At 44.1% G+C, this 72089-nt stretch overlaps 1 protein-coding gene across 3 annotated transcripts; it reads right to left on the bottom strand.

The window, feature by feature from the left end:
- Positions 1-40720: 40720 nt before the first annotated feature.
- On the bottom strand, positions 40721-51890 carry LOC123044685 (serine/arginine repetitive matrix protein 2). 3 transcript variants are annotated; one of them, XR_006420245.1, is made up of 5 exons: positions 51655-51890; positions 42916-44717; positions 42493-42708; positions 41157-41453; positions 40721-41082 (listed from the first exon to the last, which is right to left on the bottom strand). XR_006420245.1 is itself a non-coding variant. In XM_044467510.1 (5 exons), the coding sequence occupies exons 2-5, from the start codon at positions 44715-44717 to the stop codon at positions 41315-41317; spliced, it is 2070 nt and encodes a 689-aa protein (XP_044323445.1). In that variant the 5' UTR covers positions 51655-51890; the 3' UTR covers positions 40721-41314. The 3 variants fall into 3 exon arrangements, 2 of the variants coding, with proteins under 2 accessions (XP_044323445.1, XP_044323444.1); XM_044467510.1 differs by having other exon boundaries at positions 40721-41453; positions 42916-44524; positions 44612-44717; XM_044467509.1 differs by having other exon boundaries at positions 40721-41453.
- Positions 51891-72089: the final 20199 nt, after the last annotated feature.

Below are 72089 nucleotides of genomic sequence, written 5' to 3'. Positions count from 1 at the left end.
ATACGCTTCGATAAGTTGATCAAAGCATATAGTATTATACAGACTTGCGGTGAAGCCTGTATTTACAAGAAAGTGAGTGGGAGATCTGTAGCATTTCTGATACTATATGTAGATGACATATTATTGATCGGAAATGATATAGAATTTCTGGATAGCATAAAGGGATACTTGAATAAAAGTTTTTCAATGAAAGACCTCGGTGAAGCTGCTTACACATTGAGCGTCAAGATCTATATAGATAGATCAAGACGCTTGATAAGATTTTTTCAATGAGTACATACCTTGATAAAATTTTGAAATAGTTCAAAATAGAACAGTCAAAGAAGGAGTTCTTGCCTGTGATGCAAAGGTGTGAGGTTGAGTAAGACTCAAGACCCGACCATGGCAGAAAATAGAAAGAGAATGAAAAGTCATTCCCTGTGCCTCAGTCATAGGTTCTATAAAGTATGCTATGCTATGTACCAGACCTATGGTATACCTTGCTCTTTATTTGGCATGGGAGTACAATAGCGATCTAGGAGTAGATCACTGGACATTGGTCAAGAATATCCTAGGTGAGGACTAAGGAAATATTTCTCGATTATGGAGGTGATAAAAGAGCCCGTCGTAAAGAGTTACATCGGTGCAAGCTTTCACACCGATCCAGATGACTCTAAGTCTCAATCTGGATACATATTGAAAGTGGGAGCATTTAGCTAGAGTAGCTCCATGCAGAGCATTGTAGACATAGAATATTTGCAAAATACATGCGGCTCTGAATGTGACAGAACCGTTGACTAAGCTTCTCTCACGAGTAAAACATGATCATACCTTTGTACTCTTTGGGTGTTAATCACATAGCAATGTGAACTAGATTATTGACTCTAGTAAACCCTTTGGGTGTTGGTCACATGAAGATGTGAACCATGGGTGTTAGAATCATTACTATGTAATCTAGATTATTGACTCTAGTGCAAGTGGGAGACTGAAGGAAATATGCCCTATAGGCAATATTAAAGTTATTATTTATTTCCTCATATCATGATAAATGTTTATTATTCATGCTAGAATTGTATTAACCGGAAACATGATACATGTGTGAATACATAGACAAACATATCGTCACTAGTATGCCTCTACTTGACTAGCTCATTAATCAAAGATGATTATGTTTCCTAACCATAGACATGTGTTGTCATTTGATTAACGGGATCACATCATTAGGAGAATGATGTGATTGACATGACCCATTCCATTAGCCTAGCACTTGATCATTTAGTATATTGCTATTGCTTTCTTCATGACTTATACATGTTCCTGTAACTATGAGATTATGCAACTCCCGTTTACCGGAGGAACACTTTGGGTACTACCAAACGTCACAATGTAACTGGGTGATTATAAAGGAGTACTACAGGTGTCTCTGAAGGTACATTTTGAGTTGGCGTATTTCGAGATTAGGTTTTGTCACTCCGATTGTCGGAGAGGTATCTCTGGACCCTCTCGGTAATGCACATCACTATAAGCCTTGCAAGCAATGTGACCAATGAGTTGGTTACGGGATGATGCATTACGTAACGAGTAAAGAGACTTGCCGATAACGAGATTGAACTAGGTATTGGATACCGACGATCAAATCTCGGGCAAGTAACATACCGATGACAAAGGGAACAACGTATGTTGTTATGCGGTTTGACCGATAAAGATCTTCGTAGAATATGTAGGAACCAATATGGGCATCCAGGTTCCACTATTGGTTATTGACCGAGAATAGTTCTAGGTCATGTCTACATAGTTCTCAAACCCGTAGGGTCCGCACGCTTAACGTTACGATGACAGTTTTATTATGAGTTTATAAGTTTTGATGTACCGAAGTTTGTTCGGAGTCCCAGATGTGATCACGGACATGACGAGGAGTCTCGAAATGGTCGAGACATAAAGATTGATATATTGGACGACTATATTCGGACACCGGAAGTGTTCCGGGCGTTTTCGAAGAAAACCGGAGTGCCGGAGGGTTACCGGAACACCCCCGGGAGAGATAATGGGCCACATGGGCCTTGGTGGAAAGAGAGAGGGGCAGCCAGGGTGGGCCGCGTGCCCCCTCTCCCTCTGGTCCGAATTGGACTAGAAGGGGGCGCGGCGCCCCCCCTCTTTCCTTCCCCCTCTCCCCCTTCCTTCCCCCTCCTAGTAGGAGTAGGAAAGGGGGAGTCCTACTCCTACTAGGAGGAGGACTCCACCTCCTTGGTGCGCCCACAAGGACCGGCCGGCCTCCCCCCTTGCTCCTTTATATACAGGGGCAGGGGGGCACCCTAGAACACACAAGTTGATCTACGGATCGTTCCTTAGCCGTGTGCGGTGCCCCCTCCACCATATTCCACCTCGGTCATATCGTCGCGGAGTTTAGGAGAAGCCCTACGCCAGTAGAGCATCATCATCGTCACCATGCCATCGTGCTAACGTAACTCATCCCCGACACTTTGCTGGATCGGAGTCCGGGGATCGTCATCGAGTTGAACGTGTGCTGAACTCGGAGGTGTCGTACGTTCGGTACTTGGATCGGTCAGATCGTGAAGACGTACGACTACATCAACCGCGTTGTCATAACACTTCCGCTTACGGTCTACGAGGGTACGTGGACAACACTCTCCCCTCGTTGCTATGCCATCACCATGATCTTGCATGTACGTAGGAAATTTTTTTAAATTACTATGTTCCCCAACAAAATATTGCTATGAGAATTATGAATATAATTTCGATATTAATGAGTTTATTGAGAAAGTCGCCGATGTACAAGAAGAGACTAATATTTTGCAGGAAACTATGGAAGAAGAAATTGGTGACACTATGATCTCACTAGATGAAAAGGATGACGAGGAGAGCAAAGAACAAAAAGAGGAAGAGTGGATTAGCTACCCGTGTCCAACTTCTAATGAGAGTAACTCTTCAACTCATACATTGTTTAATTTCCCTTCGTGTTGATCGAAGGATGAATGCTATGATGATTGCTATGATCCCTTGGATTCGTTTGAAATATCCCTTTTTGATGAACTTGATGCTTGCTATGCTTGTGGCCATGATGCCAATATGAATTATGCTTATGGAGATGAACTTGCTATAGTTCCTTATGTTAATAATGAAATTGTTGCTATTGCACCCATGCATGATAGTCCTATTATCTTTTGGAATTCTCGCAACTACACTATATCGGAGAAGTTTGCGCTTATTAAGAATTATATTGATGGGTTGTGTTTTACTACTACACATGATGATTTTGATGAATATAATATGCATGTGCTTGCTACTCCTTGCTACGTCTTGAGCTTCCGTTGGTTTTCCTTGAAGAGGAAAGGGTGATGCAACAATAGTAGCGTAAGTATTTCCCTCAGTTTTTCAGAACCAAGGTATCAATCCAGTAGGAGGCTCCTCAGAAGTCCCACGCACCTACACAAACAAACAAGAACTCGCAACCAACGCAATAAAGGGGTTGTCAATCCCTTCAACGCCACTTGCAAAAGTGAGATCTGATAGAGATAATATGATAAGATAAATATATTTTTGGTATTTTATGATATAGATTGGAAAAGTAAAGATGCAAATAAAAGTAGATTGAAAGCTTATATGATAAAAGATAGACCCGGGGGCCATAGGTTTCACTAGTGGCTTCTCTCAAGATAGCATAAGTATTATGGTGGGTGAACAAATTACTGTCGAGCAATTGATAGAAAAGTGAATAATTATGAGATTATCTAGGCATGATCATGTATATAGGCATCACGTCCGTGACAAGTAGACCGACTCCTGCCTGCATCTACTACTATTACTCCACACATCGACCTCTATCCAGCATGCATCTAGAGTATTAAGTTCATAAAGAACAGAGTAACGCATTAAGAAAGATGACATGATGTAGAGGGATAAACTCATGCAATATGATATAAACCCCATCTTTTTATCCTCAATGGCAACAATACAATACATGCCTTGCTGCCCCTGCTGTCACTGTGAAAGGATACCGCAAGATTGAACCCAAAGCTAAACACTTCTCCCATTGCAAGAAAGATCAATCTAGTAGGCCAAACCAAACTGATATTTCGAAGAGACTTGCAAAGATAAGTTAATCACACATAAAAGAATTCAGAGGAGATTCAAATATTTCTCATAGATAAACTTGATCATAAACCCACAATTCATCAGATCTCGACAAACACACCGCAAAAAGAGTTACATCGAATAGATCTCCAAGAAGATCGAGGAGAACTTTGTATTGAGATTCAAAGAGAGAGAACGAGCCATCTAGCTAATAACTATGGACCCGAAGGTCTATGGTAAACTACTCACAACTCATCGAAAGGGCCTTGGAGATGATGTAGAGGCCCTCCGTGGTAGATTACCCCTCCGGTGGAGCGCCGACGAAGGCTCTAAGATGGGATCTCGCAGATACAGAAGGTTACGGCGGTGGAAATAGTTTTTCGTGGTCGCTTCTGATGTTTTCAGGGTAGATGGGTATATATAGGAGGAAGAAGTAGGTCGGTGGACGCTCGAGGGGCCCACGAGGGTGGGGGCACGCCCACTTGTAGGGGGCGCGTCGGGCACTCTCGTGATCGACTCGCTTGTTTCTTGACTTCCACTCCAAGTCCTTTGGATCACGTTTGTTCCAAAAAGATCGCTCCCGAAGGTTTCATTCCGTTTGGAATCCGTTTGATATTCCTTTTCTTCGAAACACTAAAATAGGCAAAAAAAAACAGCAATTCAGGCTGGGACTCCGGTTAGTAGGTTAGTCCCAAAAATGATATAAAAGTGCAAAGTAAAGCCCATAAACATCCTAAACGGGTAATATAATACCATGGAACAATCAAAAATTATAGATACGTTGGAGACATATCACTACTACTTGCACTTATTATGAGAGAGTAACTACATCTCCGCCTCTCTATGTTTCCAATACGATAAAATTGCAAGAAACTGCTTATGCTATGTATTGGCCTTTACTTGATGTGCATGAATTGTTCTTTTATGACATGTCGATGCATAGGAAGAGAGTTAGGCTTCGTCATTGCATGATATATATTACTTTTTGCTCACTACTAAATCACAAATCGTTGTCAATTAAAATTGGCTTTGATATACCTTGGGATCCGGGTGGATCAATTAGCACTATATGCCTAGCTTAATGGCTTTAAAGAAACAGCTGCCAGGGAGACAACCCGGAAGTCTTAGAGAGTCATTTTATTATGTTGTGTGATTTTAAAAAAAGTTTAAAAACAAAAAAAAATAGGGGAACCTAAAACTTTTCAATAAGAAAAGTGAAAGTAAGAAAGACGAGCACCATTGAAGTGGGGGAGCTCCTTGAACTTTGTTCATGCCCATGGAAACTTTGCAAATCTTGGATTACAGAAACTTTTCAACAAAAATAATTATCCCCTTGTACAAATCCATTGTATTATAAAAATAACGTGCCAAGATTTGCCTTTAGGATGATTAGATTGCTTGTTTAGTTTATGCAGTGCAAAAACAGAAAACTTTGGCTGTAGTTCGAAATTTTTACACGGTGCTTCTATGATTTATTTTATTTTTTCCTAATTTTCCAGAATTTTTGGAGTTATAGAAGTATGGTCAATATTCTGATTGCTACAGTTTATTCTGTTTTTGATAGATTCTATTTTTGATGCATTATTTTGCGTGTTTTGATGAATCTATGGATTGTATCAGTGATATAAGCTGTGGTGAAGTTAGAGTACAGTAGTTATAATGCAAAAGTAAAACATTAGTGGGTTTGCAACACTACTGAAAGTAGTGGTTTGCTTTATTATACTAACGGATCTCATGAGGCTTTTGTTAAGTTTTGTGTGGTTGAAGTTTTCAAGTTTTGGGTGAGATCACGATGGATGAAGGAATAAGGAGTGGCAAGAGCCAAAGCTTGGGGATGCCTGAGGCACCCCAAGGTAATATTCAAGGACTCCCAAGCAACTAAGCTTGGGGATGCCCCGGAAGGCATCCCCTCTTTCTTCTAGTTACCATTGGTAATTTTACTTGGAGCTATAATTTTATTTGTCACATGATATGTGTAAATTCTTGGAGCTTCATGTGCTTTTTATTTTTCTTTTAACAATGCACCATGCTTGTATGAGATAGGCCTTGGTTGATTTATCGAATGATTTATGCACTTCACTTATATCTTTTGAGTATGGCTTTATAGAATGCTTCATGTGCTTCACTTATATCTTTTGAAGTTTGGATTGCCTGTTTCTCTACACATAGAAAACCGCCATTTGTAGAATGCTCTTTTGCTTCACTTATATATTTTTAGAGCATTGGCATATCTTTTATAGAAATAATTAAACTCTCTTGCTTCACTTATATCTATTTAGAGAGTCAACAGGAATTGGTCATTCCACTACAAAAAAAATACACTTCCGTGATGATGTGTGTTTGTCATAGTAGGTCGCGTTTTTTGTCATGCGTGTACATCCATGACGATTTTATGACAGAATCAGGATACTCATACTTGTGCTATCGTAGAAGTGTTCCATGACATTACCAAAATTATCATCACGAAAGTGTCCACTTCCATGACGATAAATCATGCGTCACAGAAGTGCTTTCGTCAAGGGTGACCGACACGTGCATCCACCGTAACGGAACGCCATTAGGCTATCGGGTCCGGTTTTGGATCCGATAACCCGTTAACAGCCCCGACCAGTGGAGATTTTCCACGTGTAAAATCATCATTGGCTCGAGGAAACACGTGTCGGCTCACCGTTGGGACAGATGTCATACACTCATTGGACCCAAGGCGTCTATGATACGTCGACACGTGGCACGGCCCAACAGAGACCCATTCCTGTGAAAAGGCCGGCCTGTTTGACTTGGTCAAAAGGTGGTGGGCCGGCCCACAGAAAGCATGTTAACGGCATGTTTGCATATAGCCCATTTACAGCCTGCTAACCAAGGGCCCGTTTCGACCTCTCCGAATTAGGCCCAATAGCTTCATCTGGGCCATCCAATATGATTCCAGCCCGTTTTAACTTCTGTCCCATGTATGGCCCATGACGTCTTTCGGCCCATATGAGGCCCTTTGTAACTCTTTGCCCACGGCCCGTGGTGAAACTGGCCCGTAATGAACAGTGTATCACTTTATACCCATTAACGGCCCATTATTCCATTGGGCCGTTTCCAGCCCAAGTTATCTTTCAGCCTTCTCAGGGCCCATTTATTCTTGGGCTCATTTCCAGCATTCGGTTACTTATGGCCCATTACTGTTATTTTCTGCTTGTGGGCTAAATTCAGCCCGTCGTTACAGTCGGCCCGTTTGTGGCCCGTTAATATGTTGGGCCGTTTTCATGTCCAAAAAACCGTTGGGCTGTTTTCATAGAGTTATCAAATACGACCTATTAACGGCCCGCTATGGTCCACGAATAGTACGACCCATGATTGGCGAAATGATGATACACCATGTAGAAGGCCCATGGATCCTACGGCCCGTAGAAGGCCCATGGATCATACGGCCGGTAGAAGGCCCATGGATCGTACGGCCGGTAGGAGGCCCATGGAACCTACAGCCCGTATAAAAGGCCAATGGATCCTACGGCTCGTAGAAGACCCATGGATCATACGACCCGCGGGAGGCCCATGGTTACAACAGCCCGTTTGTTGCCATGATTATTTTGGCCTAGTTACCAAAAATAGGCTATTGTGGCCACTTGAAAAACACAGAAAAAGAAATGCAGTGACTACAAGCAAACAACTAAACAAGACAATAAGGAAATAAATAAGCAAGCAATTAACGCTAGCCTATTACCGCTATTACACATATTACATCCACTAGGCATCAAAGTTCGCCACCAGTGCAAATATAGGGAACAAAGCAGCATATTACATACACTGGCCGTCAAAATTGGCCACCAGTGCAAATAAACGCGGCAGCAAAACAAGAGCATAACTAAAACAACTTCAGAAGAGCTCAAGAAACGTTATCCTGGGTATCCACCATGCTGGCAATAAGCTCAGCAAGCTTATTAGCTTTGTCCTGTTTGGCGCTAAAATCCTCCAATGCTTGCTGTTGCACCAGAAAGTATGCATCTGAATGCTCCAGGAACTTCCACAGTCCTTCCGCTTCTTGTCGCAGCACAGCTGATCGATGTCTTTCAACTTGTAGTTGAGACTCAAGAAACCGAACTGATTCAGACAGTGAGTTTGAATAGCTTGTGCAAGCGGTAGTGGCCAATAACTCGAACACTAAACCAAGATAGGACTTTGGGGTTGTCTCACTGTCTTCAAGATAGTCTTCCTTAGCTGTTTTATCAGCTTTGCTGGAGACCAACAAGGATGTGTCACTATCATGAACCTTATCTGCATTACTTCCTTTACCATTTCTTAATAAGGCACTCTTCCCCAATATTCTGACAGCATTCTAAAAGAAGAAACAAGCATACACATGACAGGTTTAGCATGTACTAGTATATGAAACTCATTTCGGTGAACCAGTTCATTAGTAAGGTGGACAGGATTAAACTACCAAGTATTCTATTGCCAAGTACTAGTACATAATAAAAGCATCAAAAAAACATATATGTATGTCCTATGGTCACTGCATTGTCTTGCCAAATCAAAATAGAGACACGGTTCAAATCATATCAGTTCAAGACAAAGCAGCAGTGAAAGAATACAAAGCGTGGGAAACTACACGGCACAACAAGATTTCAGATGGGTACCACGGGTCTACATGTACAAAAACACTATTGGCTCTGTTGTGATGCTAGTAATGTGTATGATATGAGAAGTCAACTGTATACACAATTGAAATTGAAATCAACAGAGCTATTGATAAGAGCAAACATGTTAAAGAAACATGTGTGAACATACCTGCTGTGCCATTGGAGTTTTGATTGAATCTTTCAATTTAAAAATAAGTTTGTATGAGTAAATACAGTGATACAAGAGCAAAGTAATCATAGTTAAAAAAGGCGCACCTAAGCGAGTGCTTAAGCGCGCCTAGGCTCTAGGCGTTGGCACAACGCATTGCGCATAACTGCGCTTAATCTGTGCATAACTGCGCATAAGCATGCGCTTTGGTCAGTAAAGCGCAAGGCGGTGACAAAACGCACTATTAACGCCTAGCGCCTTTTTGAACTATGATAGCAATGGAATCTTAAATTAGAACAGTTGTTCTTCAGGTTTAGGCACTTATTATACATGAATAGAGTACAGTAAGATGCAAGAATATAGTACTTAAAAATAGAAAATGAGCTCATAGACCTTACCACATTCTTGGTTCGAGACCAGTACAGAACAAGGCGTTCCTAGTCATCGTCCAGTAAATGTGTCTCATGAGAACGTAAGGGAATTTGATGAGTTTCTTTGCTGGTGAAGTACGTTTTCTTCAGGTAATTCTGATACTGCCACCAAGCATTCTTGAAGATAGCAGCGGTATTAGCACAGGTTACCTCATCCTGAGTTTCCAAATCGGTCCTTCTCTATAGAGAAAAATGGGAAAATTTGTTGTATTATAACCATCATGGAGGTAGGATGTATGGGACAAAGCAAAGTATTTGCCATGAATAACATTACTTACACATAACTCCTAGACAAACACCTGCAACTGGCATTTTCCTTCATCTTCAGTATAATATTTCCAAGATGGGAAGATACGCACATACGATTTAACAACATCAAATGCGATAGGTGCTAAACTACGACTAGCTGGTTGTGCTTCCTCCACAGGAATAGGTGTACTAACTGGTGGAGTTGGCGTTCGACGTGGTAGTACTGGCCCTTTGGGCACTGGAGCTGCCTTACTAACTGCTCTTGTTTGGGAGCTTTGTGGTGGAGATGGTGTTGTGTCAACAGGAACTGGGTTACTATCTGCTAGGGTTGGGATTAGATTGGGTGAAGCTGGTTCTCTGTCCATCGCAATAGGGGTACAATCTGCGAGAGTTTGGGTTATGTGTGGTAGGGCTGGTTCTCGTGCATGTACAACCGGGGTGCTATCTCCACCAAGAGGTAGCACTGTTTCATTTGAAGACTGTGTTTTTAGTCTGCTAGATACTGACATCACCCGCTCCAATTCAAATGGCTGATAAACAGGAAACATAGTTGAATGTACAGACATTGTATGAGAGACAGATGCAATAGATAGTGTGGAAAAAAGAGGGCATGAAATAGTTGACATGTATATTGTTTAACTAAAACGGATAGCATGACATAATTTCACACATATGATGTCTATCTAAACTGGATAGCATAACATAACATAATTCAAAGATATGATGAATAACTAAACATGATCGCATGACATAATTCACCTACATGTTATCTAAGTAATCAGGATCGCATCATTTAATTCACTTATGTGATTTATATGCTAAACAGAGGGCATTCGATATGATGTCTGAACTAAAAACATGGTGTTGAATATTGTGTATATGATGTCTAAACTATGCAATGCAAGACACCATATGCATGATATGAGCAGTATAACCATGCCAAGTTAAACAGGATGGCATTGCACATTTCACATATATTATGGCTGGCTAAAAGATGGCATCCAAATATATGATGCCTGGTTAAACATGATGGCATTGCACATTTCACATATATTATGGCTGGCTAAAAGACATGAGACATCGTAATTCCCATATATGATATAGAAACTAAACAGGTGGCATTACAGAACATGTCTAAACTAAGCAGATGACATATATGATGTCAAAAGTAGGCACTGCAAGGCAACATATGCATGATATGACTAACATCAGCATGGCAAGGTAGAGCAAACACCTTGGGGGTAAATAGGAGTGGTCAGCGGCGTCTGAATCCGCCTCAGAACAGATATCTTCCTCTGGATTACAATTTGGAGAGGGGTGGGAAGGGTTTGCCATTGAACCCGCCATGGAGCGATGTCTGCATGACATTGTATTGCCGCGCAAAACTCTTCTCTTTTTCTATGCATGTTCAGCATGACTGTGTACAATATCTGACATGCATACAAAAAAAATATGGTGAGATTATGTAAGGGGAGCATGCAGAAACTTAGAGTGATGGTAACAACCAGGGGATGGATCCAAAAAAAATGATAGCAGGCTGATGATTGCTTTAATTTAATAAAAAGACAATGATGATTGCTTTACTATTTGTTTCCCACCCAAGATGAACAACATGGGCATACCCTAGGTGAACCAGATATTAGACAGAGATACTATTCATTGCTTCCTCGATATGTGCCCCACAACTAATTTAGAACTCAAGTTTGAACATTAATTTGGACCTGACTTGGAGTCGAATAGATGATGTAAAATAGATGTAAAATTTACATCACCAAAAACCACCTGACTACAACAGATGAGGTAAAAACTGTTGACTCTGAACATAACTGTCGAAACTAAAATTTACTGTGGAATCTGAATGTTACTATCGAAACTGAACGCAATGGTAGCAGAGAGGCACTTGACATGTAGTTTAGGGAGGGCCTACAATTCATCTTCAACATGCACCCCCCTGAGCCGCCAGCCACCACCGGCCGAACCGCCGGCCCCAGCGCCGCCTCGCCGCCTCGAAAAAACTCCCCGCCGCTGTCCCGCCGCCGCCCCACCGCCCCGGCCAGCCCTCTAGGCCCCCACCCCCCACCCTGAACCCTAAGATAGATAGTGGGGTACCTCTCTGGCGAGCCCCCGTTCCCGCTGCGGGTGGTTCTTCCTTAACTCCGGTGAGCCCCCCCCTGAAAATCGACTGACCCAAAAGTCGATTCAGTCGATTGAAGTGTAGCTAAATCAGAGTAGAGCAGCTGCACGAGCGAGGGGGAGAGCAGCAGCAGCGCGGGCGAGCGAGCGAGAGCTGGAGCAGTAGCAGTTGGGCGAGCGAGCAATCGAGCGAGAGCCGGAGCAGCAGCAGCAGATCCGGCTGGTATGGACGCCGCCGCCGATGGGGCCTTGCATTGGGGGAGAGCCGCCGTAGAGATGTCACCCGCGGCGCTGGCTTCAAGGTAGCCACTCCATGGGGGTGCGGGATGGAGCACCGTCGGCGCCGGGAGGTCGAGTTAAGGAGAAGGTGCAATGCGATGAGTGTACAACCTCTTTGGTGGCGCCGAGTAGGCCTCGGCTTCGTCAGAGGAGTCGGTGAGGATGATGCGGTTCCGATGGAGCAGGTTAAGGCGGTGCTGTGGGGATGGAGCAGCCGTGACAGATGAGACGATCCTCGGAGTAGCTCCTTAGAGGTGGAGGACGGGCCGGCTTAACCGGCGGGACGACGAGATGGACGACGGATCCTCATCCTGGGAGGTGGATGAGGGACGTCGAGCTGTTGCTCTGGACGACATCGTCGGGGAAGAAGCTCCGGCTGGGCAGTGGTGATGTGGCGGACGGATGAGGGTGGGGTTTCGCGGCTGGAGCGGAGAGGTTATGGTGGCCTGGGATTTCGAATGGCAAAAAGGGGGCGATGGGAGGGGGTGAACCATGACTTAGGGACGCGCTTGTCCAAAATGTAGGGTGTGTTACAAAAGTACCCCCCCACCGATTTGAACTAGTTCGCGTGATGGGATTTGGCAGCTGGAGGGAGTTTTCGCGCGCGTTGTAATTTCAGGATAGCAAGGCACGGGTTGTGAAGGCACCAGTTTTGGGAGCACGATATCTGAATTTTTGGGATATACAAGGCGCGGGTTGAATTTTAGGGACAAGCCTAACATGTAGTAATATTGTACTTGTACGTACCAAATCAATTCGCACTTCCCTCAACCAAAAAAATGAAAAAAAATAAAACTATTCACACCACACAAAGAGAGAGTCTTGCCCCGTTTTACTATACAAATGCTATTCAAAGCTACTCCCTCCTTCCATCTATATAGGGCCTAATGCGTTTTTCGATGCTAACTCTGACCAAATATTATAGCAATAATATATGACATGCAACTTACACAAAGCACACCGTTAAATTCGTCTGTGAAAGGTTCTTTCAATGATATAATTTTCACATTGTGCATGTCATGTACTATTAATCTTGTCAATAGTCAAAGGCGGTCTTAAAAAACTCATTACGCCCTATATAGATTGAAGGAGGGAGTATGAATCCATGTTATGTCCAATTAAATTTTTTCGCTTGCTATATAATGCATGTAACCTACTCATACCAACATTTTAGTGCATTCCAAATGTCTATACTACCGCTGCAATTCGAACTAAATTTGAATTTGTTTCTCTATTTCAATAAGAAACTACAATCATGATTGTTGCGAACTTCAACCATCATTCGTGTATTACCTTAATAACACACCACATGATTATTATAGAGATGGATATGAACTATGTGTACTACATGAACTCGAATTCTATTTTTTGAATCAACATCAAGTATATTATATGTAGTATAACATGTTCATAACCACACCATGTGTATCACCTTTATATATATTCACACATGCGTCGGTTTAAAACACTATGATAAATTCTGCAAATATCCGAATTCGCTTTTTATAGTGAAGTATGATCTTTATTCATCTTTTACACCCACACAATCCTCCTATCTTTGTAGCTAGCACTAACTTTCTCTCGTGCATGCACACGCCCGCATCCCTCTCACCCTCACTCAGCATTCTCTAGCTCCATCGCGCAAATTCGTCTTTTCACTTTAGGTCGTTCACCCACGGTGTGTGTAGGCCCCCCAGCTGTTGGGGAACGTAGTAATTTCAAAAAAATTCCTACGCACACGAAAGATCATAGTGATGCATAGCAACGAGAGGGGAGAGTGTGTCCACGTACCCTCGTAGACCGAAAGCAGAAGCGTTAGAACAACGCGGTTGATGTAGTCGTACGTCTTCACGGCCCGACCGATCAAGCACCGAAACTACGGTACCTCCGAGTTCTAGCACACGTTCAGTTCGATGATGTCCCTCAAACTCCGATCCAGCCGAGTGTCGAGGGAGAGTTCCGTCAGCACGACGGCATGGTGACGATCTTGATACTCTACCATACAGGGCTTCGCCTAAGCACCGCTACAATATTATCGAGGAGGACTATGGTGGAGGGGGGCACCGCACACGTCTAAGAGATCAATTGTTGTGTCTATGGGGTGCCCCCTGCTCCCATATATAAAGGGGTGGAGGAGGGGGAGAGGGTCGGCCCCTATGGCGCGCCCTGGAGGAGTCCTACTCCCACCGGGAGTAGGATTCCTCCCCTTCCATGTAGTAGGAGTAGGAGACAAGGAAGGGGGAGAGGGAAGAGAAGGAAGGAGGGGGCGCCGCCCCTCCCCCTAGTCCAATTTGGACTAGTCATTGGGGGGGCGCGCGGCCTGCCTCTCTCTCTCCCCTAAAGCCCAATAAGGCCCATATACTTCTTCCTCCGTATTCCCGTAACTCCCCGGTACTCCGAAAAATACCCGAACCACTCGGAACCTTTCCGATGTCCGAATAAAGTCGTCCAATATATCGATCTTTACGTCTCGACCATTTCGAGACTGTTCGTCATGTCCCCGATCTCATTTGGCACTCTGAACTCCTTCGGTACATCAAAACTCATAAACTCATAATAAAACTGTCATCGAAACCTTAAGTGTGCGGACCCTACAGGTTCGAGAACTATATAGACATGACCGAAACACGTTTCCGGTCAATAACCAATAGCGGAACCTGGATGCTCATATTGGCTCCTACATATTCTACGAAGATCTTTATCGGTCAAACCGCATACCAACATACGTTGTTCCCTTTGTCATCGGTATGTTACTTGCCCGAGATTCGATCGTCGGTATCTCAATACCTAGTTCAATCTCGTTACCGGCAAGTCTTTTTACTCGTTATGTAATGCATCATCCCGCAATTAACTCATTAGTCACATTGCTTGCAAGGCTTATAGTGATGTGCATTACCGAGAGGGCCCAGAGATACCTCTCCGACAATCAGAGTGACAAAACTTAATCTCGAAATACGCCAACTCAACATGTACCTTTGGAGACACCTGTAGAGCTCCTTTATAATCACCCAGTTACGTTGTGACGTTTGGTAGCACACAAAGTGTTCCTCCGGTAAATGGGAGTTGCATAATCTCATAGTTGTAGGAACATGTATAAGTCATGAAGAAAGCAATAGCAACATACTAAACGATCAAGTGCTAAGCTAACGGAATGGGTCAAGTCAATCACATCATTCTCCTAATGGTGTGATCCCGTTAATCAAATGACAACTCGTGTCTATGGTTAGGAAACTTAACCATCTTTGATTCACGAGCTAGTCAAGTAGAGGCATACTAGTGACACTCTGTTTGTCTATGTATTCACACATGTATTATGTTTCCGATTAATACAATTCTAGCATGAATAATAAATATTTATCATGATATAAGGAAATAAATAATAACTTTATTATTGCCTCTAGGGCATATTTCCTTCACCGGCTCCTTCTTTATGGCACACATCGATCGATATGCCTCTCTAGCCAGGTGTGCCTAGCACAAACACAAGCTTCCCCTCTTCTCTTATCACCGTTCATGCCTCACTCCCACCACTCTTTTCATCGATCTCGTACTCGCACACTCCTTCCCCCTTGATATAGTATGCCTCTCGTACCACCTCCTAGATGCATCCATCTCTCTCTATCCTTCTCCCCGTGCCTCATTTGCTTCTAACACACACATGCATGTATACCGATCGATCTCCCAACATATACCTAGATCGACTTTAACTATCCCCCCCATCGATCGACGTACCTCACAAGTTATGTCTCTCCTTTCTCTAACAAAGGGTGATTGATCTTCCTATGTAGTTACGTCTGCTTACCATAGCCATATCGTCCTTCCTCATCATTCGTGCATGCCTCCTGACCCGTCTCTCACACTCACGTGCACAGACAAGCAGCCATCTCCTCTCTTATTGATATTGCGGGCGTTCCCTCTGTTTGTCTAGCAAGCCTATCTCACCATTTGTTAGAAGCAACTCCACTACCACCCCCTCCAACACTCTAGCTCTGTCTCTCTCCCAACCTTATTCCTCTCCTACACATATGCATGGATGCCGATCGATCTCCCTTAATACATGAGGTAGATCGATCTCCTTAATACATGAGGTAGGCCTCTCTCCTCCTCCACACATATACCAGCCATTGTACCTCTATAGTTAATTAGGCCTCCCTCTCCCCCCACCACACACCGATAGTCGAGCGTTGTAGGTAGGTATCCATGCCACAGAGACAAACTGCACATGTCCCCTCTCACGTTCCAGTAGGCCAGCCACTCTATATCTTTGACGTGGGCACACACAAATTCGATGGCACTCTTTATCGATCACGCGCGCATACACACACACATCATCCCTCTCTTTGATTCTATGGACACCTCAAGCCGATGATACCTCCACTCTCTTCTCGTGGATCGCCCCCTCTTTATATACTCCCTCCATTTTTGCATACAAGGCCACAAACCCATATTACAGGTACCAAGGCAAAAGTTAATGTCTTCTAAGTCAATGTTACAAGCCAGCTTGTCTCCTTGTTTGTCGTGTAAATTAATGTGTATTCTTCTCTTTCATGCACATCAAGCCAATCCTCCCACTCCCGCATGCATGCAAGGGATAGTTAATGTCATCATTTGCTAGTACTACGAGGCAAACATCATTAATATTGCATCGATTAGTGTTAGTGGCTTTGTATATCTGAAAATTGTTATTTTGATAGTGGCCTTGTATATAAAAATGGAGGGAGTATGATATATCCAGGACTCTAATTCACACACATTGCAGATGTTACATTTTTTGATTGCCCCCCCCCCAAAAAAAACTCTCACGAACCCACACACTATATCTCTCTAGGTTTGTATCTCTCTCACACAACCCCACGTACGTGGTGTACGTATACAAGAAGAGAATAGGTGCACCGTGCACGTACTCACGATTCGTGCCCAGCCACACCCGCGCGGGTACACGGTGGAGCTCATTTCTTTACGAAATGGCAGCCCACGTGCTAATTTGAACGTGTGTAGCAGTTGTTTACCTAGGGAGGTCGTGGTACCACGCGTGCACGAAACAAAGTTTGACTTGACGTGTTGACGCGTTATTTTTAAATAAAGTTATAGCGCTCAATGGCACGTACACAGAATATAAAATGATTTTTATGGAGAAAACGGTAGTCCGATCCACTATATACAATGGAGCCTGCCTGCCTGGTCTATCTCTCTCTCTCTCTCTCACTGTTGGTCACTGATCCGGCCGCATCCCGACCTCCGGGGGAAAGGGAGGAAGTGCATCGTTTCTCCGTTCAACGGCGCCGAGGTAGCACGTCCCGATCTGCGGTACACGACGTTCTCTCTGACCAAGCTCCGGTGCGGTAGGGCCTACACCACCTGCTCTCTGCCGCAGTATGGGCAGATTCCGCCCGCTGCCGCTTACCTAGTTACATCCCAACGACCTCCAGGTATCCCCTCCGGCCTTGCTCCACTGCCCGTCTTCCCACGTCGCTGCATGTGGATCTTCCATAGTTCTTTACCCAAAATGTAGCTCGTCTGGCATACTTTCCATATTGCAATCTCGTCCTCACACCGTTTTAGACAAACACAACCGTGTTGTTATCTTCCCTTAGGACAAGGAATATGCTTCTTTTTTGTCGCCGCATGTGTCATCAACTGTTATTGGCCAGTAATTGTATCCTTTTTACCTATTTTTTTGCAACCAGGGCTATCCATTTCACCTCGTTGGTATTGCGACCTTTTGGTGAACTGCACAAAACACTTTTTTCTTAAGAGTGTTTTGTGCAGTTGTACTAAAATGCCACACGGGCAACGTCTCTACATTTCAGTGCGACTGCACAAAGGGAGATTGGTTTTGCTCTATCCTCCTCATCCAAATCCGAGCCTAATCTTCTCCAACTAGTTAGTCTTAAGAGAGACTGCAAAGGTGACCAGCTTCTATTTGTGTGTTTATTGTTTCATCAGCAGTCCTCTATTATTGTAATCACACTTAATATCTTTGGAACAGGGACGCTCAACTCTATTTTAGTGGAACTGCACAAAATGATCGGAATGTTGCATGCTCCAGACAGCTACTTTTTTCCCAACATGCCTTGTTGATTTAGATAGAGCTGGGTGGACTTTGCTGCCAATGAAAGCATGGGTCAATTTTAATTTAACACCTTCTCACAACTTTGTCTTCAGTTGTGATGTAAATATTAGCTCTGGTCTACTAATAATTGAGATGCATTAGCAAGGACGTTAGTTTTTTATTGTTTCCGAAAGAGCATCGATGGCAAGACACACGAAACAAAAGCTGAAAGCTCACACCATTGTACAATTTCATGTTGCTGGAAAATTATTTGTATAGTCAATTATGTAAACAAATGCTGGAAGCTTGATAGCATTGCCAGAAGCCTCTTCAGCATCCGGGTCCATGTGCCATGCACAAAATTATACTCCTTCGTTCCTAAATATTTGTCTTTTTACAAATTTCAAATGGGCATATTTTAGGGTGTAGATTCATTCATTTTGCTTCGTATGTGTACTCCCTCCATTCCTAAATACTCTATTTGTCTTTCTAGAGATTTCAACAAGTGACTACATATGGAGCAAAATGAGTGAATCTACACTCTAAAATATGTCTATATACATCTGTATGTAGTAGTCCATTTGAATCTGAAAAAAAACAAATATTTGAGTAGTCACTCGTTGAAATATCTAGAGGGACAAATACTCCAGAGTGTATTTAAGAACCGAGGGGGTAGTGCACAACCGCATGGGAGACTCAGCCCGGTCATTGCGCCGCATTAATAGTGAGTAATGAGCAGTCAAATCATAAGCCCCACCTTTCCCACTGTAAGTTGCTCGGAAGAAGCAACCATCAATATGTACTTCTTTGAATCCGCTCATACTACTCCATCCGTCACTGTTTATAGAGCGCGCTTCAGAAAAAAGAAAAAAATCTGTGGGACCAAGGCGACTAGCGATCGGCCTGAAAAATAGCATTGGCAGTTATAGCACGGCGTCTATTATTAGAGGAAATAATGCGTACACACATGCATGCAGTGCTTCCACCCCGGGTACACACATGCATGCACTTACTCCACTCCGTAGTAGTACATCGAGAGAAAATTGTGGACTTGATTTAATTGAGCATTAAACCAAACGCGTCTAAAGTCTCTCTGGTGGTGGAAATGAATTGAGATAAATGCATCATAATGAAGCGCACCCTGTAAACTGTGACGGAGGGAGGAGTAGTATATGAAGGTGCAAAACCAAGTACGTGTATGGCCAGTCGGTCAACACACCTCGCCTTGGGATATCACTGACATGTGGGACAGGAGTTTGAGCAAACCGATCTCAATTGACGGCAAAATGGCCAACCCGCCGTTCCTTGAGAGAGATGAGGAGCGAGAACACACAGACGGGCTCGCACGGAGGCAAAGATATATTCGAGCATGGTTGGTTGATCGATATCCTCATTACATGTTGGGCTTCCGTTTTCCGCCCTTCTCCGGAATAAACGTGTATTTTATCAGAGATTAAAAAAATAAGAGTACAGACGCTCCACCATGCGGTTCTAGTAGTAGTACTACTCGTACTACTAAACTTTGCGCTTGGCTTTTCGCCTCTTCGTGAAGTCGAACAATGATGGTACTCCGCATGTTGGGTACTACAGTGTATGCCTCTGACAATCTGACACCAAATGGACTAATGCATGTCCACCGAGGGTAGGTTGCATTAGTCAAAAGGCGTAAGCGAGCTTCACCTTGTCTTGCAAGCTTCTCCTCGTTCTGCGAGTTGACGGGACACACCAAAAAGTAGTGCTAGTCCATACTCCCTCCTTTCCGGTTAATATGGCTTAATCTTTTTTGCAGGTAAATGAGAGAGCTTTATTTATATATAAGCATTCTTAGGACGAGCAGCCAAGACACTGGTCACTAGGAAGCGAGGTACCCCGCAAAAAAAGAAGTAGGAAACGAGGTGTTTCATCAAGCCAGCTCTCGGCCACATTCAAAGTGCAGCAAGCACGGTTCGCACAAAGATGCGCCGCAAGGTTTGCTGACCTGTTTACATGCTGAATAACAAAAAAAGCAAATATTACCGAGCGCTCCTATTTGTAACAGGATATGAGCCAGAATTAAGCGAAAATTCTGGCGAGTGTTCCATGCAATCAACTTCCATTATCAAATGCGAGAACCCTCGAAGAGAACCAAATGTGTTGAAGATTGCTTTATCACATTTTAAATTATAATAAGAGTGCAGACGCTCCTCCATCCGGTTCCTAGTACTAGTATAGTACATACCTCTATAGACTATAGTAGTAGTACTAGTACTACTAGTAAACTTTGCGCTTGGCTGTTCGCCTATTCGGGAAGTCAAACAATAATAGTACTAGTATAGTGTATGCTTCTGGCAATCTGACACCAAATTAACAGTTGCACGTCCACCGCCTGAGCGAGGGAGAGATTGCATTAGTCAAAAGTTTCTCCTTGTCCTGTGAGCCACCGCGCGCAAGCTTCTCCCGTCCTGCAACCTTCTCCTTGTTCGGCAAGTTGACGGGACACAGCAAAGTAATGCTAGTCCATACTGGCTCCTCTCCGGTTAATATGGCTTAACTTCAAATGAGATAAATACACTGTCTGTCACTGTATATTTGTAAAAATACGGCCAGTGGACTTCATAATATGCTCATTGCGCTCAATATATATATTTTCCGATGTTTATACGGTCACTAGCTCACCCTGACTGAGTATGTGTATGCATGCACGTGTTGGCTGAGCACTTGAGCGTGACCGTGTGTGTTCCATCGTGTGCTTGGACATGTATGCATTAGGGCGTCACGCGCGTTTTTGCATCCATGTGTATGTGTGACTGTTGCATACACGTAGGGGGAGTATGTGTAGGGGCCACTAAGGAGCAGTCAAATCACACAGTAAGTTAGTCAGAAGAAGCAACCATCATTTCACTCTTGAATGACACATACGCAATATAAAATGGTTGATATGGAGAGAAAAAGAAAACCACTATATATACACTAGCAGGAGCCTAAGCTACAAGCCTGCTTGCTTAGGTTGCTCTCTTCACAAGCATAGAACAACGGTGGCCACACCGCTGGTCACATATCCGGCCTGATCCCGCGGCTGGGGGAAGGGAACAATGTTCTGCGTAGACACGGTCGACGTCGGCGAGGGAGAAAACCCACAGTCGGTGCATCCCAATCGGGGGTCACCGCGGTATGGGCCGATGCCGCGTCCCAACCGCCCTTCTAGCTACAGCCTGACGTCCCAGGTAGTCCATCTTCCTTTTGGAGCCGGCTTGCTCCACTGCCATAGATCCATCTCCATGTAGATCTTTCTCTACTTCTACCGGCTTCTACTTGTGATGAGTTTATGTCTCATGAACTAGTGCCAGTATTATTATTCTAATCACACTTCTTCAATATCTTTGCCATCAGGGATGCTCAGGTCGATTTTAGTGGAACTGCACAAAAGCATCGTATGATCCGAGGGTGCCAGCCATCTTTCCTTCGACAGGTTCTACCTAACCAGGAAATTAAATCATGTTTATGGTTTAGGGTTTAAGTCGTAGTGACCTCATCAGTAGTTTTTCTTTCATACACACTCTCACAAATTTTGTCTTTAGTTGTGAAGTAAATATTGGCTATGATCTGTGAATCATTGAGATGCATCAACATGCGTGTTAGTTTTCCTTTGTATTTGATGGAATGTTATAACGGGGCAGCCTTGGAATAGGAATGAAAATGGAGTGGAAAGTTTCTGTTTTTTCGGAGAAAAAATGGAAATGGAGAGAAACCAACACTTAGTTTCGTTAGATCGCGCCATCGAGCAAAACCAATGTTTAAATCACGGCTGTCGTGTTCGTGTCTCACCCTCCTCCATGGCTCAACCCCACACGGTCGCTCGGCATGCCACTCACCGCAAACCGAGTATACGATAACTTTCCCGCCTGCTTGTCGATGGATCGCGCCATGGAGTACTAGCACTACTGGAAGAGGTTGACGAGTTGGGGGAGGACAACTAGCTATAGCACGGACTCCCAAGAACTTTTTACATGCATGTTGTGGCCGGCTATTGTGACCTTTGAATGCGGAGCAGTCGCGTGCACCAAGAAGCGGCACGGGTGACGCTCTCTCGGCCGGCACACCACTTCAATGCCACGCCAGTGAGAGGTCGCGTCTGCTCTGACCGGACATGAATGCGGCACTGATCGTTTTGGGCGGGAAGCACGCGTGGGTGATGAAGGGGGTTCGGGTTGGTCAGGACCGGCCGTGGCAGCGGTCTGGACGCCCGCAAACAAGAGATGTTGTACGTTAATATTGTTGCGTATATAATTAACAACATAAATAATGTGCCAGTTGGACAAATATGATTGGAGATGGAGATGGAAATGGAATTTTACATAAACACGGATATGCATGTCTATGTCTATGTGTGTATGCGCGACTACTCTCGCGACCTGGAAGCGGGGGCGTGTTTTTGATCGAGTTTTCTTTCTTGGTACGTTAAAAAATTGTCCGCCAGTTTTTGTTTCTTTTTTCCGGGAACGCGATATTCTATTTAAAACCACTGCTATGGAGAGAGTTTTTTTACTCCATTATAGCCTCTTGTTTGATAGAGTTTCTCGTGTCTCGCTCTCACCCTCTCCATATCAAAACAAGATGATAGTGTCCACTCTATCTCTCTGCTCACCGGTGGTCACAGATCTGGCCGAATCTCGTTCGCTGCGGGAGGTGAGGAGGTGCAGCATTGACGTTGTCGCCGTCGACGATGGAGGAAGCCGATGTGCACTGTCCTCTCGGAGCCGGCAATGGCGCGGACGAAGGTCCTCCGCGCCCTTGTTCGCTGCCGTCGTGTGGGCAGATCCCGCCCGCCCGCCTAAATGACATCTCGCCCACCTGAGGTATACTACCTCCGTCCGGGTTTATTGGTCCCATTGTATTTCGTGCCAAATTTTGACCATAGATTAAACTAACAAAATGTTCACGCATGTCACCAAACATTATATTTTCGAAAACTATGTTCCAATACGAATTCAATGAGATAATTTTTTTGACATGCATTAACATTTTGTTAGTTAAATCTTTAGTCAAAATTTGACACAAACTACAAAGGGGACCTATAAACCAGGACGGAGGTAGTAACTTCTTGTACTGGTCCAGCTTCCCAGGTCGTTGCGTGCGGGTTTTCTTCTATGCGACTACTCCCCAGCTCCCCATGTATAGTAGCTAGGGTTCGTTGGCTGGTCCAACATCACCTACTATTATAGAGGAAATGCCACTTGAAAAGTTATCCTGATTTATGCCTCGGTGGAGGTATACATGTTGTTTCGACAAAAAGTACATGGTGGTTGTGCGGTCATTGTCCATATGCTCCTATTGTTGCTGCTAATCTAATATTATCATTGGTTAAATGAAGAAATGCTTTTTTTCTCGGGTATCCTGGTTTAGTTCCCATCAAGATAATCATGATGCTTCTATTTGTTGGTGTACTTTTTATTAATTCTTATTGACAATGGAGATGTCATTGCTAATCTTGTAAAACAAAGTAACAACACTATATCCCTTTTTTATATTTTTGGAAACAGCGATGTGTATCTCCATACCTGGGCATGTCTTCCTCAACTTTAGTGGAACTGCACAAAATTGAATGGCCATTGTTGTTCTGCCTCACTGTCCTCTACCACGTGGTTCTTCCTTCCTCGAGCTTGATTACTGAGAATAAACAGACCACAATGAGGATTTGTCGAACTTCATAGGTGCCTCACCCAAACTTGATGCCAAATGGATGATGCATCACCATGATGACCTATCAATGCTCATGGTCGCGCCTCATGGTTGCGTCGGCTGGTGAAGCTGATCGATTTTCAATGAAAAACAAGTTGTCTTCCATCAGTGCTCTTTGCTTGTTACGCACAAAGATGATATCCTTCGTCAGTTCACCTTGGTTGCATTGGAGACGCAGTCGTCTTTCACGTTGGCGCAATTTTATCACACAATTGGCTATGAACCAAATGTTTCCTTGAAGAAGGATCGATGTTGGTACTAAGAGCATAAGTTTTGTATTGATTTCTAAGCCTTCTCACAACTTTGTCTCCAGCTCCCCTATAATTTTATTTGTCCAGCTATTAACTTTGATTTAAAAAATGGTGTGGACTAAAAACCCGGATGGACGTAGTAGCCCTCCATTTTTATTTACTCCGCATATTAGATTTGACTGAAGTCAAACTTTGTAATACTCTCAAACCTTTCTGATAATTGAAATTAAAATTCTTTATTTGTACACACTCTCACACGTTTACAATAATTTGGCGCATGTGTGGTTGTTCACTTAAGGGAGGGTACTGTACCGCACGTGAAGGACAGGAAGTGCGACCAAGACGCGTGGATCGTTAGTTCATCAGAAGTAGTAGTAGTTTTCTTCACTGTATGTTAAATAAAGAGTTTCCTTTCGTACTTACACAATTTAAAACGTTTGTTATGGAGAGAATAAGAAAACCGTTCCACTATATATTAGTCATATACACGAGTACTATATGGACGCAGCTTCATTGACTTAGTGCACCTGCCTTTGGGTTTATGACAGGTGGGCCCAAAATGTGGCTGGCTCACCTGTCATACAGCCAAAAGCAGGTGTAGTTAAGGCACCGGAGCTCACTCCGTACTACAGTAGTATATATATAAGCTAGAGCCTTAGTGCCTGTTCACTAGGGTTTGCACTCTCCACACTCTCGCCGCACTACATATATATATACACGCTGGAGGCTCAGCGTTCATTTGCTAGGGTTTGCTATATTTGCAGTCTCTCACCCTCTCTTCACCAGATCTAAACAAGACTGCGTTGGCCTCTTGTCTCTCTCTCCCCCACACAGCTGGTGAAGGAGGCGTCCGAATCCCGTCGCACCGGGAAGGGGAGGAGGTGCAGCATTCACTCTATCGCCTTCGGCGAGGGAGGCAATCCACTGTCGGCTGCGCTGTTCCTTTCACCCAGCGCCTGTGCGGGAGGGCCACCGACCCCTTCTTCCTTGCTGTCGTACGTAGTGTGGGCAGATCCGGCCTCCCTCCGCATGCCTTGCCACATCCTGACGACCCTAAGGTATAAGTTTCTTTGAAACTGTCATTGCTCTAGCTGCATGTGGATCTTTTTCGATCTCTAGTCGAATCTAGGTCTTGGTTCAAAGAGGAAAGAAGGGTGCGGTGGGCTGGAGCATGAATCTAGGACGTGGTTAAATGAGGAGAGGAGGGAGGGAAAGTAGGATAGACTGGCTATCCAGCCGCTTTGTTGGTCGAAAAGGGAAAAAGGGGGTAACCCGAAACTAGGGGGTCGGGTAGTTTGTGCAGGACTAGATTTGCTGCCCTCACATAGGAAAAGGGTTGAAGAGAACAAATATGGGACCAATGCAGATCTGCTGCTTGTCTACATACTCTGCATCACCCATTTATACGTGTGGACGCACATGGTGCTGGCATGTCCCATGTCCCATGTCCCATACAACTATTTTGCTATTGTTAAACTAAGAATGCCGCCGGAAAATTGAAGCAATGCCATTGTTAAAAGTAAATTACATTTTTTTAACGAATGTTGTTCTAAGAGAATGTCGCTGTTAATATGAATCAATGCAACCATTTTAAAAATGCTACTATCCTACTTTGTTTTCCATCAAGATAAGTTAGATGCTTCTTTTGTTGCCGTTTGTTTCATCCTCCTTTATCGGCAAGTAATTGTTTCCTTTTTTGCCTCTGTTAAAACAGGGGTATCTATTCAACTTGTTGCTATTGTGACATTTTACTTTGCTATGCGAAACACTTATGTTTTATGAGTGTTTTGTGCAGTTCAACTTGAATGTCACACCGGTGACTTTGCTTAATTTTGGTGGAACTGCACAAAAGGAGATCAAGATTTATTTCCAGTCTTCCTGGCGAGTTGTTTCAAATCTTGGCCTCATCCACATGATGTGTAGTGTGCTTTGAGATGTTGTGCTACTTTTTTTGGTACTGTTTTAAATAAATGTTGAATTGAAGCCATTGTATTGCTATCTTTTCCCATTAAGTAGTGAACAAAAATGGGACCAACCCAGACATGATGCTTGTTGCTTTGTTACAACAAATTCAGCATCACCCCCTTTATAAGCAGATGGAAGCAGATATTGTTGTTGCGCCCACTCTCCCCTGGAAATTTTTATGCTTTTTGTTAATCTAATGCCACTAGTAAAATTAAGCAATGCCACTCTCAGAATTAACTACTGAATCTTATTTCAAAACTGCAACACTTGTTAGGGATTGGCGGGATTACCATTTTTGTGGCCGCATGTTTCATCCTCCTTTATTAGCCAGTAATTGATTCCTTTTTTGCCTCTGTTTAAACAGGGATATCTATTCAACTTGTTGCTATTGCGACATTTTGCTTCGCTACGCGAAACACTTATGTTTTAAGAGTGTTTTGTGCAGTTCAACTTGAATGTCACACCGGCGACTTTGCTTAATTTTGGTGGAACTGCACAAGAGGAGATTCAGATTTCATATATGTGTTGGGATATGTGTCCAGTCTTCCTCTCGAGCTGTTTCAAATCTTGGTCAAGAAAGGTCGGTACCAACTTTCATCCACATGATGCTGCAGTGTGCTTTGGGATACTTGTATTGGTACTGTTTTGGATAAATGTTGAATTGAAGCTATTGAACTATTGTCTTTTACCATTAAGTGAGCAAAAATTGTTCCAACCCAGACATGATGCTTGTTTCTTTGTTACAACAAAACTCTGCATCACCCCCTTTATAAGTAGATGTGTAGGACCTTGAAGTATGTCTAGAGGGGGTGATTAGACTACTTGACCAATTAAAAACTTAACCTTTTCCCAATTTTAGAGTTTGGCAGATTTTAGCTATCTTAGGACAAGTCAAGCAATCATCACACAATTCAAGCAAGCATGCAAAGAGTATATAGGCAGCGGAAATTAAAGCATGCAACTTGCAAGAAAGTAAAGGGAAGGGTTTGGAGGATTCAAACGCAATTGGAGACACGGATGTTTTTGGCGTGGTTCCGATAGGTGGTGCTATCGTACATCCACGTTGATGGAGACTTCAACCCACGAAGGGTAACGGCTGCGCGAGTCCACAGAGGGCTCCACCCACGAAGGGTCCACGAAGAAGCAACCTTGTCTATCCCACCATGGTCGTCGCCCACGAAGGACTTGCCTCGCTAGCGGTAGATCTTCACGAAGTAGGCGATCTCCTTGCCCTTACAAACTCCTTGGTTCAACTCCACAATCTTGTCGGAGGCTCCCAAGTGACACCTAGCCAATCTAGGAGACACCACTCTGCAAGAAGTAACAAATGACGCGTTGATAATGAACTCCTTGCTCTTGTGCTTCAAATGATAGTCTCCCCAACACTCAACTCTCTCTCATAGGATTTGGATTTGGTGGAAAGAAGATTTGAGTGGAAAGCAACTTGGGGAAGGCTAGAGATCAAGATTCATATGGTAGGAATGGAATATCTTGGTCTCAACACATGAGTAGGTGGTTCTCTCTCAGAAATGGTAAGTTGGAAGTGTAGGTTTGTTCTGATGGCTCTCTCCATGAATGAAGAGGAGGTGGAGGGGTATATATAGCCTCCACACAAAAACTAACCGTTACACACAATTTACCAAACTCGGTGGGACCGATTCAACAGACTTGGTCGGACCGATTTAGTAAACCTAGTGACCGTTAGGATTTTCGGTGGGACTGACATGCAACTCGGTAGGACCGATTCGGTTAGGGTTAGGGCATAATGTAATCTCGGTAAGACCGATTACACAAACTCGGTGAGACCGATTTTGGTAATAAGCTTTCCAGAGAGTTGGTCAGGTAAACTCGGTGGGACCGAATTGCTCTTTTCGGTGAGATCGAAATGTTACAAAAGGGAAACAGAGAATTTACATTGCAATCTTGGTGGGACCGATCGCTCACTTTGGTTAGACCGAAACGTTACGAAGGGAAACAGAGAGATTACAATCCCATCTCGGTGAGACCGAGATCCCTATCGGTAAGACCGATTTGCCCAGGGTTTGTGGCAGTGGCTATGACATTTGAACTCGGTGGCGCCGGATAGAAAGAATCGGTGTGACCGATTTTGGCTTTAGGTTTAGGTCATTTGTGGATGTGAGAAAGTAGCTGAGGGTTTTGGAGCATATCACTAACACATGAAGCAAGAGGCTCATTAAGCAACACCTCGTCCCTCCTTGATAGTATTGGCTTTTCCTATAGACTCAATGTAATCTTGGATCACTAAAATGTAAAATGAAGAGTCTTGAGCTTTTGAGCTTGAGCCAATCCTTTGTCATTAGTATTTTGAGGGATCCACTTTCATCATCCATGCCATGCCATTCATTGAGCTTTCCTGAAATAATAGTCTTGGAATAGCATTAGCTCAATGAGCTATATGTTGTTATGAATTACCAAAACCACCTAGGGATAGTTGCACTTTCAATCTCCCCCTTTTTGGTAATTGATGACAACATATAGATCAAAGCTTCGACAAATGATAATAAGATTAAAAACATCGTCGCTTTGAGAAGTATGTGATAAGCAAGAGCTCCCCCTAAATTTGTGCATAGTTTAAGATTTGCTTTGGACTACAAATGCACAAGGAATTAGGCTCATGGGTTACTCTTCCATGTCACATACATCTTGGTGGAGCGCTCAAAATGATAAAGATTGAATACATGCACTCATCACCAAGCAAAGTGAATGATCACATATGGATAAGATAAGATAATGTCATCAAACATGCATAAGTGTAGCTTATGATCAAACACATGATCATCAATGTCTCAAAAAACAGCATAGTATCTCAAGCAATCAAAAGCAAACAAGTTTAACCACCAAAGCAAGAGAGAACAAAAGCAACACTCTCTCTCTCTCTCTCTCGAAGCCTATGATCTATACATTTTTCTCCCCCTTTGGCAACAAGTTACCAAAAAGTTCATAGAAAATGCATAGTGCTAGTTCGACTCTCAGGCTTGATCTTCTTCTTCTTATCCTGAGCAGCTTCATCTTCTGATTCAATGGTAAACTTCATAGTTTCTCCAGTGGGAACTTTCTTGGATTTGGAAGTTGTGACTTTCTTTGCATGTGCTTCTTTGGGTTCAGATTTTTCTGGCACTTGAGTAGATCCTCTGACCTTCAGCATAGGTGTCCTCTTGGCAGGAACCTTCCTATTGAGTCCAGGTTTGGTGTTATGTGCTGAGGCATACTCCTTTTTGAGCACCACCTTCTTGGAGGTAGCCTCATCCTCTTCTGCTCTATAATCCTCATCCTCAGAATCTGAGGTTCTCTTCTTCCTTTGCCTGGTGGCAGCTTTAGGCAGATTACTTGGGGTGCTCCTGCTGCCTTCATCTGAAGTGCTAGAGGGACTAGTGCCCTCACTCATGTGATTGTGCTCTTCTGACCTGTTCTGGCTGTCACTTTGGTCTGACATGCTGCAAACACTGACTGCTGACCTTGTGAAGAGTTATAGATGAGATAGAGTGGATGAGCATCACAAAATGCAGACATTTTTGCAAAAGAATGATTCAAAAATTCAGTTTTAGTCCATAGAAAGCATTTCGGATCAATCGATTTTCAAACTCGGTGATACCGAAGCAGTTTTGGAACCTAAACTGATGAACTCGGTTGGACCGAGTCACAGTTTGGTGGCACCGAGACTGCTAGGGTTTCACAAAGTCTTAAAATCGATCTCATCGATTACCAATTCTCGGTCAGACCGAGAGTTACTAGTGCAATGGTGTTAGCCAAATCGGTGGGACCGAGTTTTTCAACTCGGTGGGTCCGAGATGGTTTCGGCGGAAACATAACCCTAAAATTTTGAATCTCATCTAATCTACGGATTGCATTGACTGGATAGGAGTGTTTCAATTGTGGCAAGAATCATTAAGAACACAATGTGCTAGGAATCGGACGAGGATAGCACAGTGATCGAGTCCATACCCTAACTTGGTGATGAACTTGCTACGGCAGCAACGGCGGGGGTGAAATCCGTTGACGGCGGCGGAGACCAGCGACAGGAGGCGGTTGGTGACGATGACATGATTCGGAGACCCTGATGGCAGAGCGAGCTATTGCGCGGGCGAAGGGGTTCGGAGAAATTTCCAAAAAAATTCTCGTGACTATATATAGCCCGACCCTGTCGGTGTGACCGAGTGGAACAACTCGGTGGCACCGAGATGCATAACTGTGTACAGTTACAGCAACTCGGTGTGACCGAAAAGTTCAGATCGGTTGCACCGAGATTGAAAACCTAGATTGACTTAGTGATCTCGGTAGGACCGAAATAGAGGAATCGGTCAGACCAAGAATCACAAAGAAGTTTTGGAAGTTTAAGTCTATGACGAATCGGGGACTCCAAGTGCTCCTCACACAGAGTGGTTCGAATCTGACTTGATCAAATTTTGTGATGTAGCATGAATAGAGTTTGAGACGAGAAAAGCATAGATATCTAGAGAAGGTTCTTAGGCATTCTTGTCCATCCACTTGGCAAAAAGAAAAGGAAGCCAATCAATCAAAACAACAAGTGGATGTCCTTGAATGAGTAAAATATGCACCAACATGCTCACACAATAAGATGGCAAATGAAATATGTGGCAAAACATGCACAACCAATTCTAGCATCTATCAAACAATTGGCGATGACTAGGTCATCTATATATGAGTATATTGACTTAGGAGTCAAATGAAAACATTTGATCATAGGTCATACTCATCGTTTAAGCTCAAGCGGGGTTACCACTTTTACATAATGCATTGATGTGTTCACACCATTAGAGTTGCTTTGACTCAATTCTTAGAGTTAAGCTCCCCCTAGATGTGAGATCCCCTTTTAGAGGGATGAACTAACCTTGGGTTTTGTCGATGATGACTTCATGTAGGTGTTGAAGATGTGGATGCTCAATGTTTGTGTAGATCATTTGGAGCAATCCTTTGGAGTGAGTTGCACTTTCAACTTACCTACATGGGTTAGTCCCACAAGGAACAAACAAGAATACCCATAGACATAGAGTGAAGCATACACAAGATGATGTCCATGAAATCATTAGGTTACCTTGTCCCTTGCCTTACCAACATGAGGGTTTGTGACTCCTTGAACTAGTGCAAGATGTGGAAGTTGATTGCACTTGTTCTTGCCATAATGATATGAGTGAAGAATGTTGGCGGAGTCACCCTCAAGAACTCTCTAGTTCTTCTTCTTCGGGATCCACATCATCTTGATGGGAATCCTTGGAGTTGTAGTTGTACTTGATGAAGTAGAACTTGACGTAGTCTTGGGAACCCACTTGAACAAGGCCTTAGGTGCTTCTTCAAATGCATCAATCTCTTCTTGAAGCTTGTCCTTGCCCTTGTTCTTGTGGTCTTGTGGTGGAAGATCATCTTGTGCTTGTGTTCCTTTGAAGGAAGTAGGATCATACTTCTCTTGTTGAGGAACAAACTTTTTCTTGGGGTATTGATCTTCTTCCCACTCAACTCCATTGGCATTGAACTTTCGTTCAAAACCAACACCTTGATTCTTCCAGTGCCTTCCTTGCTTGCGTACAATTTCCTCGAATTGCTTACTCCTGGCAAGGCTCTTGTAAACACCTTTCTCTATAATTCCCTTCAATAAGCTATTTTCTTCTCAAGTGTAACTTGGCTAAGAGAATCATTAGTGGAATCAAGAGAACTACTAGAAGCAACAATATTGGATTTGACATTGTTATTGTTACTACTAGAGGAAGGATCTTTCTTGTACTTGTTACTAGACTTGACTTGAGGCATGTAAGTAGATAAGGGTAAATGCTTGGCAATGTAAGAAGAACTTTTCTTATGGAGATCATCATTGATTGCTTTTCAGAACTCATGCTCTCGCTCAAGATTGAGCTTTTCAAAGCGTAACTTCTCATGAGCCCTTAAAAGTTCTCGATGATCTTCGAAGATAGTTTCATGAGCCAACTTAAGAGTGTTTAGTTCTTTAGTTAGAAGCTCAATCTTCTCCTTATCATTGTCATTCGTTTTATCTTGATTAGCATGATTAATTGACTTTTCATCATAGTATTCATCACTAGAGTTGTCAACAAGTAAATCATCATCCACAAGCAAGTCATCTTCATCACTATCGAAATCAACATACACAGGATGTGTTACCTTTGGACCTTTGGCCATGAAGCATCTTCCAATTCCTTCATTTGGTGAATCAAATATGTCGTAGGAGTTGGTTGACACAAGTGCTAGACCGGCAACACCTTCATCTTGAGTATATTCGGAGTCGGAGTGATAGCTTCTCTCGGAGTGATTGTCGGAGTCGGAGCCGGATACCCATTCACCAACATGAGCTTGATGTCTTCGTTTTGTGTAGCTCCTTGATGACTTGTCCTTCCTTTCCGAATCCTTGCTTCTCCGTGAGGGTCTTTGTTCATAACGATCATATCTACTCCTCCTCTCTCTCGGTGGTGATTCTTCTCTTTTGCTTCTTCTTTTTGGAGAATCTTGTCTTCTTTTGTAGGGTGTCGTACACTCATAAAAATAGTGTCCGAGTCTCCCACAATTGTAGCAATTTTGCTCTCGGCTAGAAGATCTTTTGTCATTGTAAGACCTTGACTTGGAGCTTCTTTCTTTGCTTCTACTCTTGTAGAATTTGTTTAAGTTCTTCACCATTAAGCTCAATTCTTCATTGAAGGTTCATTTCTCACTTGATGATGTGGGGGCTTCACTTGAGGCTTTGTAAGCACCACTTGACTTGTTGTGAAGTTCCTCCTTATCCTTGAGTGACATCTCATGAGCAACAATTCTTCCAATGACTTCCATTGGCTTGAGATCTTTGTAGTTTGGCATCATTTGGATCGATGTGCACACGGTATCATACTTTCCATCCAATGCTCTTAGGATCTTCTTGATGATGAATTTGTCGGTCATCTCTTCACTCCCTAAGCCGGCAATCTCATTTGTGATAAGAGCAAGCCTAGAGTACATTTCAGCGACACCTTCACCATCCTTCGTTTTGAACTTGTCAAGCTGACTTTGGGGCACATACAACTTGGATTCCTTGACGGAGTCGGTACCTTCATGCATATCAATCAAAGTATCCCAAATTTCCTTTGCATTCTCGAGACGGCTGATTTTGTTGAATTCTTCAGGGCACAATCCGTTGAAGATGATACCACAAGCTTGAGCGTTGTATTGCAGCATCTTCAATTCTTCCGCATTAGCTTCACGGTTCGGTTCTCTCCCATCAAAGAATTCACCTTGCAAGCCAATACAAAAAATTGCCCAAATGGCGGGGTTATGTCCGAGAATATGCATTTTCATCTTATGCTTCCAACTAGCAAAATTAGTACCATCAAAGTAAGGACCTCTACGGTGATAATTTCCCTCGCTAGACACCATACTCTCCTAGATTGTGAAACCAAGGCTATGAACACCAAAAGCTATGGAAATCAAAGCAAATGGAGACCAAAGCTCTGATACCACTTGTAGGACCTTGAAGTATGTCTAGAGGGGGGGGTGATTAGACTACTTGACCAACTAAAAACTTAACATTTTCCCAATTTTAGAGTTTGGCAGATTTTAGCTATCTTAGGACAAGTCAAGCAATCATCACACAATTCAAGCAAGCATGCAAAGAGTATATAGGCAGCGGAAATTAAAGCATGCGACTTGCAAGAAAGTAAAGGGAAGGGTTTGGAGGATTCAAACGCAATTGGAGACACGGATGTTTTTGGCGTGGTTCCGATAGGTGGTGCTATCGTACATCCATGTTGATGGAGACTTCAACCCACGAAGGGTAACGGCTGCGTGAGTCCACGGAGGGCTCCACCCACGAAGGGTCCACGAAGAAGCAACCTTGTCTATCCCACCATGGTCGTCGCCCACGAAGGACTTGCCTCACTAGCGGTAGATCTTCACGAAGTAGGCGATCTCCTTGCCCTTACAAACTCCTTGGTTCAACTCCACAATCTTGTCGGAGGCTCCCAAGTGACACCTAGCCAATCTAGGAGACACCACTCTCCAAGAAGTAACAAATGATGCGTTGATAATGAACTCCTTGCTCTTGTGCTTCAAATGATAGTCTCCCCAACACTCAACTCTCTCTCATAGGATTTGGATCTGGTGGAAAGAAGATTTGAGTGGAAAGCAACTTGGGGAAGGCTAGAGATCAAGATTCATATGGTAGGAATGGAATATCTTGGTCTCAACACATGAGTAGGTGGTTCTCTCTCAGAAATGGTAAGTTGGAAGTGTAGGTTTGTTCTGATGGCTCTCTCCATGAATGAAGAGGAGGTGGAGGGGTATATATAGCCTCCACACAAAAACTAACCGTTACACACGATTTACCAAACTCGGTGGGACCGATTCAACAGACTCGGTCGGACCGATTTAGTAAACCTAGTGACCGTTAGGAATTTCCGGTGGGACTGACATGCAACTCGGTAGGACCGATTCGGTTAGGGTTAGGGCATAACGTAATCTCAGTAAGACCGATTACACAAACTCGGTGAGACCGATTTTGGTAATAAGCTTTCCAGAGAGTTGGTCAGGTAAACTCGGTGGGACCGATTTGCTCTTTTCGGTGAGACCGAAATGTTACAAAAGGGAAACAGAGAATTTACATTGCAATCTTGGTGGGACCGATCGCTCACTTCGGTTAGACCGAAACGTTACGAAGGGAAACAGAGAGATTACAATCCCATCTCGGTGAGACCGAGATCCCTATCGGTAAGACCGATTTGCCTAGGGTTTGTGGCAGTGGCTATGACATTTGAACTCGGTGGCGTCGGATAGAAAGAATCGGTGTGACCGATTTTGGCTTTAGGTTTAGGTCATTTGTGGATGTGAGAAAGTAGCTAAGGGTTTTGGAGCATATCACTAAGCACATGAAGCAAGAGGCTCATTAAGCAACACCTCATCCCTCCTTGATAGTATTGGCTTTTCCTATAGACTCGATGTGATCTTGGATCACTAAAATGTAAAATGAAGAGTCTTGAGCTTTTGAGCTTGAGCCAATCCTTTGTCATTAGTATTTTGAGGGATCCACTTTCATCATCCATGCCATGCCATTCATTGAGCTTTCCTGAAATAATAGTCTTGGAATAGCATTAGCTCAATGAGCTATATGTTGTTATGAATTACCAAAACCACCTAGGGATAGTTGCACTTTCAAGATGGAAGCACATGCTGTTGTTGCACCCACTCTCCCCTAGAACTGTTTATGCTTTTTGTTAATCTAATGCCGCTGGTAAAATTAAGCAATGCCACTCTCAGAATTAATTAACTATTGAATCTTAGTTCAAAACTGCAACACTTGTTAGGGATTGGCGGGATTACCATTTTTGTGGCCGCATGTTTCATCCTCCTTTATTGGCCAGTAATTGATTCCTTTTTTGCCTCTGTTAAAACGAATCAGTCGCATTGTTTTAGGAATGGTACTATCCTGCTTTGTAGTTCTTTCTACATGTTTAACCAAGGTATTGTTAAGATAATGTCTCTGTTAAAATAAATCAGTCGCATTATTTTAGGAATGATACTTTTCTGCTTTGTCGTTCTTTATACATGTTGAAACAAGGCAAGATAATGTCTCAGTCAATATGAATGAATTACACTGATGGAGAATTGCTACTCTCCTGCTTTGTTTCCCATTAAGATAAGGTAGATCAGTAGATGCTTTTCTTCTGTGAGTACAAGTCATCAACCGTTATTTCTCAGTAATTGTTTCCCTTATACCTATTGTTGCTTACAGGGATATCAAAATTAAATCTTGGTTTTATTCCGACTTTGATTTTAGTTGAACTGCACAAAAGGAGCCAATGTGTCCAAGGCAAACTGCTGTATTACTGGGTCCAGTTGGTCATTCCATTTTGCAGAAAGAAGCAGTCACTGTTTGCACTACATTACAGAAGGAATGACCGTGAAGCTTTACAGAGTATTAGTAGACGTTGGTGACATGACTAGTCTGCATAGAGCATCGGCAATTCTATAACACGTGGAGTGCACTGGGCAAAAAGTGCCCAAACAAGTACAAGGAGCCACGACAGGACTCCACGATCATAGGCATTACATATTTTGAATGGGAAAAGCTTGTCAAAGTTTAATCATTGATGTTAGCAAGAAGACGTTAGTTTAATATATTGGAATTGGAAAACCTTGTCAAATTTTTCTCATTGATGTTAGCCAGAAGACATGCATTTGATATTTTTGAGTGGGACGCCCTTTGCTGTGAGCAGCGTCGATCATTTTTCCTATTCATGTGTTTAGTTTAAACATAGTGGTATGGCGATTGAAACGAGCTCGTGGCTTGAGGCGCCTCAGCGGGTGTGGACGCTGGTGACTCGCCGACAGCGACCGAGGAGGTCGATGAAGCCGGCATCAATAAATGTAGAGGAAACAGTGGCCCGGGGCGGCCGATTTGGAGCAGAAAGTGAGGCGTCGGTGATTTGAAGCCGCGCGTGGAGCTAAACCGTTTGGGCGAGCCAGCGGAGGTGGAGGCGGATCAGCCCGGTGGTCGGAGGTCGACGAAGCGGCCGGCGGTTTGAGCAGGGAAGGCACTGCAGCAGTTTGGAGGAGGCGGCCACTCAGCCGAGGTAGAGCAAGGCCGCGGCGGCGGTTCATCGCGGCAAATCTGGGTTGTGGATGCAGACCAAGCGCAGCAGTGACTCAGACGGAAGGCGGAGTCTAGTCCAGCCACGGGTCGTGGCCATCTTTTCCGGGTCACGGACACGGAAACCGTTAGGGCGGCCCAAAAACAGAGGCACACGGTGGGTCAACCCAACCAGTTTTGACTCCTCGTCCGGGTCGTAGTTGGTTTCGACGAGACACAGTAGCGGACGTACAATTCTGACGTAGCTTGTCCTTGCCTTGATTGAAACGTGAAAAAAAAGTGTAACGCCTGATGAAACGCTTCAGAGCACAATCCATTGCGAGCAATAGTCATCTGATGTTTAGCTGCAACCAAAACGGTTGATCACGGTGGCTTGTGATAGCGCCGTAATGCACGGGCGAAATCCTAAAATAGTCTTAATCTCCTGCTCACCGCTGCAGAACCCTTCGTCAATCTTGACTGATAAATTCATAGCTGATGTGAATATTCCACGCCGGTTTGAATCAGAAAAATTGCGAACTTCTCGAACCCTAGAAAAAATCCTTCCAAGAACTCAATAGCACTGTGCGCGAGCCCCACGGTGGGCGCCAACTGTCGTGGAATTAACACGTCAGATGTCCTTAGTGTGAGGACTTAGTCGTGAGGCCAATGCATCTATGTGGTAGCTTGAGAGGGGTTGAGCGAAATCGAAAAACGCAACACACAAGACAAAGATTTAGACAGCTTCGGGCCCCGGGAAACATCATCCGGTAATAACCCTACATGCTGTTTGTGGCTAGGTCTCATTATGATCATGAGGGAGTCGCCGTAAACCGGCTCTCCCAGTTATGTCTAGCCCTAAGATTGTTTCTTCTTGCTTCTCCCTCTTTGGGGAGCCCTGCCCCTCCTTATATATGTTGAAGGGGCAGGTTACATGTGGAGTCCAACTCGGACTTTAACTATTCTGACTTCTCTTTATGGGCTTCACAACGTCTCGGGCTTCATAACCCTTAGCAACCCAGTTATCAATGTTTGCCGGTTTAAGATGGTCTGCCGGTTTAAGATGGTCTGTCGGTTTAAGATGGTCTGCCGATTTAAGATGGTCTGCCGGTTTAAGATGGTCTGTCGGTTTATGAACTGACTTAACACCTGTCGGGTTATCATCTGACTTGACTCCTGCCGGTTTACCACCAGCAGGTTTACCGTTTGTCTTAGCCATCTGTCTTGACTGTCTGTCTTAATTGTCCGCCGGTTTACCAAGTCCCAGCCAGGTTATGACTCCGGCCGGGTCATACCGCGGGGTATATCCCCGACACATTACGATTTTCCTTATCATAAAACTATCTGTTACCGATAATTTCAGTGCTTGCAGAGAATACCTTGTTGAAAACCACTTGTCATTTTCTTCTGCTCCTCGTTGGGTTCGACACTCTTACTTATCGAAAGGACTACGATAAATCCTCTATACTTGTGGGTCATCTCCCACACACCCTATAACACACAGATTGCACCACGTCACCGCATGCACGCATGTAGGAATCTTTTTGGATTTCCAGTTTTTAAAATATTTTATCTCTTAAATTAAAATTCAAATTGAATATCCGTTTTCACCGTTAAATCCATCGCGACGAGATCTTTGAAACTAGACCTCATATCAATATGTTTTGATGACTTTTTTGGATTAAAAGTTGCCATGTCTATTACACATGAATTGCTACGGTGTTTACGCTGAAGTTGCCATGATATGTTTCAGCTATTTTTCTTCTACATTTAAAAGTAAATTTTGACATATTATAAAATGGGGAATTAAGAAAGTAAACTTGCCTTGAACCATAAACTAAAATTGCCAAGATACATGCACTTAAAATTGTCATGGTTCATACAAAAAATATTCATGGTCAAAGTACTGGAATTGCCATGGTCAAAATACTAATATTGTCATGATCTATAAACTTAAATTGCCACATGGCAACTTTAGTGTAAACACTATGAAAAGTAGAGTGTAAACATCATGGTAACTTTGGCAAAAAAATCGTCGAAACATATCAAAACGGGATCTAGTTTTGAAGATCTCGTCGAGATGAATTTAATGGTGAAACGGATTTTTAATTGAATTTTAATTAGGAGATAAAACATTTTTAAGCCGAAACCAAAAAGATTTCTGTTGATGTCATTTGTTTTGACGTGGCAAAATGAATGGTAATGGAGGCTTTTGGGTCATGTTGCTCGTGCCACACGTGTGGGCGTTATCATTTGGGTTTTTCTTTTGGGAAACATGCATAAGTCTTCCTTGGTGACGACCACCGGTAAACGGATCATGCAGTGACGCTTCCACCTCCTTTTTTTACGAGAAAGCCCTCATTGCCGACTTTATTGATCATCAAATAATGTGTACTACATCCGTCTTGGTTTAATTGTCCCCTTCGTATTTTATGTTAAATTTTGACCTTAGATATAACTAACAAAATATTAATCTATGTAACCAAAAATAATATCACTGAAAACTGTTCAAATAAAAATCCAACGATACAATATTTGGTGACATGCATTATTATTATTTTAGTTAAATCGATGGTCAAAGTTTGGCACAAAATACTGTGGGGACTAATAAACCAGGACAGATGTAGTACATCATCTGTTAGTGATTTAGCAATAAAATCTGAGGGTGCATCCATCCACAAAAAAGGATTGTTTGCACGCCCTCGCTCAACTAGCTCATAAGCAACTACATTAGACTCTCTATTGCAATGCTCGGTAGTAACCTTTCCGAAATCTCCTTTTGGAAATCTCTCAACATCGCGCTTCGACCTTCATTTTAATTTTCTGCTAGAAGTAAAATAACTAACAATGAATGAAAACATCAAAATTGTTGCACCAATAGTAAATTGTTTTTCTTGATAAACACATCAACTATCAACATCAAAAAAACCACTTTCAAAAGAAAAGGAAATCCAAAGGAAATCAACAGACCCAACAACACATACTCATAGTACCTTCGTTGATGCCAAATCGAACGACATTGAGGTAGAAAGAGGCTGAAAAGACCTCATTCCGGCACGACATCATCAACACCTCCTCGACAATGCTGCCAGGAAACTAAAAACCAAAAGAAAAAATGACTTGCTAAAAAATAACGAAAGAGGCAGTCCTTCCCCCCCCCCCCAAACCCGGCAAGGTCACCGAATAAAAGAGAGGAGGTGGACCGAGATGGTAGTGCGGAAAAAACCGAAATCATTAATTAAGAAGTACTCCTTTCAAAGATCACTCACACCTCCTCAGATTGCGACAACTGGCGCACTGCATGCTCGCCACTTGTCGCAACTGGAAAGTTTTCCCATTTTCGCACATCCGTCTATTCAAAACGTTTTATCTCTTAAATCGTGTGTCCAAATTTTGAACCGTTTCCATCATTGGATTCCTCACATCGAGATCTTCAAAACTAGATCTCCTGTTGATAGGTTTTAACAAACTTTTTTTTCACTGAAAAACCGGACAAAAAAACCCGACAGAAAAACCAAACCGGAAGCACGTTTTTTCCCTTTTCCAAAGAGGCATGGCCGTGGCTCTCGCGAAAACACAACCGTGGCTCTGACGGAAGGAAAAAAGAACAGAAAACCGTGCCTCTCGGGGAAGCAAGATCGTGCCTCTCACGTAAGGAAATAAAACACACAAAAATACGTTTTCTTTTCCGTTTCTGAGAGGCACGGCCATGCCTCTCGCGAAAGCAAAACCGCGTCTTTCGCGGAAGAAAAAAAACGCGTATTTTTTTCGTTTCCAAGAGGTACGGCTGTGGGGAAGCAAAACCGTGCCTCTCGAGGAAGGGGGAAAAATAGAGAACATATTTTTTTTCTGGTTCAAAGAGATATGGCCGTGCCAAGCAAAATCATGCCTCTCATGGAAGGAAAAAAATGTTTTTTACAAAGCTGAGTCATCTATTTTGAAACGGAGGGAGTATAGTCGTTGATCAAGAAAGTGTCGATGACGATAGAAAAGGAGAAATGGTTAGTCTCCAAGAATGGAACCGTCATGTCAAATCAACGCTACCCAATCTCCATCAACCAGCTAAAGTGGGTTTGTGCACGTATCATCAGGGTGCTGGTGTTGGCGGTGGTGAGTGGTGACCAAACTTAAATACCAGACCAGAATCACTACTAGTCGGCATGACAACCTGGCGTCCACCTACCATAAATAGGCGTTGGCAACAGACAAACGGGCCAGAGCATGAAGGATCAGAATGTCATTCTTTTTTGCATAAAATATTTCTGATTCATGAGTAGAGGAAGAAAGAAAAGACAGCAGAAAAGTTATGGGGCCATATCCAACATATAGTAGTATCCACGACCTAAAACACAGAACACATACAATCGTATAAAATTATTGTTCTAACTTAAAAATGACCAACACAGCCTCGCGAGTCTGAATTTCGCCCATGCATCACCATGAACTGAACTGCCAGCCAAACACTCGATCACCATGCAGAGGAAGAAGAGGATGATGAATGTCATGAATGTGTAGTAGAGGTTGCAGATATTACAATGTGTACCGCTAACTCCCTCTTTATCAGCAGCAGGGCCCTGAAACAAGCTAAGGTTTGGCATATAATCTTATTCTTCAATAATTGTCAGCAAGGCAGCCATAGCAAGTGCATTATTACTTACTCCTAGTACAGCATAGAGAGCTGGTTCAAGTAAACTTTGCCACATGTAATGATAATTAATAGTTTATGTTATACTGTTGGTACGATAAAAGCTGTGCAAACTGGTCGGTCCCTCCCACCCAGAGCATTGTTTGCTTGCAGAGCTCTAGGGTGTAAGATTCACCATGCAGGTGCCTTGGACTTCTCCACAAGAATGATCCTACCATTCCACTCAGTCTCGTCGCAAGCTCGGATTGCTGCATCAGCGTCCTCATCCTTCTCCAGGGATAAAAACCCAAAGCCTCGAGAATCTCCAGTTCTAAGAAAATTTGCAAATTAGGTTAACATCTAGCAAACCTACTTAAGTCTACATCTAGCAAACCTACTTAACAGAGTACAAATGTAGAATGATATTGCCTGGTTTTTTCAGTATACCAGAGTTATTTCATATATAAAATGTCCAAAAAAAAGCTCTTATCATATAGTAGTACAAAGTACGTTCTCTGCCAGCCTCATCATCAATTCAATTTCAACTATTATTAAAAGAGAAACCATCTAATATCCAACTATTATTTGACCATTTTAGTTCAATCGCAACGTAGTACAAACTACAGTCACAGTCAGTCCCATCAATCTAGCTTTCTCGTGGTTAATTAATTAGTGAAGGGGCAAACCAGCTAAAATCCAACCACCATCGATTGCTTATAGTTCATTCATAGCAGACTTCGCAGAACAAAATTTACCAATTATGCTCTTGCAAGCTGAAATATAAGTGTATGTATAGCATGCCTCAAATATAGTAGAAAAATAATTAGGGGTACTTTTTCTTAGATGTTTCCTTGATCCACATGCAGACAAAATACAACCTATATTTTCAAACGACAGTAGATGGAATCCTAAGTACTCTCCCTATATTTAAACACAATCCATCAAGTGTTAAAAATATGAGAGGGCCTTACAATCATGCAGCCCGTTTATGAGTTGTGTATCAGTCTGACAAGGTGTGCCTTGTCCATGGTTTCAAAAGGAGAAAAAATGCAAACTTGAGCCGCAATGGAGGAAGTGATGACAAACACTGTATTATAAACTAAAAGAGCCTGCTTGGTAAGCTACAATGAATTGGCTTGCCTATGTTTGGGGTAAGGCCAGTTGAGAGCAAACCAACAAACTGTGAGAGAAACCACATTGGAAATGTTGGAGCCAAACCAAATTCCATTGGTAGCACCCATTGGCATGGCAAAACTTGGCAAGGCTAACATTTCTAGTAAACCAAGCAGACTTGAAGAGTATCGCAGTGTCTCTCCATTCACAAACAAAGAAACAAGTAGGTACAAATAACTGCATGTGAAAGCGATTACCGTTTATCTCGGACAACCCGCACCCTTGTTACACGTCCAAACTTTGCAAATTTCTTCTCCAACTCTCGCTCTGTGGTGGCATAGCTAAAACCTGCAACAAACAGATTCCGCCCAGGCTTACCCAATCCAGTCTTCCTGTTGGCAGGTGGTGACCAACATCTTTTAGGAGAATGATGCCTTGCTGGAGGTGATCTGTGCCTTGGTGAATGCCTTCTTCTACAATGTAAAAATATATATATAATTAGTACCAACAACATTATAAAACAATAAAAGAAGTAAAACAAAGAAGTAACAAAACATAGATCTTCTACTTAAAGTTGCAGAGTCAGAAAACATGTGGTACTGTTGGTTTAAAACATGTTCATCCAAATTCAGATAACAAAAAGGTTGGAGGTTTACTCAGTGGTACACCAAAAAAATCACCTTGGAGATCTTCTATGGTGATTCCTAGAGTGTGGAGACCTTGATCGAGATCTACCATGCTCCCTTTTATGTCTAGAGGAATCAGTTTTCCTTGATGGTGACCTTGATTTTGATCTATCTCTCTTCCTTGTTGGGGAGTCCCTCTTTCTTGTTGGGGATTCCCTCCTCCTTGGAGAGGAATCTCTCTTTCTTGGCGAGTCTCTCCTTCTTGGAGAGGAATCCCTCCTTGTTGGGGAATCCCTCCTCCTTGGTGAGGAATCTCTCTTTCTTGGTGAGTCTCTCCTTCTTGGAGAGGAATCCCTCCTTGTTGGGGAATCCCTCCTCCTTGGTGAACCCCTCCTCTTGGGCGAGGCTCTTCTTTTAGGAGATGGAGATCTTCGCCGCGGTGACCCATGCCTCCTTTTAGGGGATGGAGATCTTCGCCGTGGTGACCCATGCCTCCTTTTAGGGGATGGAGATCTTTGTCGTGGTGACCCGTGTCTTCTTTTGGGGGATGGAGATCTTCTGCGAGGTGACCCATCTCTTCTTTTAGGGGATGCAGATCTTCGGCGTGGTGAACCATGTCTTCTTCTAGGGGAAGCTGATCTTCGTCGCGGTGACCCATCTCTTCTTTTAGGGGAAGCTGATCTTCGCTGCGGTGACCCATCTCTTCTTCCAGGGGATGTAGATCTTCGGCGCGGTGACCCATCTCCACGCCGAGATTGTGCTTTTCTTTCTGGAGAGTTATCCCGTGCATGTGGAGACAACTCATGTGAGGGAGCTCTTCTACGGTTGGTGTCATGGTTTTCAGGAGATCCAGGAGATCGGGACCGATGTCTTGCTGGTGGGCTTCGAGAGTCAGCCAAATTATCACCCTCTTTTGCATGATGTGGTGAGTCCAGTTTCTCAGATGAATGAGCATGAGGTGACCTTTCTACTGAAAGTGAGACCCTCCTGGCTGGTGATGGTGTGCCCTTCTCTAGTCCTGCAGACCTTTCAGGTGGAGAATCCCACTGATTGCCAGGCGTAGAAATGCCATTCTCGGTACCAGGATCTTCCTGCTCCATCCCATCCAAATAGGAAGGTGCAATTGCAGAGTTGAAGTTCTCATTGTCATGTTCATCATGAGGATTAGAATTCCCACCATTCATTTGATCATCCTCTGTCCCATTCACTTCATTGTGAAAAGTCTCATGTAACTTTCTGTTGTCCTTATTTCCCATCTGAGGCGCAGAAGAGTTTGGAATTTCATCATCATCATCATCACCGCTATTGCTAAATTGATAATCCCTACTGCTATTATCAGCTAACATAGAGTCACCAAGATAGGCATCAGAATGTGTAGTTTCTTGTTGAAAGTTTGATATATCATTACCACTGCTTTCATGAAGCTCTGGAGGAAGCACACCTTCAACCACTTCTGTATTCTGATGCACATCATAACCCGAAGAAGTGGTACGTACTTCACAGTCATCATTATGGTGAACTTTCCGTTCAGCTGCATCGTTTTGCATATCAGATTCTATATGCACATGATGTTCCTCGTCTTGCTTCAGGGGAGATGCTGGACTAGTTGAAGCGGATTTCATTGTATTGCACATGATCTGATCATTCATATAGGGTACAGAATCTGCAGACAAATATGAAATTTGATCGGCTGCGTCAACTAAAAGTCCATCATTCAGTGGTGGGGATTCAGGTTGTGTAATTCCTTCACCATGATAGTCCATGTGCTCCAACAAGCAACCATCTTGATCTCCAAATAAAGGACCAGGGTCTCCACAAGTCCCATCCAGACTTCTCTCAGGGGATATGTAATCCATCTGAATGTTGAATAAACAGCAAAAATGGAATAGTAAGAGTACATTACAAGAGAGAATTTTATAACAGAGAACTGAATAGATGATAAGGCATACCATGCCCAGTTTATACAGTTGAGATACTGATAAAACCCTAAATTACCATGACAGGATAACATTTAAGTTCACACATAAAAGGTAGCAAACAGCAGAAGATAAATCAAAGCAGCAAAGTCGCCGATTTCCCACCTGATCTCTGTAGAGGATAGCCTCAGATTCATATCCACTAACATAAACAAAATGCGGACTTATTTGTGATGTGCCATTTACAATTAAAGAACTGAAACAATCACAGCATTACGTGTAACAAAAAAGAAAGTTGTCCTTAAGGAAAAACGATAGTGCAATCCGTTTGTGCAGACGTCCAGCATTTGCAAGTTGCAGGAGCAGGAAATGCAATAGAATGGAAGGACGGTGTGCTCGCAAGGGTGCATCATGAAGCATAAAAGACAACACTGCAACAGCGAAGTAAAACATCCAGTAAAAGACTGCCAGTGCTCCAAACACAATCCAGCGAGGCAACTGTATTTCGAGCAATTTTGCTAATTCAGCTGATGTGGCAACAATAGCAACAACCATGACCCATTCTTAGTACAGTTGTCAGACCTGCACCCACTAGTGCCACAGTGGACCTGATCAGCCAATAGGAGGAGGAGGAACAAGTCATCGGGCCAAGTCAGCATCGGGACAGAGTGGCGAGAGGCTACTTTACCTGCCCCTGCGTGGGCGCGTGAGTCATGTGTGTGTATTGAGTTCTCTCTGTCGTCTACCTGTATCTGAACCTTCCTCTCATCCCAGTAAAGCTACTTTCCCCCTTCTCTGAATCTCTCCCCCATTCCCCTCGTGCGATCTGTTCGTGTGGATCGTCACAACTGGTAATCAGAGCCTCCTGCGATCCCGGCCAGAAATTTTCTTCCTCCCACTCCGCCGCGAGATCGATCTGTAACATCCACTGCTCTGGGTGTTGATTTGCTCCGGCAAATCGACACAAAATCCCAAGCAGGGTTAGATCGACCGAGCCGGACGGCGCCCCCTTCCAAACCCTCCGCACAAACCAAGCATATCCTTCTCGCCATGGCCGAATCATCGGAGGAAATCAAGTCCATGCTCTCGTCCCTGCTCAACCGCTTCGACGAGAGCAAAATCGCAGGCGATAAGCAAACGGAGGCGCAGCTCGCCTTCAACAAGCAGGTCACCGTTGATCTCGCGCACCTGCGCCGGCAGGTGGATCTGACGCAGGCAGACGTCGACGAGGTTCGTCAGCAGCGCGACACCGTACCACCACCACCAGCGACCTCGCCGCATGGCCGACCACCAAGTACACCCCGGGGCGGCCCCCTCACCGGCTCCTCGGCGGCACCGGCGGATCCACACGCGCCGCAACCCCGCCTCGTCAACAACGGCCCTCCTCTGCTTCAACTCCGACACGAAGGGGGGCGTGGGGACGGCCCACACCACGGGGACTTCCCTCCGGGCCACCACGACATGGAGATGCCACGGCCAGAGGAGTACTTCACCAAGCCTCCCAAGCATGATTTTCCAAAGTTCGACGGCTCCGCGCCGTACCTATGGATCGATCGCTGCGTCGCCCGAGCTGTACCGCGTGCCGCCACACAACTGGGTGACCACGGCGACGCTGTACATCGAAGGACAGGCAGCCCACTGGCTTCAGGCGTACCGTCAGGCTCATCGTGCTCTGGGCTGGGACGCTTTCTGCGCGGCGATCCGCGAAGAATTTGGGGCGGAGGAGTTCGAACTGGAGATGAATCAGCTGCTGCATCTGCGGCAAACCGGCACGGTGGCGGAGTATCGATCGGCCTTTGAAGCTCACATGTACCATCTACTCGCCCTCGATGCCTCGCTGAGCCCGCGCTTCTTCGTCACCCAGTTCCTCCTCGGATTACGGGACGATCTTCGCGCAGCGGTACGCCTTCAGGCTCCGACCAGCATCACGCGCGCCTCGGTGCTGGCTCGCATTCAGGAGGAAGAAAACGACGTGCGCCGCCCACGCTCTCGACCGATCCCAGCCGGGCGGCCCCCGCCTCTGCCCGCCGCGATTCCCCCGCGATCACCCGCAGCGGCAGCGGTGGCTCAACCGGCCAGCGACGAGTTCGCTCGCGAGCGTCAACTCCGCGACTTCCGGCGTGCCAACGGGCTCTGTTTCAAGTGCGGCGACAGATACTCCCGCGAGCATCGTTGCAAGCAACAGACGCAATTGCTCACCATCCAAGTGGGCGACTACGGCGAGGTGCTCACTGACGATGCCATGCACGCACTCGACCTGTTGGACGCACCGGAGCCGGCGCAACCTGCACCAGAGTGTTGCCTCATCTCCACTCATGCGGTCTCTGGCGGGGACTCACCGCGCACTATCCGCCTTCGCGCCATGGTGGGAAATCAGGTGATGCTGCTGCTCGTGGACTCGGGCAGCACACACAGCTTCATATCCCAGGCGTTCGCGGAACGGATCAAGGCCACTGGCATACCTCTGCCGCCCGTGGAAGTGCGTGTCGCCAATGGGGAGCGCCTGGTTTGCGACAGCATGATCCCAGCTGTCCAGTGGTGGTGCCAAGGACACACATTCAGTACGGACATGCGCCAGCTTGCGCTCGGGGCATACGACGGCGTGCTGGGCATGGACTGGCTCGAACAAAACAGCCCCATGAACTGTCACTGGCTGGACAAGACCATCTCCTTCGCGCACCAGGGCAAGACCGTCACACTGCAAGGTGTTCGACCCAAGGGCACAACTACCAACATCGCCTACATCGAGCCGGATCAGTTCGCCAAGTGGCACGCCGGGAACGATATCTGGTACATGGCAGTCGTGGACTGGCGGGCGCCGAGCACGGACAAGGACAAACCACCTCCACCAGCAGTGCAAGCGGTCCTCGAGGACTTTGCCGACGTGTTTGGCGACCCCAAGAAACTGCCACCACACCGGCAGTATGATCATGCCGTCACCCTGGTGGAAGGCGCACCACCGGCGAACGGGCGGCCGTACCGGTACTCGCCGTTGCAAAAGGATGAGATCGAGCGCCAAGTCGACGAAATGCTGCAGTCCGGCGTCATCACCCACAGCGTGAGTCCCTTCGCGGCACCAGTTCTCCTCGTCAAGAAGAAGGACGGGACTTGGCGGTTCTGCATCGATTACAGGCGGCTCAACGACATCACCATCAAGAACCGGTTTCCCTTGCCGATCGTCGACAAACTGCTCGACGAACTGGCCGGCGCGGCTTACTTCTCCAAACTCGACCTCCGCGCCGGCTATCACCAAATCCGTATGCGAGAAGAAGACGAGCACAAGACCGCGTTTAAAACGCACCATGGCCACTTTCAGTTTCGAGTAATGCCGTTCGGCCTGACGAACGCACCGGCAACCTTCCAGTGCCTGATGAATGCAATCTTCGGCAAGCACGCGCGCAAGTTCGTCATCGTCTTCCTCGACGACATTCTGGTCTTCAGTGGCACCCTGGAAGAGCACGTCGAGCATCTGAGGCAAGTGTTTGAGCTCCTTCATCAGCATGAATTGTTCGTCAAGGCCTCGAAGTGTTCCTTTGCGCAGGATAGCATTGAGTACCTGGGGCACATCATCTCCAAGGAAGGAGTGGCCACGGACGCCGACAAGACCCAGGCGATGCTGCAGTGGCCGGTGCCCACGACAGCCACTGAACTCCGCGGATTCCTCGGTTTAACTGGCTACTACAGAAAGTTTGTAGCACGCTATGGCATCATTGCCAAGCCGCTCACCAACTTACTGACGAAGAAGGGCTTCACCTGGTCTGAACAAGCACAAACGGCATTCGATCTGCTCAAGCGCACCATGGCAAGCACACCTGTTCTCGCTCTGCCGGACTTTGACAAGCCGTTCGTAGTCGAGACAGACGCATGTGACACTGGCATCGGCGCGGTGCTCGTCCAGGAGGGTCATCCGGTGGCATATTTCAGCAAGGCACTGGGTGTTCGGAATCAAAAACTGTCTGCATATGAGAAAGAGTTTCTTGCAGTGATGATGGCCGTGGAGAAGTGGCGTGCTTATCTTCAGCGCGGGCCATTCACCATCCTTACAGATCACAAAAGCCTGTCCAATTTGGGGGACCAACAACTGGAGACAGATCTGCAACGCAAGGCTATGTCCAAACTAGTGGGGTTGCAGTTCACATTTCAGTACCGAAGAGGAGCAGACAACGGGGCAGCAGACGCACTGTCGCGGGTGGGCGCTGCACTGAGCGTGGCTGCGCTCTCCCTCTGCCAGCCAGTTTGGGTGCAAGAGGTCGCCAATTCTTACGCGACGGATGCCACAGCGCAAGAGATGCTCTCCCGCCTCGCCATCCACAGCCCAGACGAGGAGGGGTTCGAGCTGCACAAAGGATTGATTCGCCGCGGTGACAGGCTCTGGATCGGCAGCAACACGGCGCTCCGCACAAAGCTCATCAGTGCGTTCCATGACAGCGCGGTGGGGGGACACTCCGGCATCACCGCCACGCACCAGCGTGTCAAGAAGCTCTTCCTCTGGCCTGGGCAGAAGCGCGACATCGACGACTTCGTCAAGCAATGCCTGGTGTGCCAGCAGGCGAAGCACGAGCACTGCCGGCCGCATGGACAATTGGCTCCCTTGCCTGTTCCCACGGCACCCTGGCAGGAGCTCACGATGGACTTTGTCGAGGGGCTGCCGACCTCGGAAGGATACGACTCCATCCTGGTGGTCGTCGATCGCCTTACCAAATTTGCACACTTCATCCCCTCCGTCACCCATTCAACGCCACCAAGGTGGCACGAGCATTCTGGGACAACGTCGTCAAGCTCCACGGCGTGCCAAATTCGATCGTCTCCGACCGCGATCGCGTCTTCACCAGCGCGCTCTGGCGCGAGCTGTTTGCGGCCACCGGCACCAAGCTGTTGTACTCTACGGCTTACCACCCGCAGACGGACGGCCAAAGCGAGCGGGTCAACCAATGCATGGAGATGTACCTGCGCTGTGCGATCCACAACGACCCCAGTCGCTGGCGCCGGTGGCTTCCAGCCGCGGAATTCTGGTACAATTCCTCCTTCCACGCCTCCCTTAACTGCACCCCGTTCAAAGCTCCGTATGGCACCGAGCCCAATTTGGGGGCCACAGCACTCTGGGACGACAAGCCGGCGCCGGTCCTCGACAACGAGCAGTGGGACTGGGGCGCGCACACCGCCCGTCTTCGTCAGCAACTGCTGCGAGCTCAGCAACGCTTCAAGAAGAAGGCGGATTGCCATCGCACGGAACGAAGCTTTCAAGTGGGCGAGGACGTGCTGCTGAAGCTTCAGCCGTACGCGCAGTCCTCCGTCGTCAATCGACCCTGCGCCAAGCTGGCCTACAAATTCTTCGGGCCATTCAAGGTGGAGGCCAAGATCGGGACCCTCGCCTACAAATTGATGCTGCCACCGGACAGTCGCATCCACAACGTCTTCCACGTCTCCCAACTGAAGCCGTACACGCCCAACTACACGCCGGTCTTCGCTGAGCTGCCCAAGCCACCGGACCTGACTCTGGTGGAGACGGCGCCCGTGGAGATCATCGACAGACGCATGGTGAAGCGCGGCGACGCAGCTCTGATTCAAGTTCAGGTGCGCTGGAACTCCGCTTCACCAGCAGCCGTGACATGGGAGGATTTCGAGACGCTCAAGCTTCGTTTCCCGGCCGCCGCCATCTGGAGAGAGCCGGCCGGAGCGCCAGGTGACGCTCCTGCTGATGGAGGGGGAAATGTCACACCTGCACCCACTAGTGCCACGGTGGACCTGATCAGCCAATAGGAGGAGGAGGAACAAGTCATCGGGCCAAGTCAGCATCGGGACAGAGTGGCGAGAGGCTACTTTACCTGCCCCTGCGTGGGCGCGTGAGTCATGTGTGTGTATTGAGTTCTCTCTGTCGTCTACCTGTATCTGAACCTTCCTCTCATCCCAGTAAAGCTACTTTCCCCCTTCTCTGAATCTCTCCCCCATACCCCTCGTGCGATCTGTTCGTGTGGATCGTCACAACAGTTCTTAAGGACAAGGCATTCGTAATACTGAACTGTGTCAGTCTATTTATTAGCTAATCAGAACCAAACAAACGAAGTGAAATCTTTCCAGAGATTTCAAATTTCTCTTCTGACGACTTATATACATAATTTACACGAACAATTCTCAACCGCTTAGACCCTGGCGAAACTGAATTTCCATATTTGAAAGGCAGGGCTGCTACTTATGGTTCATCAAACTGGCTAACACAAGAAAAGGACCATTTATAAAAACAACCAATTTTGACACTTCAGAGCAACAACATGCTCCTAAGTTGTTAAACAAACATTTACCGTAACAAGTGCAATATGTTAATACAGCTCTTACGACAAGGCAACAGTGCCACCTAGCCCTCTACTGGCACACCCCTAAAACACTACTACTAGCTGAAGTGACAAACCGATATTACAAGGAAACGAATAACAAAGCCCACGATCAAATCGACAAGTTCTAACCTGATAACTCGTCCAGATCCGCATTACGCTTTCACGTCCATTGAGCACATAAAACGGAAACTTAACCGCGTGGAATTATGACCGCACAACCCGTACTAATTTCGGCGTGTAATACACAAACAAGCAGCATCGGAGCCACTGCTGCATCTAGGCTCTTGGATCCCACTTCCAGGCAAACGCAATTTCAAATTGACTGATCCCCGTAAAAACCGCATCTAGGACTAGGATTTACCCGCACAAACCCCAAATTACGACAATCGCGCCAGGAAAAAAAATCGAAGCAAACCCTAAGGGAAATGCGGTGTCGTGTACCGATCTGTGCAGCCAGACTCCCCGCCCCCATCACCAACTAGAATTCCGACCCCAAATATGAGGGGTAAATTGGGGAGAGAAACCACCGAGAGCAGAACCCTCACCTACGAAAGACGCCACGGAGGCAGCCACTTCTGCAGTGGGAGTCCTTCCCTTGCTCCGATGCCCCTTACCCCGGCCCGTGAGAGAAAATTCTCTCCTCTCTCTCCCCCTCCTCCCCCTCCTCCACCCTTGGAGAGAGAAGGGAAGAAGAAGCAATGGATTGAGATTTTTGGGAGGCCGTACGAAATGGAGGGCTCGTGGGGCGTAAGTAGCGTGTGTGGGTACGCTCACCCCCGCGCGGGTTCGCGCAAGGCGTGGGAACCGAGGATCGGGGCCCACCTTGCCCGCGGGCCACGTGTGGAGCCGGTGCGGGCGGGTTTGTTGAGGACGGTAACCTAACCGGTGTCTGGACCCCATCATCGCCGCGTCATATTGGGCCGGGACGAGGGCCGGAGACTAAATTTGTGCACCACTATCTCTAAGAAAAACCCCTCAAAAAAATGTAAAAAGAAAAGGCTAATTGTCCGAACTAGTCTAAAAATAATAATTGTCCGAACTAGTCTTAAAAAAAGCTAATTGTCATAAGTAGTTTTCCGTCAAGTTAGGGTTCTAGCCCCCTCTGTCGGCGTTGAGGCCACCTTGTACCTCGGCTCCCCCCTCCTCTGTTGACTCTCTCGGGATGCAATCGAGGCAATCTTGTATTGTTGCCCGGCCTTGGTAGTTGCGGAGATCGTGGGGTTTCTTGCTATGGTTATCCCTGGTGCAATCGGATCGTAGTTTGGGCAAAAGAAGATGGCGTCTGGTGGCTCTGCTAGTTCGTTTGTTGTTGACCACGATCTAGAGAAGATGATGTCGGAGTTGGGCCTGCGAGAGGAGCATTTGAATGTCGTGGTTTTTTAGGAAGAGGTCCCAACACAAGAACAACCTATTAGGTGGATGGCCCTAGCTAGGGTTCACAAAGAAGGGAAAATCGATCACTATTTGTTCTTTAGGAACATGAGATCGGCATATGGTATTTCGCGCAAGAGGCTCGCATCCGCCCTCTCGAGCAGAATATTTTTACCCCTCTATTTTTTTGCTTAGGGGTCTGGGAGAAGGTTATGGATGGAGGTCCATGGGTGTTTTGTGGTGACAGTGTTGATCACCCCCTATGATGGCTTCACCAAAATGTCGTCAATCGAACTCAATCATCTACATATATGGTTACAAATGCACGACATTCCTGATGGCTATGCTCCTCTTGTTGAATCACTGGTTCTCCTCCTAGTGATCATCAAGATCAGAGCTACGATACATCTCCTAGATTGTTCGAACATGGGTTAAAACACCCCGATCACTCCACGCACGCGACAACGGATTTTACCCAAGTTCAGGCCACCATAGTGGTGTAACACCCTACTCGTGCTTTAGTGTGTTCTTCTGTACATTTATCCGCCCTTACAAAAGCTCATATCGTCTCCTTTTATACCCTCTCGAACTTCGAAGAGGGGACCAACACCGATAAGTGAAGTAAGGTTGTTTGGGCCCATTTATTTCATCAGGCCCTTTCTGATTGTGAACGTTGCAAGAAAATCAAAAAAAATCCTACGAAACACCCAAGATCTAATTTAGGAGATGCATAGCTACGAGAGGGGAGTGTGTCTACATATCCTTGTAGACCGAAAGCGGAAGCGTATATAACACGATTGGTGTAGTCGTACTCTTCGTGATCCAATCACGACCCAATCCGATATATCGTCGAATGGACGGCACCTCCGCGTTCAGCACACGTGCAACTCGATGACGTCTCCTCCTTCTTGATCCAGCAAGCAAGAGAGGAGAAGTAGATGGGATCTCAACCAGCATGACGACATGGTGGAGATGGTGGTGGTGCAATGCCGGCAGGGCTTCGCCAAACGCTGCCGGAACCAATCGTGATGTCCGTGATCTCATCTGGGACTCCGAACAACATTCGGTTACCAATGCACATATCCCAATACTACTCTAGCGTCATCAAACATTAAGAACGCGTACCCTATGGGTTCGAGAATCATGTAGACATGACCGAGACACCTCTCCGGTCAGTAACCAATGGCGGGACCTGGATGCCCATATTGGTTCCTACATATTCCACGAAGATCTTTATCAGTTGAACCACGATGTCAAGGATTCGGTCAATCATGTATGCAATTCCCTTTGTCCAGTGATATGTTACTTGCCCGAGATTCAATAGTCGGTATCTCCATACCTAGTTAAATCTAATCACTGGCAAGTCTCTTTGCTCGTTCTGTAATACAAGATCCCGTGACTAAACTCATTAGTCACATGCTCGCAAGCTTCTTATGATGTTGTATTACCGAGAGGTCCCAGAGATATCTCTCCGTCATACGGAGTGACAAATGGCAATCTCGATCCATGCCAACCCAACAGACACCTTCGGAGATACCTATAGAGCATCTTTATGATCACCCAGTTACGAAGTGACGTTTGATAGCACACAAGGTATTCCTTCGGTATCCGGGAGTTGCATGATCTCGTGGTCGAAGAAACAAATACTTGACATGAAGAAAGCTATAGCAAATAACTTAAACGATCTGATGCTAAGCTTATGGTTGGGTCTTGTCCATCACATCATTCTCCTAATGATGTGATCCCGTTATCAAATGACAACTCATGTCTATGGTTAGGAAACCTTAACCATCTTTGATCAACAAGCTAGTCTAGTAGAGGCTTACTAGGGACACAGTGTAGTTTATGTATTCGCACATGTATTTAAGTTTCTGATCAATACAATTCTAGCATGAATAAAAACATTTATCATGAACGGGAAATATGATAATAACTATTTTGTAATTGCCTCTAGGGCTTCCAACAGTCTCCCACTTGCACTAGAGTCAATAATCTAGTTCACATCTCCATGTGATTAACACCCAATCAGTTCTGGGGTTTGATCATGTTTTGCTTGTGAGAGAGGTTTTAGTCAACGGGTCTGCAACATTCAGATCTGTGTGTACTTTGCAAATCTTTATGTCATACTGTAGATGCTACTACAACGCCAACTTGGAGATATTCCAAATGACTGCTCTACTATACATATCTGGTTTGCGACTCAGAGTCATCAGGATCGGTGTCAAAGCTTGCATCGATGTAACCCTTTACGATGAACTCTTTATCACCTCCATAACAGGGAAACATTTCCTTAGTCCTCTTTAGGCACCTAAGGATAATTTTGACCGTTGTCCATTGATCCACTCTTGATCACTTTGTACCCCCTTGCCAGACTCATGGCAAGGCACACATCAGGTCTGGTACACAACATGTCATACAATATAGAGCCTATGGCTGAAGCATAGGGGCTGACTTTCATCCATTCTCTTTCTTCTGCCATGGTCGAGCCTTGATACTTACTCAACTTCACACCTTACATTACAGAAAGAAATCCTTCTTTGTCTGATCCATTTTGAACTCCTTCAAAATCTTGTCAAGGTATGTGCTCTATGAAAATTTTATCATGCGACTTGATCTATCTCTATAGATCTTGATGCCTAATATGTAAGCAGCTTCATCCAAGTATTCCTTTGAAAAACTCCTTTCAAACAACCCCTTATGCTTTCCAAAAATTCTACATCATTTCCAATCATCAATATGTCACCCACATATACTATCAGAAATGCTATAGAGCTCCCACTCACTTTCTTGTAAATACAAGTTTCTTCATAAACTTTGTATAAATCCAAAAGCTTTAATCACCACATCAAAGCGTATATTCCAACTCCGAGATGATTGCACCAGTCCATAGATGGATCGCTGGAGCTTGCATACCTTTTTAGCATCCTTAGGATCCATAAAATCTTTAGGTTGCATCATATACAACTCTTCCTTAAGGAAAGCGGTTTTCATATCCATCTGCCAGATTTCGTAATTAAAAATGCAACAATTGCTAACATAATTTTAACAGACTTAAGCATCGCTACGGGTGAGAAAATATCATTGTACTCAACCCCTTGAACTTGTCGGAAACCCTTTGCGACAAGTCGAGCTTTATAGACGGTGACATTACCATCAGTGTTTGTCTTTTTCATAAAGATCCATTTATTCTCAATGGCTTACCGATCATCAGGCAAGTCCACCAAAGTCCATACTTTGTTCTCATACATGGATCCTATCTCGGATATCATGGCCTCTAGATATTTGTTGGAATCCGAGCTCATCATTGCTTCTTCATAGTTCGTAGGTTTGCTGTTGTCTAACAACATGACTTCCAGGCAGGATTACCGTACCACACTGGTGCGAAACGTACTCTGGTCGACTGATACGTCCATTTTGCATCATGCTTTTATATCGATATTTATTGCATTATGGGCTGTTACTTCACATTATGTCACAATACTTATGTCTTTTCTCTCTTATTTTACAAGGTTTACATGAAGAGGGAGAATGCCGGCTGCTGGAATTCTGGCTGGAAAAGGAGCAAACATTAGAGACCTATTCTGCACAACTCCAAAAGTCCTGAAACTCCACGAAAGTCAATTTTGGAATATATTAAAATATTGGGTGAAGAAAGCACCAGAGCGGGGCCACCCACTGTCCACGAGGGTGGGGCGCACCCTAGCCCCTTGGGCGTGCCCCCTGCCTCGTGGGCCACCTAGAAGCCCCCCCCCCCCGATGCCCATCTTCTGGTATATGGTGTCTTTTGCCCTGAAAAAATCATAAGGAAGCTTTCAGGACGAAGTGCCGCCGTCTCGAGGCGGAACCAATCTAGGGCTCCGGCGGAGCTATTTTGCTGGGGAAACATCCCTCCGGGAGGGGGAAATCATCGCCATCGTCATCACCATCAATCCTCTCATCGAGAGGGGGTTAATCTCCAACAACATCTTCACTAGCACCATCTCCTCTCAAACCCTAGTTCATCTCTTGTATCCGATCTTTGTCTCAAAACCTCAGATTGGTACCTGCGGGTTGCTAGTAGTGTTGATTACTCCTTGTAGTTGATGCTAGTTGGTTTATTCGGTGGAATATCAGATGTTCAGATCCTTTATGCATATTAATACCCCTCTGATTATGAACATGAATATGATTTATGAGTAGTTACGTTTGTTCCTGAGGACATGGGATAAGTCTTGTTATAAGTAGTCATGTGAATTTGGTATTCGTTTGATATTTTGATGAGATGTATGTTGTCTCTACTCCAGTGGTGTTATGTGAACGTCGACTACATGACACTTTGATAACCCACAAGTATAGGGGATCGCAACAGTTTTTGAGGGTAGAGTATTCAACCCAAATTTATTGATTCGACACAAGGGGAGCCAAAGAATATTCTCAAGTATTAGCAGTTGAGTTGTCAATTCAACCACACCTGGATAACTTAGTATCTGCAGCAAAGTATTTAGTAGCAAAGTAATATGGAACTAACGGTAATAGTGATAAAAGTAACGGTAGCAGTTTTGTAATGATGGTAACAGTAGCAACGATAAAGTAACTAAGCAAAGCACAATATGTGAAAAGCTCGTAGGCATTGGATCAGTGATGGATAATTATGTCAGATGCGATTCCTCGTGTAATAGTTATAACCTAGGGTGACACAGAACTAGCTCCAGTTCATCAATGTAATGTAGGCATGTATTCCGAATATAGTCATACGTGCTTATGGAAAAGAACTTGCATGACATCTTTTGTCGTACCCTCCCGTGGCAGCGGGGTCCTAGTGTAAACTAAGGGATATTAAGGCCTCCTTTTAACAGAGTACCGGACCAAAGCATTAGCACTTAGTGAATACATGAACTCCTCAAACTACGGTCATCACCGAGAAGTATCCCGATTATTGTCACCTCGGGGTTGTCGAATCATAACACATAATAGGTGACTATAGACTTGCAAGATAGGATCAAGAACTCACATATATTCATGAAAACATAATAGGTTCAGATCTGAAATCATGGCACTCGTGCCCTAGTGACAAGCATTAAGCATAGCAATGTCATAGCAACATCAATCTAGGAACATAGTGGATACTAGGGATCAAACCCTAACAAAACTAACTTGATTACATGGTAAATCTCATCCAACCCATCACCGTCCAGCAAGCCTACGATGGAATTACTCACGCACGGCGGTGAGCATCATGAAATTGGTGATGGAGGATGGTTGATGATGACGACGGCGATGAACCCCCCTCTCCGGAGTCCCGAATGGACTCCAGATCAGCCCTCCCGAGAGAGATTAGGGCTTGGCGGCGGCTACGTATCGTAAAACGCGATGAAACTTTCTCTCTGATTTTTTTCTTCGTGAAAGCAAATATATGGAGTTGGAGTTGAGGTCAGTGGACATCCAGGGGGCCCACGAGGCAGGGGGCGCCCAGGGGGAGGGGGGGCGCCCCCCACCCTCGTGGATAGGGTGTGGGCCCCCTGGCCTTGATTCTTTTGCCAGTATTTTTTATATTTTCCAAAAATAATCTCCGTGGATTTTCAGGTCATTCCGAGAACTTTTGTTTCTGTACAAAAATAACACCATGGCAGTTCTGCTGAAAACAGCGTCAGTCCGGGTTAGTTTCATTCAAATCATGCAAGTTAGAGTCCAAAACAAGGGCAAAAGTGTTTGGAAAAGTAGATACGATGGATACATATCAACTCCCCCAATCTTAAACCTTTGCTTGTCCTCAACCAATTCAGTTGACAAACTGAAAGTGATAAAGAAAAAAATTTACAAACTCTGTTTGCTCTTGTTGTTGGAAATATGTAAAGCCAACATTCAAGTTTTTAGCAAAGATTATGAACTAACCATATTCACAATAACACTTAGGTCTCATGTTTACTCATCTCAATGGCATAATCAACTAGCGAGCAATAATAATAAAACTCAGATGACAACACTTTCTCAAAACAATAATAATATGATATAACAAGATGGTATCTCGCTAGCCCTTTCTGAGACCGCAAAACATAAATGCAGAGCACCTTTAAAGATCAAGGACTGACTAAACATTGTAACTCATGGTAAAAGAGATCCAGTCAAGTCATACCCAATATAAACTAATAGTAATGCATGCAAATGACAGTGTGTTCTCCAGCGGGTGCTTTTTAATAAGAGGGTGATGACTCAACACAAAAGTAAATAGATAGGCCCTTCGCAGAGGGAAGTAGGGATTTGTAGAGGTGCCAGAGCTCGATTTTAAAATAGAGATAAATAACATTTTGAGCGGTATACTTTCACTGTCAACATAACAACTATGAGATCTCGATATCTTCCATGCTACACACATTATAGGCGGTTCCCAAACAAAATGGTAAAGTTTATACTTCCGCACCACCAACAAGCATCAATCCATGGCTTGCCCGAAACAACGGGTGCCTCCAACTAGCAACAATCCTGGGGGAGTTTTGTTTAATTATTTTGATTTGCTTTGATCTTTTTGATCTTGGGACTGGGCATCCCAGTTACCAGCCATTTTCTTGTGAACGAGGAGCGGAGTCCACTCCTCTTGAGAATAACCCACCTAGCATGGAAGATACAGAGAACCCTAGTTGATACATGAGCTGCTTGATACGTCTCCGTCGTATCTACTTTTCCAAATACGTTTGCCCTTGTTTTGGACTATAACTTGTATGATTTGAATGGAACTAACCCGGACTGACGTTGTTTCAGCAGAATTGCCATGGTGTTGTTTTATGTGCAGAAAATAAAAGTTCTCGGAATGACCTGAAACTCCACGGAACACCTTAGAAAAAACAATAAAAAATCCTCGCAAAAGGTGAAGACCAGGGGGCCCACACCCTGTCCACGAGGGTGGGGGCGCCCCCCCTGGGCGTGCCCCCTACCTCGTGGGCCCCCTGGTGGCCCTCCGACGCCAACTCCAACTCCATATATTGGCTTTCGGGGAGAAAAAAATCAGAGAGAAGAAATCATCGCGTTTTACGATACGGAGCCGCTGCCAAGCCCTAATCTCTCTCGGGAGGGCTGATCTGGAGTCCGTTCGGGGCTCCGGAGAGGGGGATTCGTCGCCGTCGTCATCATCAACCATCCTCCATCACCAATTTCATGATGCTCACCACCGTGCGTGAGTAATTGCATCGTAGGCTTGCTGGACGGTGATGGGTTGGATGAGATTTATCATGTAATCGAGTTAGTTTTGTTAGGGTTTGATCCCTAGTATCCATTATGTTCTGAGATTGATGTTGCTATGACTTTGCTATGCTTAATGCTTGTCACTAGGGCCCGAGTGCCATGATTTCAGATCTGAACCTATTATGTTTTCATGAATATATGTGTGTTCTTGATCCTATCTTGCAAGTCTATAGTCACCTACTATGTGTTATGATCCGGCAACCCCGAAGTGACAATAATCGGGACCACTCCCGGTGATGACCATAGTTTGAGGAGTTCATGTATTCACTATGTGCTAATGCTTTGTTCCGGTTCTCTATTAAAAGGAGGCCTTAATATCCCTTAGTTTCCAATAGGACCCCGCTGCCACGGGAGGGTAGGACAAAAGATGTCATGCAAGTTCTTTTCCATAAGCACGTATGACTATATACGGAATACATGCCTACATTACATTGATGAACTGGAGCTAGTTCTGTGTCACCCTATGTTATGACTGTTACATGACGAACCGCATCCGGCATAATTATCCATCGCTAATCCGGTGCCTACGAGTTTTCCATATACTGGTTCTCGCTTATTTACTTTTCCGTTGCTACTGTTACAATCACTACAAAATACCAAAAACATTACTTTTGCTGTCTTTACTTTTGTTACCGTTACCACCACTATCATATTACTTTGCTACTAAACACTTTGCTGCAGATACTAAGTTTCCAGGTGTGGTTGAATTGACAACTCAGCTGCTAATACTTGAGAATATTCTTTGGCTCCCCTTGTGTCGAATCAATAAATTTGGGTTGAATACTCTACCCTCGAAAACTGTTGCGATCCCCTATACTTGTGGGTTATCAAGACCTTTTTCTGGCGCCGTTGCCGGGGAGCATAGCTCTATTCTTTGAGTCACTTGGGATTTATATCTGCTGGACACTATGAAGAACTTGAAAGATGATCGAACTACTATTTTGCCCTCAACTACAAGGGGAGGTAAGGAACTGCCATCTAGCCTTGCACTAGATTCTCCTTCTGTTATAAGTAAGCTTGCGACACCTAAACCTGCTACTGCTATGAATTCTGATATGTCGCATGTTATTGATGATGCCACTTCTGCTATGCATGATACTTATGATGAAACTACTTCTATGCTTGATACTACTGTGCCCCTTGGTGAATTTCTTGATGAGCAAATTGCTAGGTCTAGAGAAAGAGAAATTATTGAACCTGAATAGAATGATGTTAGTGATGATGAAAATATGCCTGCTATTCCTGAGGGTTATCTTTTTGATGCTGGATCTTCTGCAGCTATTCTTGCTTGCCAGGATAGATATGAACTTAAGAGGTTGCTAGTTAAATGGAGTAAAGAATCTTTTAGAGATAGAATGAGACCCGACCCTGCTTTTGCTACTTCACCTATTTGTGTTCCTGATCAGGATTATTATGATTTTTCTGTTGATCCAGATATAATTACTTTGGTTGAATCTGATCCTTTTTATGGCTATGAATCTGAAACTGTTGTGGCACATCTTACTAAGTTAAATGATATAGCTGCCCTGTTTACTAATAATGAGAGATCGCGCTACCTTTATTTACTCAAAATATTTCCGTTCTCATTAAAGGGTGATGCTAAGATATGGTTTAATTCTCTTGATCCTGGTTGTGTGCAAAGTCCCCAGGATATGATTTATTACTTCTCTGCTAAATATTTCCCTGCTCATAAGAAACAAGCTGCTTTGAGGGAAATATACAACTTTGTGCAAATTGAAGAAGAGAGTCTCCCACAAGCTTGGGGGAGGCTTCTCAAGTTACTTAATGCTTTGCCTGATCATCCTCTTAAGAAACCTGAAATATTTGATATCTTTTATAATGGACTAACTGATGCTTCCAGAGATTACCTGGATAGTTGTGCTGGTTCTCTTTTCAGGGAAAGAACACCGGATGAAGCTGAAATTCTATTGAATAATATGTTAGCAAATGAAAATAATTGGGCACCTCCTGAGCCACCTCCTGAGCCAGTTCCAGAGCCAATTACTGAGCCTATTCCTAAACCAACTCCGAAGAAGAGAGGTGTTCTATTTCTCAGTCCCGAAGATATGCAAGAGGCAAAGAAATCTATGAAAGAAAAAGGTATTAAAGCTGAAGATGTTAAGAATTTACCTCCTATTGAAGAAATACATGGTCTTAATTTACCGCCTGTTGAAGAAGTATATGATCTCAATTACTTATTTACTGAAGAACCTCCCGATATCCCGACACAGGTAGTAAAGGTAAATTCTCTCTATAGATATGATAAAGCTGAAGTCCCTCCTACTAAAATTGCTAGTCAGTGCTTGGATGAGTTTGATGACTTTATGTTTAAGCAAGATGACTTTAATGCTTATTTTGGTAGACAATTAAAACAGAATACCTTTATGATTAAACGCTTGGGTGATTATATGGCTGATATTAGAGGTGAACTTAAACTTGTTAGCAAACATGCTTCTATGGTTACCACTCAAGTAGAACAAGTACTTAAAGCTCAGAAAGAAGTGCTTGATGAAATGAATAGTAAGAAAAATGATTATGCTGTTAGAGTGGCTACTAGAACTGGTAGAATGACTCAGGAACCTTTGTATCCTGAAGGCCACCCTAAGAGAATCGAGCAAGATTCTCAGAGAAATAATATTGATGTACCTAGTTCTTCTAAGAGGAAGAAAAAGAAAAATGATAGGACTTTGCAAACTTCTAGTGAACCTATTGCTGAACCACCTGAGAATCCAAATGATATCTCTATTTCTGATGCTGAAACACAATCAGGTGATGAACATGAACCTAGTGATAATGTTAATGATAATGTTCATGTTGATGCTCAACCTAGTAATGATAATGATGTAGAAGTTGAACCTGCTGTTGATCTTGATAACCCACAATCAAAGAATCAACGTTATGATAAAAGAGACTTCGTTGCTAGGAAACATGGTAAAGAAAGGGAACCATGGGTTCAGAAACCCATGCCTTTTCCTCCGAAACCATCCAAGAAAAAGGATGATGAGGATTTTGAGCGCTTTGCTGAAATGATTAGACCCATCTTTTTGCGTATGCGATTAACTGATGTGCTCAAAACAAATCCTTATGCTAAGTATATGAAGGATATCATTACTAATAAAAGAAAGATACCTGAAGCTGAAATTTCCACCATGCTTGCTAATTATACTTTTAAGGGTGGAATACCAAAGAAACTTGGAGATCCAGGAGTACCTACTATACCATGCTCCATTAAGAGAAATTATGTTAAAACTGCTTTATGTGATCTTGGAGCCGGTGTCAGTGTTATGCCTCTCTCTTTATATCGTAGACTTGACTTGAATAAGTTGACACCTACTGAAATATCTTTGCAAATGGCTGATAAATCAACTGCTATACCTGTCGGTATTTGTGAGGATGTGCCTGTTGTGGTTGCAAACGTTACTATTTTAACGGACTTTGTTATTCTTGATATTCCCGAGGATGATAGTATGTCTATTATTCTTGGAAGACCTTTCCTTAATACTGCAGGGGCTGTTATTGATTGCACCAAAGGCAATGTCACTTTTCATGTTAATGGCAATGAGCACACGGTACACTTTCCGAGAAAACAACCTCAAGTTTATAGTATCAACTCTATTGGAAAAATTCCATCGATTATATTTGGAGGTTTTGAATTTCCTCTCCCTACTGTCAAGAAAAAGTATGATATTCTTATTGTTGGGGATTTTCATATCCCCGTTGAGGTAACTTAGTGTTATTCGAAATTTCTCCGGTTCCGTGATTATTCGGAATGAGTTTGTTAACAAGACTTGATCAACCTTGTTAGTGGGTTCATTTTGATGATCACGAGATGGATGAAACTAGAAGCACAACCTTCTGTACCCTCTTTATATTTTCTGTTATTTAGTAGAAATAAAGTAAAATAGTATTTTTCTGTCTGTCTCCTGACTTATCCGTGCAATATAAAAATATCCCGAAAATAAAAGTCCTCAGAATGCCATGCCAATTTAATATGATTTTTTCGGGAATATTTGAGGATTTACTGTGCAAAAATTACCACGGGGGGAGCTGCCACCTGGTCACGAGGGTGGAGGGCGCGCCCTACCCCCTGGGCGCGCCCCCTGCCTCATGGGCCCACGGTGGCCCTCCTCCACTTATTCCTGCACCCATCTTCTTCCTCTGCCTCACACAAACACGAAAAACCAACTCAAGCACGAGTTCCAGCCCCCGTTGCTGTGATTTTCGATCTCCTTGCTCAAAGCACCTCTCGCAAAACTGCTTGGGGAGATTGTTCCTTGGTATGTGACTCCTCCATTGGTCCAATTAGTTTTTGTTCTAGTGCTTTATTCATTGCAAATTTGTGCTGCATAGGTGACCATGTTCTTGAGCTTGCATGTCAAATTTATATGGTTCCAAGTAGTTCCAATGCTTGATGTAGGCTCTAGGCACTTGTGGGAGTTGTTGCTATCAATTTTATTGAAGTTGGTTCACTTTTATTTGAAGTTACTAAAAATTTCAGATTGTTTCAGAAAATAATGAAGAAATTTTTGAGGGGCTCGTCGAGCCGAAGCTCTAAGGAAAAACAAAAGGAAGAAGAGCAGAAGCCCAAATTTAATTTGCCTCGCACTGCGGAGGTCCGGCCGTGTGAATGGCCTTCCGATGACTTCTTGAGGAGAGCCGGGATTTATGAGGATTTCTATTTATTGATTGAGAACGCCGGCCTCACCAACTTCCTCCACGACCAACGTCATCAGTATCTCTTACTCACAAATACTTTTGTGCAAAGCTTCTACTTTTTCCCTAAGAAATCACCTCCAACAGTAGAGTTTCATTTATATGACGTTGTTAAAGAGATGACATTAGCTGAATTCTGCGAGGTTTGCAGAATACCCTTTGAGGGCACCTTAGATGAACCCCACCGTAACGAAGTAGAAGCTTTTATTAACACTATCACTGTGGGAGAAACCAGGAAGGTTTCTGATGCAAGGATCACTAGCATACATTTTCCTGTTTTACGCTACTTTGCCTTATTTGCTAGTCGTTGCTTGATTGGACGCGGGAACTGTGGGAACCTTAGTATTCCTAATTATTTTGCTCCATGGTTTATACCGCAATAACTCTGTTAGTATGGGTGTAATTGTTGCTAGACGGTTAAGTCTGAACCGTACTAAGGGCCCCATCTTTGGAGGCATTTATGCTTCACGCCTAGCTGAACATTTTGAAATACCTATTAGGCATGAGGAGGAAGAAGAAACAATGCTGCCTCGTGTTTATTTAGATTATAAGAGTATGATAGCGCATGACTTTCTTGTTAAGAGTAGCGAAGGGGAGCTCAAATATAAATTATACTTTGATAAACATCACCCTGAAACTATTACTTTGCCTGCTCCTTCTTTGTTTAACTTGTCTGCAGAACCTCACATCGTTTCATGGTCGGCTGTTCAAGCCTATCGGAATCCTGCACCAGTCCCGGAGCCGAAGCCACAAGATGAGCCCCCACGACTATCTGTTTATTCTTGGGATCCAGAGGAGGCTGCCAGCCAGTGGTAGCCGGAGCCTTCTTCATCGCAGTATGACCCCAGCTTCACCTACGGGTATCCGCCAGGCTATCCCTGGCAATAGACCAACTTAGGCCAAAAGCCTAAGCTTGGGGGAGTACGTATTTCCCACCGACATTACATTCATGTTCACACACTCATTACTATCTGTCGGTGCTCATACTCTTTCACTATAATATCCATGCTAGTTTATTTTCTTTTTCCTGCTTTCTTCTTGTGTGTTTGATAAACCTTAAGAAAAAACAAAAAAAATTAGTAGTAGTTTATTTCCTTGCTGTAGTAATTAAAAAGAAAACCCAAAAATATTTCCCGTTCTTCTTTTGCTTGTTGGGAGCTTTCCCGTGTAAATAGTTTTTATTTCTTTTCCTTTCTTTCGGGGTCGAGAAGACTATATTGAAAATGCTTAGTGGCTCTTATATGCATGATTGTTTATTTAACTTAGAGCCCATATTACTTTTCTTCTCTCTTGAGTTGAATGCTTGTAGATTCCAGTTTAGTCCAATGCACGTGCACTCTTATTATTATACACACCGTTCGGTCGTGCAAGTGAAAGGCAATAATGATGATATATGATGGACTTATTGGGATGAGAAAAGCTGGTATGAACTCGACCTCTCTTGTTTTTGTAAATATGATGATTCATCGTTCCTGAGTCAGCTATTATGAAGTAAACATATTTGCAATGACATTTAGAGATTATAGTTGCTTGTGCCATGCTTGATTAGCTATGAGTTATAATGGTTTACCTTGCGTGCCAACATGCTATTAGAATGATTATGATGTGGTATGATGGGATGGTATCCTCCTTTAAATGAATTGAGTGACTCGACTTGGCACATGTTCACGCATGTAGTTGAATCAAATCAACATAGCCTTCATGATATTTATGTTCATGGTGGATTATATCCTACTCATGCTTGTATTCGGTGTAAATTAATTTTAATGCATGTTTACGACTGTTGTCGCTCTCTCAGTTGGTCGCTTCCCAGTCTTTTGCTAGCCTTCACCTGTACTAAGCGGGAATACTGCTTGTGCATCCAAACTCCTTAAACCCCAAAGTTGTTCCATATGAGTCCACTATACCTACCTATATGCGGTATTTACCTGCCGTTCCAAGTAAATTTGTATGTGCCAAACTCTAAACCTTCAAATAAACATTCTGTTTTGCATGCTCGAATAGCTCATATGTCAACTAGAGCTGCCCTTATCTTCCGTGTTAGGCGGGTTATTCTCAAGAGGAGTGGACTCCGCTCCTCATTCACGAGAAAATGGCTGGTATCCGGGATGCCCAGTCCCATGCTTTATGCAAACTAAATCAAAATAACTGCAAACAAAACTCCCCCTGGGACCCGTTGAATGTTGGAGGCACTCGTTGTTTCGAGCAAGCCATGGATTGATGCTTGTGGAGGAGGGGGAGTATAAACTTTACCATTCTTTTTGGGAACCGCCTATAATCTGTTTAGCATGGAAGATATCGTCGTCTTTTAGTTGTTATGTTGACAATGAAAGCATGCCGCTCAAAATATAATTTATCTCTATTTCAAAACCGAGCTCTGGCACCTCTACAAATCCCTGCTTCCCTCTGCGAAGGGCCTATCTATTTACTTTTATGTTGAGCCATCACCCTTCTTACTAAAAGCACCCGCTGGAGAGCACCCTGTCGTTTGCATTCATTATAATTGGTTTATATTGGGTATGACTTGACTAGATCTCTTTTACCATGAATTACAATGTTTAGTCAGTCCTTGATCTTCAAAGGTGATCTGCATTTATGTTTTGCGGTCTCAGAAAGGGCTAGCGAGATACCATTTTGTTATATCATGTTAGGATTATTTTGAGAAAGTGTTGTCATCCGAGTTTTATTATTATGGCTCGCTAGCTGATTATGCTATTGATATGAGTAATTGTGAGACCTACGTGTTATTGTGAGTATGGTTAGTTCATAATAATTGCTTAAACTTGAATGCTGGCTTTTCATGTTTACAACAACAAGAGCAAACATAGTTTGTAAAAGTTTTTCCTTTTCTCTTTCAGTTTGTCAACTGAATTTCTTGAGGACAAGCAAGGGTTTAAGCTTGGGGGAGTTGATACGTCTCCGTCGTATCTACTTTTCCAAACACTTTTGCCCTTGTTTTGGACTCTAACTTGTATGATTTGAATCGAACTAACCCGGACTGACGCTGTTTTCAGCAGAATTGCCATGGTGTTGTTTTATGTGTAGAAAATAAAAGTTCTCGGAATGACCTGAAACTCCACGAAACAGCTTAGAAAAAACAATAAAAAATCCTCGCAAAGATGAAGACCAGGGGGCCCACACCCTGTCCACGAGGGTGGGGGGCGCCCCCCTGGGCGCGCCCCCTACCTCGTGGGCCCCCTGGTGGCCCTCCGACGCCAACTCCAACTCCATATATTGGCTTTCGGGAGAAAAAAATCAGAGAGAAGAAATCATCGCGTTTTACGATACGGAGCCGCCGCCAAGCCCTAATCTCTCTCGGGAGGGCTGATCTGGAGTCCGTTCGGGGCTCCGGAGAGGGGGATTCGTCGCCGTCGTCATCATCAACCATCCTCCATCACCAATTTCATGATGCTCACCGCCGTGCGTGAGTAATTGCATCGTAGGCTTGCTGGACGGTGATGGGTTGGATGAGATTTATCATGTAATCGAGTTAGTTTTGTTAGGGTTTGATCCCTAGTATCCATTATGTTCTGAGATTGATGTTGCTATGACTTTGCTATGCTTAATGCTTGTCACTAGGGCCCGAGTGCCATGATTTCAGATCTGAACCTATTATGTTTTCATGAATATATGTGTGTTCTTGATCCTATCTTGCAAGTCTATAGTCACCTACTATGTGTTATGATCCGGCAACCCCGAAGTGACAATAATCGGGACCACTCCCGGTGATGACCATAGTTTGAGGAGTTCATGTATTCACTATGTGCTAATGCTTTGTTCCGGTTCTCTATTAAAAGGAGGCCTTAATATCCCTTAGTTTCCAATAGGACCCCGCTGCCACGGGAGGGTAGGACAAAAGATGTCATGCAAGTTCTTTTCCATAAGCACGTATGACTATATACGGAATACATGCCTACATTACATTGATGAAATGGAACTAATTCTGTGTCACCCTATGTTATGACTGTGACATGACGAACCACATCCGGCATAATTATCCATCGCTAATCCGGTGCCTACGAGTTTTCCATATACTGGTTCTCGCTTATTTACTTTTCCGTTGCTACTGTTACAATCACTACAAAATACCAAAAACATTACTTTTGTTGTCTTTACTTTTGTTACCGTTACCACTACTATCATATTACTTTGCTACTAAACACTTTGCTGTAGATACTAAGTTTCCAGATGTGGTTGAATTGACAACTCAACTGCTAATACTTGAGAATATTCTTTGGCTCCGCTTGTGTCGAATCAATAAATTTGGGTTGAATACTCTACCCTCGAAAACTGTTGCGATCCCCTATACTTGTGGGTTATCACTGCTCGTGCATACAAAACAGAATTTCATTTGAAGATTTGGAGTTTGGCACATACAAATTTACTTGGAACGGCAGGTAAATACCACATATAGGAAGGTATGGTGGACTCATATGGAATAACTTTGGGGTTTATGGAGTTTGGATGCACAAGTAGTATTCCCTCTTAGTACAGGTGAAGGCTAGCAAAAGACTGGGAAGCGACCAACTGAGAGAGCGACAACAGTCATGAACATACATTAAAATTAATCAACACCGGGTGCAAGCATGAGTAGGATATAATCCACCATGAACATAAATATCCTGAAGGCTATGTTGATTTTGTTTCAACTACATGTGTGAACATATGCCAAGTCAAGTCACTCGAATCATTCAAAGGAGGATACCACCCTAGCATACCACATCACAACCATTTTAATAGCATGTTGGCACGCAAGGTAAACCATTATAAGCTCCTAGCTAATTAAGCATGGCATAAGCAACTATAATCTCTAATTGTCATTGCAAACATGTTTATTCATAATAGGCTGAATAAGGAACGACGAACTAATCATATTTACAAAAACAAGAGAGGTCGAGTTCATACCAGCTTCTCTCATCTCAATCAGTCCATCATATATCGTCATATTTGCCTTTCACTTGCACGACCGAATGGTGTGTATAATAATAATAGTGCACATGCATTGGACTAAGCTGGAATCTGCAAGCATTCAATTCAAGGGAGAAGACAAGGTAATATGGGCTCTAAATTAAATCAACAATCATGCATATGAGAGCCACTAAACATTTTCATTTTGGACTTCTCCTCTTGACCCCCAAAGGAAAGAAAAGAAATAAAACTATTTACACGGGAAAGCTCCCAACAAGTAAAACAAGAACGAGAAATCTTTTTGGGTTTTCTTTTAATTATTACTACAAGCATAGAAATTAAACTAACTAATTTTTTTGGTTTTTTCTTAAGGTTTATCAAACACACAAGAAGAAAGCTAGAAAAATAAATTAAACTAGCATGGATAGTACAATGAGAAAGTATGAGCACCGACAACCAGAATGAGTGTGTGAACATGAATGAAATGTCGGTGAGAAATCCATACTCCCCCAAGCTTAGGCTTTTGGCCTAAGTTGGTCTATGGCCATGGCTGGCCTGACTGATATCCGAAGTTGTAACTGGGGTCATACTGAGATGCAACAGCCAATGCCTCCTGAGCTGCGGCATGGCCGCGAGCTGCCTCCACTCTCCTCTCGTTTTCGGTTGCCTCCTTCCTGGTTACAACATATCTTCTTTTTGCCTGATAATCAAAAAGGGCAGGAGCAGGGAGAGTAACATGGACAGCGTGACGTCTGTTAAAGATTAGTCGATACTGGAGGAATTGTTCGTTCCTCTCAAGAAAATGATGACTAACCATAGCATTATGATCTAAATAAGCGAGAAGCAACTCCCTATCACCCTCACGTGGGGGTATACCAAGATAATTAGCAACACGGGTCGCATAAACCCCTCCAAACAAATCTCTAGATAAACGTAGTGATAATGTTAATGATAATGTTCATCTTGATGCTCAACATAGTAATGATAATAATGTAGAAGTTGAACCTGCTGTTGATCTTGATAACCCACAATCAAGGAATCAACATTATGATAAAAGAGATTTTGTTGCTAGGAAACATGGTAAAGAAAGGGAACCATGGGTTCCAAAACCCATGCCTTTTCCTCTGAAACCATCCATGAAAAAGGATGATGAGGATTTTGAGCGCTTTGCTGAAATGATTAGACCCATCTTTTTGCGTATGCGATTAACTGATGTGCTCAAAAAAAATCCTTATGATAAGTATATGAAGGATATCATTACTAATAAAAGAAAGATACCTGAAGCTGAAATTTCCACCATGCTTGCTAATTATACTTTTAAAGGTGGAATACCAAAGAAACTTGGAGATCCCGGAGTACCTACTATACCTTGCTCCATTAAGAGAAATTATGTTAAAACTGCTTTATGTGATCTTGGAGCCGGTGTCAGTGTTATGCCTCTCTCTATATATCGTAGACTTGACTTGAATAAGTTGACACCTACTAAAATATCTTTGCAAATGGCTGATAAATCAACTGCTATACCTGTCGGTATTTGTGAGGATGTGCCTGTTTTGGTTGCAAATGTTACTATTTTAACATACTTTGTTATTCTTGATATTCCCGAGGATGATAGTATGTCTATTATTCTTGGAAGACCTTTCCTTAATACTGCAGGGGCTGTTATTGATTGCACCAAAGGCAATGTCACTTTTCATGTTAATGGCAAAGAGCACACGATAGACTTTCCGAGGAAACAACCTCAAGTTTATAGTATCAACTCTGTTGGAAAAATTCCATCGATTATATTTGGAGGTTTTGAATTCCCTCTCCCTACTATCAAGAAAAAGTATGATATTCTTATTGTTGGGGATTTTCATATTCCCGTTGAGGTAACTTAGTGTCATTCAAAATTTCTCCGGTTCCGTGATTATTCGGAATGAGTTTGTTAACAAGACTTGATCAACCTTGTTAGCGGGTTCATTTCGATGATCACGAGATGGATGAAACTAGAAGCACAACCTTCTGTACCCTCTTTATATTTTCTGTTATTTAGTAGAAATAAAGTAAAATAGTATTTTTCTGTCTGTCTCCTGACTTATCCGTGCAATATAAAAATATCCCAAAAATAAAAGTCCTCAGAATGCCATGCCAATTTAATATGATTTTTTCGGGAATATTTGAGGATTTACTGTGCAAAAATTACCACGGGGGGGGGGGGCGGGCTGCCACCTGGCCACGAGGGTGGAGGGCGCGCCCTACCCCCCGGGCGCGCCCCCTGCCTCGTGAGCCCACGGTGGCCCTCCTCCAGTTATTCCTGCACCCATCTTCTTCCTCTGCCTCACACAAACACGAAAAACCAACTCAAGCACGAGTTCCAGCCCCCGTTGCTGTGATTTTCGATCTCCTTGCTCAAAGCACCTCTCGCAAAACTGCTTGGGGAGATTGTTCCTTGGTATGTGACTCCTCCATTGGTCCAATTAGTTTCTGTTCTAGTGCTTTATTCATTGCAAATTTGTGCTGCATAGGTGACCATGTTCTTGAGCTTGCATGTAAAATTCATATGGTTCCAAGTAGTTCCAATGCTTTATATAGGCTCTAGGCACTTATAGGAGTTGTTGCTATCAATTTTATTGAAGTTGGTTCACTTTTATTTGAAGTTACTAAAAAATTTAGAAATTTTTCAGAGGAAACAATATGCTTAGGAGGATGTTCCAAGGTGGTTCTTCAAGGAAGCAAGGTCCCAGACTTGCAAGACGTGATGCTGACTTGGAACCACCAAGAGACGCTCCTG

Source organism: Triticum aestivum, chromosome 2B, assembly GCF_018294505.1.
Source record: "Triticum aestivum cultivar Chinese Spring chromosome 2B, IWGSC CS RefSeq v2.1, whole genome shotgun sequence".
NCBI classification, from domain to species: Eukaryota; Viridiplantae; Streptophyta; class Magnoliopsida; order Poales; family Poaceae; genus Triticum; species Triticum aestivum.
Note: the sequence above shows the minus strand (reverse complement) of the source record. Positions and strands in the feature narration are given on the sequence as shown.

Excerpts from the sequence above, each read along its gene's own strand:
- LOC123044685 (XM_044467509.1), bottom strand. The coding sequence starts at position 44,717 with ATGGATTACATATCCCCTGAGAGAAGTCTGGATGGGACTTGTGGAGAC. Across the intron at positions 42,709-42,915 it reads CACCATAGAAGATCTCCAAG|AAGAAGGCATTCACCAAGGC; the intron begins GTGATTTTTTTG and ends TTTACATTGTAG. Across the intron at positions 41,454-42,492 it reads CGGGTTGTCCGAGATAAACG|AACTGGAGATTCTCGAGGCT; the intron begins GTAATCGCTTTC and ends AAATTTTCTTAG.